The sequence below is a fragment of the Budorcas taxicolor genome, chromosome 5 (assembly GCF_023091745.1).
Source record: "Budorcas taxicolor isolate Tak-1 chromosome 5, Takin1.1, whole genome shotgun sequence".
In the NCBI taxonomy this organism is placed as follows: Eukaryota; Metazoa; Chordata; class Mammalia; order Artiodactyla; family Bovidae; genus Budorcas; species Budorcas taxicolor.
This window is the reverse complement of record NC_068914.1, coordinates 71,924,643-71,985,590: the sequence shown is the minus strand read 5'-3', so window position 1 is coordinate 71,985,590 and position 60,948 is coordinate 71,924,643. Positions and strand designations below refer to the sequence as shown.

Here is a 60,948-nt window from a genome sequence, read left to right as displayed (position 1 = left end):
CCGACCTTGCAGGGTCGGTTGCTGCCCAGTGATGGAGAACGAGTCTGGTCCTGATGCAGAGGGAGATACAGGATCTGGTAGGAGGCAGCGCTGGGCTGGGAGGGGACACATGACCCTGATAATCCTGGAGATGAGGTACCTGGCTGGATTCTCCTCTGTCCATGGGAGGTAAAGAGTCAGCTGACACCTCTCCCATTCCAGCTGGATCACAAGCCCAAATCAGGAAGAAGCTACCAGACTCTAAGAGAGCAGAGTCCATGTGCTGGCACTGAGGTGACACTGGTAAGATGAGCCCCAGGAAAGGAGGGTGGAGGTGGGGGTGAAGGAAGCAGAGACACCAGGTCTGGGCAGGCTGGCTGCAGAGGGCTGCAGGGCCCCTGTCTCCTTTATCGGAAGGATTTCTTGGACAGGGTGGTGGTAGAGATGATCTTGCCGCTGGAACTGCCGCCGATGCCACCACCGAATCCAAAGCCACTTCCAGAGCCAGAACCCAGGCCAAATCCAGAGCTGCCTCCTAACCCTCCACCGAGGCCGCCTGCACAGGAGCCAGAGCCCAGGCCAAATCCAGAGCTGCCTCCTAACCCTCCACCAAGGCCTCCTGCGCTGGCAGCGCCGCCAACCACAGCTGTGGGAAAAAGGCAAAGACAAGGTTACTCCATCAGCACTGTTACCGGGAATCTCACCCCAAACCAGGGCGAACAAACAGCCACAGCAGGGAGCAGACAGTACTTACAGATGCTCACAGCACTCTGGCATTCTCCAGACATTCTGTGGGGGACAGAAAGAGCAGTGAACCTCAGCAAGCCTGGAACCAGGCTTCATTCAACAAGCCAGTGGCAGGCACCCTCCCCCTTGTTAAGCAGCTGAATTGAGGCCTGAATGTGAACCTGTCACGTAACAACATCCCGGTTTATAACATGCCAGCACTGGAGCGGTGCATCAGAGGCACCCTGGACTGGCCATGGCTCTGGACCTTCTCCATTTCCCCTGTTCCCATCCTGCCTTCCCCACTCACCGGCACTCCTCGCCCTCTAGCAGCTTGCGGTAGGTGGCGATCTCAATGTCCAGGGCCAGCTTGACGCTCATGAGCTCCTGGTACTCTCGTAGCACCCGGGCCAGCTCCTCCTTGGCCTTCTGCAGGGCGGCCTCTAGCTCTGTGCGCTTGCTGTAGGCATCCTTTAGAGCCACCTCCCCACGCTGCTCTGCGTCGGCCACGGATCCCTGCAGAGTCTGGCACTGAAGACAACGCAAAGGGACAGGCAGTCAATCATTAGGGCCTGTTGTCAAGACCTCGAAATCTGTCCCCTCTCCTGTAGCCACTCTACTTGGCTTCGGATGTTAGGATTCTGTCTGTCCTGCCCACCTTCCCTGACTCATGCATTTTATTCACTCCTGCTAGAGTCCCCCAGTGCCCCCACCTGACTGATTCAACAAAAGTAAAACAAACAGTGAAAAAGAGCCAAGAGACCTTATTTACTGAGGTGTCATATCGTGTTAACTAGGTTACCACTGAAAAGATATGGGTATGACTTGTTCGTTTTCAGTAACTAAGTCGTGTCCGACTCTTTGCCACCCCATGGACTGTAGCCCGCCAGCTCCTCTGTCCATGGGATTTCCCAGGCAAGAATACTGGAGTGGGTTGCCATTTCCTTATGCAAAGAGCTACAAATCCCCTGCAGACCAGCTCAAGGTCTTCTAGCCTGATGCCTTGTCTGCTTGTCTACTCTGGAGACATGTCTTGGGCCCCTGGCCCTGTAGTGAGGCTCTCGGGCAGAGGTGACACCTACCTGCTTCTTGACGTTCTCGATCTCAGCCCGCAGCCTCTGGATCAATCTGTTAAGCTCTGAAATCTCATTCTTGGTGTTCCTCAGGCTGTCTCCATGTTGGTCCACTGAGGTCTGAAGCTGCTGGACCTGAGACCCAGGGAAGCAAGGGTCAGGGCTGTTTGGGTGGGGTCTACCCTCCAATGAACTCAGCAAGAATAGCCACAGGTGGCAGGGGTAACACAAAATGTCACGTATCTCCATGCAGACCAGAATCAGTGATGCCCAGAAGAATCAGTTTACTTCTGACTTCTCCTGGGCTCGAGCTGATGATGGCTTGCTCACAGACATCAAAAGCAGAGCCCCAGAAGCCACCAACTCTGGAGAGACCCCCAGCACTCACCTTGGTCTGATACAGGGCCTCAGCCTCAGCCTTGCTCCTCTGGGCAATCTCCTCATACTGGGCCCGGACCTCAGCAATGATGCTGTCCAGATCCAGGTTGCGGTTGTTGTCCATGGAGAGGACCACAGATGTGTCGCTGACCTGGGTCTGCATCTGGGACAGCTCCTGCAGGGAAAATGTCTCATATCAGGCCTACTGGAGGGTCTTCCCTAATCTCTGACACCAGAGACCCACCATCATCATGGAAATGGCCATGCCACAGGCTCAGATGGGAGCCGACTTGGCATTCCCAAAGTGTACAGAAGAGGAGGAGGGGTAAATTTCTATGTAGAAATCAAGTGGCTGGTGACATCTCAGGACAGAAAAGCAATGCCTGTAGTCTTCCCTGCTCCCTGAGGACCACAAGTCACTCCAGGTCAGGAGGCTCAAGTATGTTGGCATGGAAGGGAAGATAATGATTTTTCTCACTGGAGAAATGCTAGACGGCAATCACTTCTATTCCGTGCAAACTTCAGGTCTAATCCTCTAAGACGACCTCTGGTTTAGGAAATCTCCTGGTTTCAGTTGAATCTCTCACTTCAATCCTTTCTATCCATGACCTTGCTGAGAGCCCATGGCCCTGAAGTAAGGGAGTTGCAGTCCTTTCAAAGGACTGTCAGTTCCAACCAGCAGCCTCACAGGGGGAGGCCTTCCCTGAATGGAGGGGGTTGAAGATGGAGTTCTCACCGCAGCATAGAGGACCCTCAGGAAGTTGATCTCATCATTCAGGGCATCCACCTTGGCCTCCAGCTCCACCTTGCTCATGTAGGCAGCATCCACGTCCTGCAGAGGAGAACGGAGGCTAAGAGACAAGGTGCAAGCATTCCAATGAGGGGCAGGGGGCATTATGTGACGCACAGAGGTAGCACCAGGTGAGGTGGTGAGGGCCTCTTATTTGGCCTGTTCTGCCCCTAAAGCCACCTGCAGACATGGAAGTTAATTATCCATATGGCTTTTTTCACAGCTTTAATTCCTAGTTCAGTGAGATCTGGATAGTACCAAGGAACAGTGAGGGGGGCGGGGGAGAAGGTCAGGATGAACCAAACCATGATCCAAGCCAAAGACCACTCCTGAGGGAATTGGGAGCACATCCCTACCCTCCTTCAACCCTCACCTTCTTGAGGACCACAAAGTCATTTTCAGCAGCTGTGCGTTTGTTGATTTCATCTTCATACCTGGGAGTGGGAAGATGAAAAAGAAAGACAATAACTCCACAGCAAGCTAGCGTTTCTCACTCCTTCCTTCTGGTTTCCAAACATCTATTGGAAAAAATCCATCTACTTGGCTACATTTTCCCATGTTCATGCAGATATTAATTTCATTTACATTTGCTGAGCAATGACCTTGTTTGAGATACCAGTCTAGATTCTAGTTTATTCAGAGGAGTGAAAACCAAATTTTCAAAAAGACTGTTTGCAAGAGATAAGATGTGAGGAGGAGAACAAGCATGATCTGGCTGATTTTGTTTCAGTAGAAGAGCTGTCCTTTGGCCATTAGGTGGACTAAATTCTTAGGAGAGTTGATGATGCTCCAGTTCTTTTTCTTTGGTATGAGAGTGAATTGAGAGAGGGAGCTGGTATTTTTCTCAGTTTCATCCCATAATGAACATACTAAGAGCTACTGTGCATTCAAGGATCATTATATGCCCAGCACTACGCTACCTGCTTTCTCGATCTCATTTAATGTCATTTAATTCTCTCAACCTATAAGGTGGAACTATTACTCCCATTTTAAAGATGAAGAAGGACTTCCTTGGTGGTCCACTGGTTAAGACTCTGCACTCCCTCTGCAGGGGGGCATGAGTTTGATCCTAGGTCAGGGAACTAAGATCCCACGGTCTGCACAGTGCTGCCAATAAATAATAATAATAAAGATGAAGAAAACCAAGATTCAGAGAGGTTAAGCAAGCCAGCCGAGATCACACAGCTCCGTAAGTGGAGGAATCAGTATGCCAAGCAGGTCCATCTCTCTTTACAGCCTGTATTCTTCTCACCCTGCTGTGTTACTTTTCATCGTTTGATATATGCCAACCCCAGCTCCCTGGATCTACCACTTATTTTCTGTTTTGGGCAACTTAGAGCTGACGACATCCTATTTTAAAAAGTGACCATGTAGATGCAGAACAGACTAGAGGTTATCCCTGGCTCTTCAGGGTCTCTTCTGAGCCTGGGATTCAAAATGACTGAAGAGGAGCCCCGGGCCGGGACACAGACAGATTTGTTGGACGGCGTTCGCTCCCTACATACTTGGTCTTATAGTCCTCCACGCTGTCCTGCATGATCTTCAGCTCAGACTGCAGGCGTCCTTTGTCGTTGGCTAAGGTATCCACCTGCTTCCTCAGGGCATTGAGGTAGGCCTCAAAGAAGGGCTCAAGGTTTTTGACAGATGTGGTAGTTGTCTGCTGCTGGAGGAGTTTCCACTTGGTCTCTAGCACCTTGTTCTGCTGCTCTAAGAACCGCACCTGTATTTAACAAAGGCACCAACCGACAGATGAGAGGCTGAAACTCTGGCAGGAGGGCTGGACCACACCAACCCAGTCAACTCAAGCCAACCTGGCAGCCTGAGAGCCGTCGGAGTAAGGCCACCACCTTACAACTGCAGGCACCATCTGCTGGAGTCGATATGGCAACCCCCCTCCACGGAAGCAAGCAGCCCACATGTGTTGGGAAGAACAGAGCAGAGCCCACGCATCAGGGCCTGACTGTGCAGCAAGAACAACTGGACCACAGGGGTCCAGAAGCCCTAGGAAGAGTTTCTGGGAAGAATATTGAACTTAGATGAAATAATAAAACTAATTCAGGAAATACAACCAGAGCCTAGGGGCTATTGCATTCGATGTGACCTCACCCAAGGCAAAGGAATGATAAATTCACTGAAGATGTTTTTAAACAAGCTTTCTTATAAATGGACCTCACGTGTCCCTGTGAACCTGTGCACAATGGAATATAAAATGTTTAAGATCAAGCCCTAGACATATTCTGAGTCTCATAGACTCAGTCCTGCAAGGGAACTTCCCTGAACTTTCCTTCTAGGAAGAGATCTAGCCAGATAAACCAAGGTGTAGCATGACATTTCCACATTATGTGCCTCAGAATAGAAAAGAAAGCAGATAAGTGTGACTGATCATGATTTGAACTTAAACCGATGATGGGAGATAAGTAAGCGCCCAACTGTCAGTCTTACTTTCACCTCTGTAGGTTCTAGAGTCACAATGAAACCCTTTTAAGCTACGAGGGATTTCTTCAAGCTAGCAAGAACAAATATTCCCATTCAATCTACTCTAAGATCGTTCATTCTTGCCCCATTCATCTAAGAGAACTAAGACTTCATTGCACAGAGAACCAGGGCACCCTGGGCCAAATGTGCTACACCCATCCATTCAGTCATTCATCTTTGAATTAATGACTCTCTGGAAATAATCTGCTTGCTATCATGCATCACACATAAACATAGCATACAGCATAAAAGTCTTGAACCTCTACTAGACCTTGCATGGAGAAGGAAAGTAGACCACAAAAAAAAAAAAAAAAAAGGAGCAATTCAGCCCACTCCTCTTCAAAAAGACTCCAAAATGAGCAATTTTGCCCAGAGTCAGGAGGATGAACGCAATGACCTTCTGAGGTCCTCATGGGACCTGGAATTTGCCGCTGGAGTCAGTCCCTTTCTCATTTGAGAAAGCAGCCTGGTTTTCTTCTGCTCCAAAATCGGAAGTGCCAGTAGTTAAGCAATCATATTAACTAGAATGAATTAACTATATTATTAACCATGTTATTTCTGACACCAAAATCTAGAGAAAAAGCAGAGAAACGATGAACCCACTTTATAGCTGGGGTGACTGGGCCCAGAAAACTTGAATGATTTGCCCAGAAGCATATAGCAACCTCGGGGAAATTCAAACATTGAACTGCTTTGAGCATCCTATTTTCCCACCAGCCACAGGACAAAAGAGAAAGAGTAATGGTTCTTCTTAACTGGGTAGGAAACAGAGGCCCAGAGAAATCCACAGGTTTCCCAAGCCTGCAGCAGGCTTAGGGATGAGATGCTAGGACTCAGAAACCCTGGCTTCTACCGCCTTATCTGACCAAGGGGCCGCTCACCGTGTCGATGAAGGAGGCGAACTTGTTGTTAAGGAGCTTGATCTGCTCGCGCTCCTCAGTCCGGACCTTCTGGATCTCAGGGTCGATCTCCACGTGGAGTGGGGTCAGCAGGCTCTGGTTGATGGTGACCTCCTGAATCCCTCCAGCAGGGCAGACTGGGAAGCCAGCACCGCCTCGTCCACCGAAGGAGCCCCCGAATCCACCGCCAAAGCCGCCGGCGCCAAAACCAGAGCCAAAACCTCCAGCAGCACCAAAACCTCCAGCAGCCCCAAAGCCACCTGCAGCCCCGAAGCCGGCACCCTGCCGGCCCCCGGCCATGCTGATGGAGATGCTCTTGTTCCCCCCGAGGTTGTAGAGGCTTCTGCTGCCGAAGCCCCCAGAGGAGCAGCGGCCTGCACCCCCGGACATGGAGGCCGAGCTGAAAGCAGCCTTCCTGACCCCACCTACGATGGCCGAGCCGCAGCTAAAGCCACGGGGCCCGCCTCGGACACACTGCTGTCTGGCGATCATGACTGGAGAGAGAGGAGCAAGCTCAGAGTTGTCAGGGAGAAGCGAGAGGGGCCAGGTCACTGACTGCAGCAACACCAGTCTGGGTCTCTTATATGTGCTGGAGAGCAGGGCTTGGTTGCAGGGGCATAAAGGGAAAAATCTGAAACATCTCTGGGCTTGGCCTTTGGCACTGGCCCATCCTTCTTGCACCTGCTGAACATGTCACAAACACACCTACAGAAGTCATTCGGAGGGCACACTCTCTTCCCCAAGAAGCTGAACCAGTGTCCCAGGGCCTCCTGGGTCACAACCGCCACCCCCCCACACACACCCAACACTGCACTCTAATCTCACCAGCCTCCAGGGGCCTCCCTGCTCCAGACAAGACAACCGTCACTCTGTCGCTCACTCCACAGAATTTGGAACCTGAGAGGCTGACTTCAAATGCACACTTTGCAAACCTGCAGCTAGTCATTCTCTGGTGCTCAGTTGCTTCACCCACAAATTGAAAATAATACGAATATTTGCTTTCACCTTCTGTCAAGATCCTGAGATTACAAGGAACAAGGGCTCTGTAACCTGTCAGAGACTGCACATATATTTGTCACTAGCATTACTATTCCTCTGTGTGCGCTTGGCCCCGAAAAGGGCGTCCCCGGTGTCTCAGATGGTAAAGAGTCCACCTGCAATGCAGGAAACCCAGGTTCAACCCCTGGGTCAGGAAGATCCCCTGGAGGAGGGCATGGAAATCTACTCCAGTATTCTTGCCTGGAGAATCCCATGGACAGAGAAGCCTAGTGGGCTACAGTCCATGGGGTCACAAAGAGTCAGACACGACTAAGCAACTAACAAGCACCCACACATATATACAAAAGGGGAAATCCATAGTCCAGCCTTCTAGACTTCCAAACCGGTAGATCGGGACTCAGCTTGGGACTTCCTTGGTAGTACAGTGGTTAAGAATCCACGGGCCAATGCAGGGGACCTGGGTTCGTGCCCCCAGACTACAAGCCTGTGCACCACAATTACTGAGCCCAAGCTCTAGAGTCCACGCACCGCAACTCCTGAAGCCCACATGCCCTGGAGCCCATGCTCTGCAACAACAGAGGCCACTGCAATGAGAAGGCCACGCACCCCAACAAAGAGTAGCCCCAGCTCTCTGTAATTAGTGAAAGCTTGTGCACAGCAACAAAGACCCAGGGCAGCCAAAAATAAATAAACAGTTTTTTAAAAGACTCAGCTTGGCTTGATGCACAATTATTGAAAACCTGCTATCTGCCAGGCATGGAGCTGGAGGCGAAATACAGGTGACGCTGCCTCAGGACTTTACATTCCTTCTTGGGACTCCAGCCTGCATTTACCAGATTCTAGGTCAGCATTCTCCAGGCTGGGTCCTGGCTGTGTGTGCTGCGCCACTCCGTTTGCTGCCCAGTCGTTTGCTTGGCTCGCCAGGACAGGCCATGGCTGTTTTCCCATAACAGTCTCAGCATTCGGGGCAGGAGCTGGAAGAATGGGGTGATGGGCACACCTTTGGCAGAATAATGAAACCTCTGAGCCCCTTCTCAGAGCAATGTTTTCAAATACAATACCCTAGTTTTAAGCTCGAGCTTAAAGTCTTTCCCACTGAGTGCAGTGGATCTGTGTTCAAATCCCACCTGTTGCTACTAACTGGCTGTGCGGTCTTGGACAGATCACCTAATCTCTCAGAACCCATAGATCATAGATGATCTCACAGATCATGAGATGATGTACTTAGAGTGCCTGGTACACACTAGGGCAGGAGACATTCATTCTTACATCCTGCCCAGGCTTCGGTGTTGCCGCTTTGGAGGAGAAACCAGATGAATATTCATCTCTCTTCTCAGTCTCTAATGAGACTGCTATCCCGAATCTGGGGAATGGCAGTGAAGGGGGCATTCATGATTCCCACAGGCCCGAGCTGTCCCTGACCAAATGAAAGCTGGACGCTGCAAAAACGAGCAGCCCTGGACTTCCCTGGAGGCCCAGAGGCTAAGAATCTGCCTGCCAGTGCAGAGGACAAGGGGTCAACGGCTGGTCCAAGACAATCCCACATGCCACAGAGCAACTGAGCCCGGGCGCTGCAACTACCGGGCCTGCGCTCCAGGGCCCGGGTGCCGCAACAAGAGAAGCCACCGCAATGAGAAACCCTCACACTGCAACGAAGAGTAGCCCCCACTTGCTGGAACTAGAGAAAGCCCTCACAGGAACGCAGACCCAGTGTAGCCAAAAATAATTTAAAAAAAAAAGAGGGAGAGCAGCCCCTTCCACACAAAGAGACTGAGGAGGCCCGTGGGATGAGAAGGTGCTCCATGGATCCAGGTCATGGGAACCAGGCTGCAGGAAGACTGGACTGGCTGGGAGCTCTCTCCTCCGGCCAGCTCCTCTCTCCCCACCCCCAAATTCATTGCCTCTCCCCGCCCTCCTCTTCCTCTACTTCTCCTCCACCCCTCACCCTCTGTCCCCATCTACCTCTGCCTTTGCTGGGCTCTCTATGCACCTGCCCAGATGGCCTCTAAGCAAATGAGTGATTGGAAGTGCTATGGCAGGGAGGACAGGAGACACCCCCCTCAACTGGGGCTCCATCAAAGGTCCACTGGAGAAGCCCAAGCCATGGTCCATCCACCTGTAGTAGGTGAGCGTTCTAGAGCCAGGACCATCTCCTGTGAAGGTCAGGGTTGGACATCCTTCTCTCTATGAGTATTTATGGAGTGCCAGCTTTGTGCCAGGCTCCGTGCTGACTGCTTTATATACATGTGACCATGTAATCTCCCTAGAAGCTCTCTGTAGTCAGCATCACAACCGTGCTTACAAATGATGACTTGGAAGACCCCGGGGAGGTGAAGTAGCCCCCAGGGTCACACAGTGGTGCAGCTAGGACCCCAACTGACATCAGTCTATTCCCAAAGGCTCTGCCCTCCCTGGCCTCTCACCCATACCATCCTGCCTGATATAAAGTCAGTTTGTCTAATTTGTACAGCAGTCAACCCAGATGTGGGCACCTGAGCAAACCTTGAACCAACAGTTCAGGTCAAGGGGGTTCTAAGTGCTCAAGTATGCCAGGGTTTACCGATTTCCACCCTAGTGGGCATGGCTGAGGCTGTAGCTGAAGGAGCAGGGAACACCCGGAGCCACCCTCTAGGGGAGCTGAGGTCTGATTGTCTGCTTTTCTGCCCTGAGGGTGGGAAGGGGGCAGAACCCAGGACTCAGACCCCTCACCTGCCTCACCTCCCACTCATGGCTCAATCTTCCTGGCTGCCTCTAGGGGTTGACGAGGACTTTTGTGTCTAGGAGGAGGGTTTTCCTCCACAGAGATGTAGCCCCATGGTGTCTTGTGACGTGTCCAGTGTGTCTTATAGTCTATAGCTCTGACCCCAATACAAGAGAATGCTGTATCCTTAAGGTGTGTCTAAAACAGAAAGCCAACAGAGGTGGAAGGGACTTTAAGGGAAATAATCTATAATATATAATCAATCTTATTTTGTGCCTATGGGACACCAAAACCATGGATCCTCAATGGAGGTACTGCTCGTCACGCAAACCCTAAGTTGAGGCAGAGGTCATCCCTCAGACAGAAAGATGAGGGAAAGGCTGCCTGGCTTTCCAGGTGGCAGTTACTCTCCCAGAGAACTGCCATCCTGTGCTGGACGCTGAGTGCTGTTCTTGTAAGAATTCCCTTCCTCACAACAACCCAGCTAAAGGGGGTCACCAGGCTGTTTAGAGTTACAGACAACCAAGGTTGAGAGAGCTTACATAATTTGACGAAGATCACACAGCTAGTAAGTGGTGGAGGTAGGTGGCCAGTCCTGTCCATCTAACTTCAAAGCCTGTGATTTTGATCTCTACACCCCAATGGTTTATATCAGAATCTGCAGGAAAAACAATTATACGGGAACTTGGACCCGTAGCTTGTGGTCCACCAGAGCAGCCACAGGGCCTTGGCCAGCACACTAAATGTTCTATCCCTGCTTTTGAGAAAGAATGTTGATCGGATCATGTAGCCCTGTCCTTACAAGTACCCAATAAGATAGGACCCTGTTGTAGGGGGCCAATTCTGTGTCCTCCAACTAGGTCCAAATTAGCTAAATGACAAATCCTACAATAAACCCAAACCAAACAGAAAGAAAGTTCTAAACTAGAGCCCTATTCTGTGGCTCATTATAAAGTCAGAATTCCCAGAAGTTCACAAAACCCTTGGATTATAGCCTGTAAAACTCAAGGCAGCATGCCCTCAGTGTACAAGAGAGCCCTTTCCCCCAAGGGAGAAAGGCAAAGAAGAGTTTCCATCTGTGAAAAAGGGAAGGATGCCTCCTGCAGCCCTGGGCCAGAGGCAGGAAACTGGACCAGGTGATTCTACCTGGCAGCAACAGCTAAAATCCAGTTCCCTGCCCCACCTCCACAGCTTCCACTCTTGTCCTTGTGACCCTTCCTCAACGGGCAGCCGTTCCCCATCTTGTCAAAGAGGGATGAGCAGCTGACAGGGGTTTGGAGCAGAGCGGAGGGTGTGTTTGCCTGGGGCTTTGTGGGTGAGGGAGGTAAACCCTGGCATTCAGTCCTGGGATTACAGGGATCCCAAGTCTTTTATTCTTAGCCCCAGACCTGGTGTGTGGTGTGGGAAAGCACCTCCGCCCTCCCTGACCGGGTTGGTGCCCTCACCCTGTTCAGTCACCCAGCCTCAGCCTCCCCTGAGTCACTCCGTGGGGAGCCAGAGCCAACTTGGGGATCATAAATTCTACAGAAAGGACCAGTCAGCATTTTGGAACGGGGACAGTGAGGGCAGAGAGAGGGTGGGGAGCCCTTAGAATCGGGAAGCGGGGTCTATGCACAGTCCCCCCTTTCCCACGGGCAGAGAGCATTTCTGGTCTCCCCCACCCCCCGGGGCATATGTCAGCAGGGGTAACCCAACATGTTCTGGCAGCAAAACCATTCTTGTCATCAAAAACAAATGCACAGCCCCATTTGTAAAACAAGTAAAAGAGGAGATGCTCTGATTGGTGCAGAGGAGGAAACTACGAAACTTCTTGCCTGCTGGCCTCTCCCAGACCCCTTGAGAGCAGCCCCTGGGGTCCTGAGTCTCCAGAAATTCAGCCTGGAAACCCCTGTGTCTGGGCCATTCCCAGATTCACACAAGTGTTTCTAAGTAACATAACAATTTGTCCTTAGTGGCTCTTCCTGGCCCTGTAGTATAATCTTTGAGTTTTGTTATATGATGAAACTGTTTCTATTTCTTAAGTCCTAAAGATAATTTCATATCTTTTTGCCTTTTCATATTGTTCATGGGGTTCTCAAGGCAAGAATACTGAAGTGGTTTGCCATTCTCTTCTCCAGTGGACCATGTTTTCTCAGAAGTCTCCACCATGACCCTCCCGGGCCTACATGGCATGGCTCCTAGTTTTATTGAGTTAGACAAGGCTGTGGTCCATGTGATCAGTTTGATTAGTTTCCTGTGATTGTGGTTTTCACTCTGTCTGCCCTCTGATGGATAAGGTTAAGAGGCTTATTATGGAAGCTTCCTGATGGCAGAGGCTGTCAATCCTAAAGAAAATCAGTCCTAAATATTCACTGGAAGGACTGATGCTGAAGCTGAAACTCCAGTACTTTGGTCACCTGATGCAAAGAACTGACTCATTGGAAAAGACCCTGATGGGAAACATTGAAGGCAGGAGGAGAAGGGGACAACAGAGAGTAAGATGGCTTGATGGCATCACCGACTCGATGGACATGAGTTTGAGCAAGCTCTGAGAGTTGGTGATGGACAAGGAAGCCTGGGATACTGCAGTCCACGGGGTTACAAAGAGTCAGACACAACTGAGCAACTGAACTGAACTGAAGTGAAATATAATTTCAATAAAATTGTTTCTCTGTTAGGATATATACATAAAGTGAAGTCGCTCAGTCATGTCCAACCCTTTGCGACCCCATGAACTGTAGCCTATCAGGCTCCTCTGTCCATGGGATTTTCCAGGCAAGAGTGCTAGAGTGGATTGCCATTTCCTTCTCCAGGGGATCTTTCCAACCCAGGGATCGAACCTGGGTCTCCCACATTGCAGACAGACGCTTTACCGTCTGAGCCACCAGGGAAGCTTAGGTTATATACATATGTGTGTGTATAACTGAATCACTTTGCTTTACACTTGAAACTACACAGCACTGTAAATTAACTATGTTTCCTTTTTTTTTTTTTTTAATTATCTGATTACCACTTCCAGGTGGCTGAATTGAAACTGTGAGAGTGAGCACCCTTGCCTTGTTCCTGATTTTGGAGGAAAAGCTCGTGACCTTTTACCTTGAGTGTGATGTTAGCTGTGGGCTTGTGATAAATGTTGAGGTATGTTCCTTCTATACCTAGTTTGTTGATAATTCTTATCATGAGTGGGTGTTGAATTTCTTCAGATGCTTTTTCTGCATGTATTCAGATGACGCAGATCCCTGGGTCAGAAAGATTCCCTGGAGGAGGGCATGGCAGCACACTCCAGTATTCTTGCCTGGAGAATCCCATGGACAAAGGAGCCTGGCGGGCTACAGTCCACAGGGTTGCAAAGAGTCAGGCATGACTGAAGAGACTTAGCACGAAGCATGCACATTGAGATAATCATATGATTTTTTTTATTTTTTATTCTGTTAATGTATCACACATTGATTTGTGTATGTTGAGCCAACCTTGCACCCCAGGGATGAATCCCACCTGATCATGGTGTGTAATCCTTTTAATGTGCTGTGGAATTCCATTTTCTAGTATTTTGTTGGGAATTTTTTTGTATCTATAGTCATCAGAGATATTGGTCTGTAGTTTTCTTTCCTTGTAGTGTGCTTATCTGGCTTTGATGCTAATCCCATGAAATGAGTTCAGGAGTTTTCCATTCTCTTTGGGGTTTGGAGAAGTTTGAGAAAGGTTGACATGAATTCTTCTTTAATATTTGGTAAAGAAAAATTTACCAATGAAGCCATCTGGTCCTGGAATTTTCCTTGTTGGGAGACTTTTAATTACTGACTCAATATCCTTACTGGTAATTGATGGATTCAGATTTCCAGTCTGTTCCTGATTCAGTCTTGGTAAGTGATATATATCCAAGAATTTATCCCTTTCTTCTAGGTTGTCTAGTTTATTGGCATATAGTTGTTCATAACAACCTCTTATGATCCCATGTATTTTTTTATAATTTTATTTATTTATCTGTGGCTGAGCTGGGTCTCCGCTGCTTTGCCCGGGATTCCTCGAGTTGTGACAAGCTGGGGCTGCTCTCATTGCGCTGAGCTTCGCATTGCAATGGCTTCTCCTGTTGTGGCGCACAGGCTCTAGATGCATGGGCCTCAGAAGTTGCAGCACGTGGGCGCAGGAGTTGTGGCACACAGGCTCAGTTGCTCTGCAGCATGTGGAACCGACCCAGACCAGGGATCGAACCCATGTCCCCTGCATTGGCAGGCAGATTCTTACACACTGTTCCACCAGGAAGTCTGATCCTATGTGTTTTTGTGGTATCAGTTGCACTGTCTCCTCTTTCTTGAATAATTTCATTGATTCGGGCCGTCTCTTTCTCCCTTGGTTAGTCTAGCCAAAGGTTGTCAATTCTGTTTACCTTTTCAAAATCCAACTCTTAGGGGGTTTTGTCTTTTCCACTATTTTCCTGTTTCCTATTTAATTTACTTCTGCTCTAATCTTTATTATTTCCTCCCTTCTTCTAAATTTGAACTCACTCTGTTCTTTTCCTAGTTCCCTGAGGTGTAAAGTTGAGATGTTTATTTGGGTTCTTTCTATTTTCTCAATACCTGTGTTTATAGCTATCAACTTCCCTCTTAGAACTGCTCTTGCTGCATCTCATAAGTTTTGGTATGTTGTGTTTCCATTTTCATTTGTCTCCAGATACCTTTTTATTTCCATTTTTAAATTTCTTCTTTGATCTGTTGGTTATTGGAGTTGTTTGGAGTGCACTGTTTAATTGCCATGTATTCATGAATTTTCCACTTTTCCTTCTGTTATTGGTTTCAAGTTTCATAGTATTGTGGTCAGCAAAGACGCTCTATATTATTTAAGACTTTTAAATTTGCCAAGACTTGTTTTGTGTGCAGCATCAGTGATATAGTGGTGAGCATAGCTGCCTTCCAAGATTTATTTTGTGGCCTAACACAGGATTTATCCCAGAAAGTGCTCCATGTGCACTTGAGAAGAATATATATTCTCTTATTGGCAGGAAAATGCGGAGTTTTATGGATGACTGGATGTGAGGGCTGAAAGAGAAATCATCTCACTCCAAGATGATGAGCTGGGAACCAGAAGCCAGAGGTAAGGGAAGTAGTTCCTGCCAAGGCTCTTCTAAGCCAGATGCTTTACACATGTTTCCATCACGCCCGTTTTAACAAAAGAGGAAGTTCAGTCGCTCAGTCATGTCCGACTCTAAAACCCCATGGACTGCAACACACCAGGCTTCCCTGTCCATCACCAACTCCCAGAGCTTGCTCAAACTCATGTCCATCGAGTCGGTGATGCCCTCCAACCATCCTCTGTCTCACCCTCTGTTGTCCCCTTACAAAGGAGGAAAGTGAGGCCCAAAGAGGCTAAGTAATTTGCCCAAGATCAGCTAGTAAGTGGTAGAGTCGGAACTTAAACCTATTGTGAAGCCCAAGACCTCTCCACTGAACACATGCTGCCTGCCCCGCAGAGTTGGCAGGGGGCACAGTAGCATTAGGGGAGGGGCTGGGCAATAGACAGCTGCTGGGAGCTGGGTCCTGCTGGGAGCTACTTACATAGTCCCTCCAACTTTCTCCAGGAGGAGAGTAAGAGCCAAAGCCTACAGTGGTGATGGTACTGAACTAATGTGCTCTTAGTAAGATTGAGATATTGTGAGCATGTGGTTGTTGCTGCCTAACCATCGCTGAGTTAATCAGTTGACAGTTTCTGTTTTCTGGGCAGGACAGACAAGCCCCAGACAGCTAGCTGCAATTGCCATTTATTGAGATACATCACAGCACAGACAGGGGAGGGGAATGTAGGTAGATTCAGGGAGGGGGTGGCCTGGTGGGAGACGGGAGACCACTTCTGACTTAATCTTCCCTCAGCCTGACCTGAGCCCAGAGCAGACGAGCAGAAGAGGTGAGAGAAGCTGAAATGGCCTGGGGAAATCCAACCTCCTCTCCGTGGTCAAAATATCATCCCCAAATCACCTAAACACATCCGCAAACTGGTGGCCTTAACCACCTCTCCCATCCTGTTACAGAACCAAGGAGGAAACCTGGGTAGATTTGAGCCCTTCCCAAAATGCAGATCCCATGCGCAGTCTGGCATGCCTGTACCCTGGGTCAGTGGTCCTGAGGCTATTCCTGCTCCTGAGGATGGGGAGCGGGGAGAGAGGTGCAGGGGCCCCAGCTTGCAAGACAGCAGCTAATACCTCTGGCTGGATGTCTTGACCGTGGTGGTCTTCCGCAGGATGGAGGTGCCCCCAGAGACAGGCCCTCCCTTGACAGTGCTGTAGCCTGCATTGGTGCTGAATCTGCCCTTGCTGGCCCCCCCAACCCCACCCAGGGAGATGCCACCCCCGAAGCCAGCCACACCGCCTCCGCATACAGTGGTAGAGTTGCCCGTCACCGCTGCAAGAGAAAGAGTCTGGGTGAGGCGGGGCAGCCGTGTCAGGAGAGGATCTAGGGTTTCCTGACATCAGTGAGTGACCGGAATGAACTCAGACAGTGGTGCCCTGGGAAACCGGGGGCAGGGGTCTCATTCTCTGGGACCCCCCGAACCTGTCTCCAGGGCTCAAGGACAGATTGAATGGACTGAGCAGAGGACTGGGGCCGGGGCCGGGGCGGCAAAATACTCACAAATGCTGACAGCACTGGGACATTCTCCAGACATCCTGGGGGAAACAGACAGGCCAGGTGAAGGATCAGTGGTCCCAGGAGCCCAAGTAAAAACCCTGTCTCTCCCTCTGATTGTCTTTACAATAAATCAACTCAGTGGGCCTTGAGACTCTCAGGAGCCGGGGCCACATGACAAAACCAGGGCACCAAAGTTTGGCCCAGGGCTGCCCTGGCACCCTTCCTCCAGGTCCTAAAGCCAGTGTAGCAGAGAAAGCAGAGATTCAGTAGGCCAGGCAGCTCCATCCTTCTTCTGCCCTCTCCTCCCTCCACACTTGGACCATAAGCAGCAGCCCCTGCTCCAATGGGATGGGAAACAAAACCCACTCCACAACAGAGCTGCCCGTTTCCTGGCTAAGGTGACTTTCTCTGCATCTCATGCCCTCCACAAGAACAGAGATGATGAATTTGTTTTCAAAGCTTCTGCCAGGGTCAGAATCTGGTGTTGGAAAAGAAAACCCTGTCCCCTGTTGGCCTGCCAGACACCATGAGGATTACTGATGGTAGTGCCAGCCGGGGAGACACACAGCGAGGCCCTGAACACAAGCAGGAGAGTCTCAGGTGACGAGCTACGAGCCCAGCTCCACAGTTGCTCCCTTACCCTCCTCCTCTGACACAAGAACCAACTACATGGGATCTCCCACAGGGCAGGGCCGGGAGCCCTCAGAATCAGGACAGAGAACGGGGTAGGGGGGCACCCACCTGCTCTCCTCACTCTCCAGCAGCTTGCGGTAGGTAGCGATTTCCACATCCAGGGCCAGCTTGACGTTCATGAGCGCCTGGTAGTCACGCAGCAGCCGGGCCAGGTCCTCCTTGGCCTGATACAGGGCAGCATCCAGGTCCCCAAGTTTCTTCTGAGCATCTTTTAATGCCAGCTCCCCGTGCTGTTCCGCATCTGCGATGGCAGTCTGCAGCTGCTGGCACTGCCCAGGGCATGAGAGGTATTGGGCGCACCCTCCAGGGTCATTGCATCCATCTCTCTGCCCTTAAACTAGACGTCACCATCCCCAGCTCCCCTGACTCCCACCCCAACCAACTGAAAATGAAGGAAAAGAGAAACATTCCTCTGAGAGAGGAATACTATACAAACAAGGTCATGTAGCCCCACTAGGAAAGTTCTTACTGAAGTCTAATCTTAAGGCCCTCCTGAGGGCTTTCCTGGTGGTTCAGTGGTTAAGAGTCTGCCTTGCAATGCAGAGGACATGGGTTTGATCCCCGGTCTGGGAAAATCGCACATGCTGAGGAACAGCTAAGCCCATGTGCCACAGTTACCTAGTCCGAGCACTCTAGAACCCATGTTTCACAACAAGAGAAGCCACCGCAATGAGAAGCCCGTGCACCGCAATGAAGAGTAGTCCCTACTCACTGCAACTAGAGAAAGCCCGAAAGCAGCAACAAAGACCCACCACAGTCAAACAACAAAAGAATGAAAGAAATCTTAAAAAAAAAAAAAAAAAAAAAAAAAACCTTCCTGCTGCAACGCACCCCAGTGCCACAAAAGAGATAAAACAAATCATACAAGCTCACCATTAACCAAATGCTTCACTCTGCTCTTTGGAGGAGCCCATGCCTTAGATGGAGTTAGCAACTGTGACCTTGACTCTTGAATGCTCAGAGTCCTGCTCTGACCTTTTGGAGATGGGATCAATCTTCTTGGAGGGGGCTACTCTACCACCAATATGCTGTGTGATCTTGGGCAAGTCCCTGTCCCACTCTGAGCCTCAGTTTCCTCTCCTGTAAGAGGAGCTTCTTGATCTTATTGGTCCAGCATTTGAGCGTATCCCATCCATGGGGAGAAGAACAGGCCTTACCCTTGAGCACACCTCTGCCAACACCCAGGCCTGACCCTCAGGCCCCCCACCAGAGGCTCACCTGCTTCTTGACTGCATCTGCCTCCCCCTGCAGCCTCTGCACAGTGCGGGTGAGCTCAGCGATCTCATTCTTGGTGTCCCTCAGGTTGTCCCCATGCTTCCCAGCGGTCACCTGCAGTTCCTCATACTAGAGACCAAAGAAATGGCAGTGAGCTGTCAAATCATTCCAGGCCCACCTGGGTAACTGGCCCCTGGACCCACCCTCACAGCTGGATGAGTAGGCTGGATGTGTCTGGCCCCAACCTCCGAGGAGTCCAGGGGCCCAGGCACCTCACCAAGGGGGAAGGTCCGGGTGCAGGCCCAACCCACACCCCTGAGCCAGCCATTCTCTCACCTTGGTCTGGTACCAGGACTCAGCCTCAGCCCTGCTCCTCTGGGCAATCTGCTCATATTGGGCCTTCACCTCAGCGATGATGCTGTCCAGGTCGAGGTTGCGGTTATTGTCCATGGAGAGGATGACACTAGTGTCAGACACGTGAGTCTGCACTTGGCTCAGCTCCTGCAGAAACGGATGTAGCTGTCTCCAGCACCCCTGTCCCAGGCCAGGGGAGCAGGGGGTAGGGGAGTGATTTTGGCATCAGGAGGACGTGCTCCCGCCCCTCCAGGATCCACCCTAAAAGGAATCTATGGTTGCCAGCAGAGTTTCAGTCTTTTCAGCTGGAAACAGGGCTCCCAGTTGAATAAACCCCTTTCTTGGTATGGATTTGCAGGCTTCCAAGAGCCTAAAGAAGGAAGGAGTGCATTCTAGCTGTTACCAGGCCCTGAGCCAGCAGGCTCACCTTTAATCCTCAGAACCCCTGGGAGGCAGGCAGGGCCACAGCTGGCCCACAGGAGGTTGTGCTGTGCTGGGCTGTCTCTTCAGTCGTGTCCAACTCTTTGCGACCCCATGGACTATAGCCCACCATGCCTCTCTGTCCATGGGATTCTCCAGGCAAGAATACTGGAGTGGGTTTCCATTTCCTCCTCCAGGGGATCTTCCCGACCCAGGGACCAAACCCACATCACCTGCGTGTCCTGCATTAGCGGTGGGTTCTTTACCACTGGCGTCACCTGGAAGCCCATATATGTACATACATATGTGTGTATAATCAAATCGCCTCACCGTATAACTGAAACTAACACAATATTGTAAATCAACTAGATTTCAATTTAAAAAATAAGAAAGAAAGGACTACCAAAGCCAAAACTGATATCTGTGTAGAAATAGATTTAAATGGTCAGATTAGACTGGCTTTTAAAAGGTGGAATGGGTTGGAGGTGGGGGCCAGGCAGAAAGACACAAGCTTTGAAGACAGACAAAGCTAAGTTCGAATGCCTGTCTGACATTCACCAGCTGTGGTACTGAGGTCCTCATTAAGCTTTACAAGACCTCAGTCTCTTTTTCTGTAAAATGGTCATGATAATACCTTCATAATGTAGTTGATCTGAGGATTCAGATTCATACATGATCCATGGTGGGTGCTTAGTAAAATGCATTATTTGCCCAGCCTTCTCCAAAGGTCAGTCAATTTGCCCACGAACCATGTGCCACAGATGAAATCATTGTCACAGTTGTACGTTGCCAGCATTATCTTGCAGCATCACTCATCACCCTCCCTGGCTCAGGGTCCCTCCACAGCCCCATGCGAGAGTGTGGTCCTGAGGAAAATTAACTTGGAATTTTTCAGACAAGAGGCAAACACTATGTACCAAACACCACCAAGAGTGGATAAGGATGTTCTTGCTAGGACTAGAGGATAAAAAGGGCAGGCTTTCCAAAGAAAGAGCTAATGCAAGTGGAGAGAGAAGAACTCTGTGGCATTAAGGTGTGAGCTTTTTATCTATGCATGGGGAAAGGAGCCAGAGAGATGAGGTGATGGCACCGGAGCAAGGGCTGGATCCCACAGGGACGCCCCCAGGCCAGAGGGAAGCCACAAGTAACTTTCCTGCCCTGTATGACATGCCAGGGATTGGTGGTTGGCCTTCTGAATTTCCTTAAGATCTGGCTTGACCAAAACCAGGCCTTAAAATCGATTACTGAGTGCTGTGTTAGCCATCACAGCTGGTATGCAAGCAAGGGAACAACTGCTCTGGTCTTCACTCTTACCTTCCCAGGAGGCACCGGAAGTGGCCCTGGCTTGGTCACTTGGTCAGCTCGCCTTCCTTGCTCACCTCCTCGCCTCGTTCTCCCACACACTTGATGCCTGGTTCACCGGCTGCTCCCCAAACACACTGCTCTTTGGCACCTCAGTATCATGGTGCAGGCTGGGGCCCCAAGTTGGCAGATTCTACTTGCCCCTTCTTTACAAATCCTGTCCTTCCTTCAAAATCCAAACTGCTGTCTCCTCTGAAACTCTCCCAGCCCTCCCAGGAAGAGCCAGCCACAGCCTGTCCCATGCAGCTCACCTGTCCCAACATGGCTCCCAGCATATCATATGGAAGCCTGCAGAGGCAGACTGTCCTGCCAGAGCTGTGCAGAAGGCACTCAGCAATATGCAGCAAATGGACAGGGAACCGCAAAGGAAAGGAAAGCTTTTAAGACACTAGGAAAGCCAATTCCTTCCCATTGAGAGAAAAGGGCCTGGGCACCCTTGACCTGTCCTAAAAGAGAGACCATCCTAAGAGAAGAGAATGAGGAAATCCCAGATGGTGAATGACCATCAATGATCCCAGTAAAGAAAAAGCTAGGGAGACACCTAAGAAATCAGCAGTATGACACAGAACACTCCCCAACAAGCTCATCCTGAAGGACACACAGAGATGTTTGAAGGAGAGCAGCACAGCCAAGGATGAACATGGGGAGTTCATCCTCAAGGAAATGCAAAGGGCAATGGATAGCGGCCTTTAGATAAGCTCTAGGCAAGAAGAACAAGAAGGCAGCATTGGGCTAACCCTACAGACAACCAGGCAAAGCCGACAACTCAACTCCTACATCGTTTGCTCTTTCCTATCAAGGGAAACAGTCAGTACACTGCAAAGGGCAGGATGCTTGGGAAGGAATGGAAGCCAAGACAGATACCGAGAGTAGGAAAGGCCTTGGCCTTGCTGACAACATCAGTGGTCCAGGCCAGGGGAACAAATACTAGGACCTCATGGCCATGGCTAGGGAAACAAGTACCCCTGGAGATCCGTGAGAAATACGGTAGAAGAGATTCCAGGACCTGAGACATGGAAATATCCTCATTTTCAAAGGGGAGACATTTAGACTTCTCCAAGTTAAACTTGACATAAATCTTCCATGAGCCTCTAGAATGAACTCTAAACTGTGTGTGAAAGGCATGGAGCCAAGAAGACACCCCTAAGGAAAAGTCAAGCCAAATAGGTTTTCTTTTATGCCTGTATTACCAAACCACTGAAAGATCTCATGGATGTGTTTGACCAGGACTCTTTTTTTTTTTTTTTTTGGAAGACTTTGTCTTTCCTTCTCTCCAAAGCCTCAGTCTTCAAAGCCCCTCTGTTTCCTGGAATCCCTCCTAAATGCTGCAGTTTACCTGCTACCCACTCCTCACCTCCTGCTCTAACTTGGAATTTCAACCCCCACTCTCTACCCATCTGAAATCCTCCATCCTTTGCTCTGTTATAAACTGGGCAATAAGGAAAACAGTAGAACAAACAGTCCAAGGACGAAGTTTTAACTCCACAGCTGCCTCTAGCTAGCTATGAGAGCATGGACAACTTACTCAGAGCCTCAGAGTCCAAGACTATAAAATGGAGACAATAACAGTACCTATATTACAGAGTTGTTGAGAGGATTATATAAAAAACTTAGCCCAGTTCCTGGCCCATCATAAGCACATAAGACATGGATGCTAGTATTGATTAAGGGTCCAGATGCTATATTCTATCAATGAAGTTGCACTACTGAATTCGGATCAGACTTCCAGGAGGAATCCCCAAAACTGTATCGGAATGTAAGTATCCCTGTCCATTGGCTATCTCACCTCTTCATAGAGATGCCTCAGGAAGTCCATCTCCTCCACCAGGCGATCCACCGTGCCATGCAGATCCATTCGGCCCATGTATGCGGCATCTACGTCCTGGGGAAAGAGAGAGAGGGCAGTGGGCTCAGCCGCCAGGACTCTTGCCCCTCTCCAAGTCAGCCCAGCACCCTGGCAGATAAAGACCACCTGCCCCCACTCCCTGCCACCCTGCTCACCTTCTTGAGGACCACAAACTCATTCTCTGCCGCAGTGCGCTTGTTGATTTCATCCTCATACCTGTTACACAAGGGAGACTCAGCCCAGTTCACCTTTTAAGACACTGAACCTAGTTGGCTTTAAGGAGTCCCTAATGGGTCCCACAATGGCCAAAAACACCTGTGGGGAGCAGTTCTGTAATGCAGCCAACCAATGGAGAAACTGGGATACAGTCTGTAAATAATCCACCCACCCTTTTTGAGAAACTGAACACAGTATTTGTGCAATAATATGGCAACTGAGAGCGGCCATCTCTTTGAATCAGAGCTCTTGGGAGGCTTTATGGGAACAGGTAAAGACGTGTCAACAGTGGCTAACCTTTGCATTCACTTTCTACAACTGGATGTCATTGAAAACGCCAACTTCTGTCCAATTGCTTTCACTGAGACTTTCAAGATTTTAAAATTGCCAGTGTCAAGCAGTGGGGAAAGTTGTGAAAGTTTATACCTTAAACTCATAAATATACAGCTCAACCAATCATAATATGTGAGGTTGCATAGTACATTATTTGCATCTTGATTCAAATAAACTGTATTTTTAAAATTTATGACACTAATGGAACAAGGGCAAATTCAATCATTGATTAGATGGTTGATGATACTGAGGATTACTGTTTTAAAAGATTTAGGTGTTCTTATGGCATTGTGTTTGTATATTATTAAGTCAACTTACACAGATGAACCTGTGAATACATCCAGTAAAAATGCTTGTGAGTGAAATGACTTGGATGAATGAGATTTGCTTCAAGACAATAAGGGAAGAGGGAAAGGGAGTGAGTAGGGGTATAGACAAAACAAGATTGGCTGCGGGTTATAATTATAAAAGCTGGGTAATGAGACCACAAAGGTTCATTACACTTTTCTCCCTATCTTATAATAGTTTTTAAAATTACGACACACTGTGACAATCCTCCAGGAGGCCATGGGTCCAGAGCCTGAGCCCCCATGGGAAACAGCTCTGTCTGAGCACCCACCCAGCTGGGTCCTAGGACCCAGGAACGGGGTGGCCCTCTCCTGGGAGATTCCCCATGCTGCCCCTCCCCGTCCACACATGGCCACTGTCGGTCCAGCCCTCCTCACTTGGCCTTGAAGTCCTCAGCAAGATCTTGCACATTCCTCAACTCTGAGTCCAGCCTCCCCCGCTCGCTCTGGAGGTTGTCCAGCTTCCCCCGCAGGTTGTTGATGAAGCTCTCAAAGAGGGGCTCCAGATTGTTCCTGGTGACGCCCGATTTCTGACCCTGCTCTTGCAGCAGCGCCCACTTGGTCTCCAGCACCTTGTTCTGCTGCTCCAGGAACCGCACCTGAGCCAGAACAAGAAGGGTGGGCTGCGGCCTCCCCCAGCCCCAGAAGGGACCAAGACCAGGCTCATTGTCACCATCCATCCTGACCAGGACACACCATGGGGCAGTGCAGGGTCTATGCCTTGCTTTGGGGAGGAGTTCCTGAGGGAACCATCTTTGCTGAAAAAGACAGTTCGATCCAATGACAAGGACTCTAAAGGGTTAATGAACATAAAAGGTCCAGTTCGGCCATTTACTGGTTGGTGACAGTCAAGTCACTTCTCCCTGGGTCTCCTCTTCTCATTTATCCTGGGTAAATCACACTAAATCAATGTTTCTGAACCCTAATTCTGCATTAAGATCAAAAATTTTAAATGCAGATACATCTATAGTATATGTGTGGATATATATGTACATATGGATATATACAAATATACCTACAAAGAGAGAAAAAGAAAGCAAAAGTGACAAAATGCTAAAAACTGGTAAATCTGGGTGAAAAGAAATATAGGAATATATTGCACTATTACTGAATCTTTTCTGAAAACTTGACATTTTTTAAGTTTTTAAAATACGAATGTCCAGCCCTATCTCTATAGACTTAGAAGCATGCTCATGGTGAGAGCCCCCAGGGGAATTCTCTGCCCAACCAGGCTTCTAAGACACCAGACACGGACAAACTGTCAGGCCCCCAGGTCCTAGGCCGTGGTTCTGAGAGCCTGAGAGGGTTTGCTTCTTTGACCTCTGGAACAGTCCCACAGAAGAACCAAAAGTCACTCGGGGAGACGGTGAGGGGTTGGGCGAAACAGCTTGCCTCATCCTTTGCCATCTGGCCTCTCTGGATCCCACCTCCACAGCACCCCAGGCCCATGGGTCCGTGGCCCCAGGGCACCATGCAGCAGGTGTAACCTGCCAGGAGCAGTGACCTCTTAAAGCCATGAACTTGAGTCCCGGGCCCACCACTGCCTCCAGGTGATCCTGGGCAAATCACTTCGTCTCTCCAGACCTCAGATTTCTCTTTTTAAACATAGACACACTGTCAGCCAGACTGACTTCTCATGAAACACTGTGGGTATCATATGGGAAAGGGGGCATCAGGGTCCTTTGGAAACCCACAGATCACTGAACCAAGGTATGGTCATCCACCAGGATTCTCCTCATCATGGGCCCACCGCCTGGGGGCCTTGGGGGAATGGTAGACTATGCGGCCAAGTGGGCCTGGAAATGCCAGACATTAGTACAAGAGCTTGCCTCGTTGGCCTGGGGGCCAGAGAAGGGGTCAGGATACCCCTGGTCTGAGGCAGGTCAAACTGCATATTCCTGAGTCATGGCGGCCTGTGACCAGTGAACTCATGTCCACCCCACCCTGAGCTTCTTGGGTGGAACAGAAAGGAAGAATTGGAGAAGCCAAAAGGAGACTTCCTCTGGAACTCCCCACCGCTGCACTGTGTCCTGATAACGTTTTCATCCTTAGGACTCCTCCAAAACTAACAGAACAGGCAACATATGGGGTTCTTGGGGACTTGACACTCAGGCCAGTTTTCCCAGTTAAAAAATGACAGGAAGCAGGAAGGGCCACCCCACCAAGAGGAATAATGAGGACAATCCACTATTGAATTGTACAATAAGGCTGCTGTGTAGCCCCACTAATGATGACTGCAACACCATCAAGCTGGGCTGGGCCAAAAGGCCTCGTGAGTGCAACTCGAGAGTCATCATTACTTGCAAATAAAAACCATCCAGCCACTCGGGTCCAGGCATCCCAGAAGGGCTTCAAAAGTCACTCCATCCATCCCCGCCCCAGTGCACATGGGTTGCAAAAGCCTCCGCCCTGCCCACTCTCTCTCAGGGGCCCAGCTTGCACTCCTCAGCCCCTTCCTGCCTCCTTCCACCTGGGCCCACCTTGTCGATGAACGAGGCGAACTTGTCATTGAGGGTCTTGATCTGCTCCCGCTCCTCCGTGCGTACCCGCTGGATCTCCGGGTCGATCTCCACGTGGAGGGGGGTCAACAGGCTTTGGTTGATGGTGACCTGCTGGATGCCACCAGGAGGACAGACGGGCCCCAGCATCGGCCTGCCAGCCCCCAGGCCCATGTAGGCCCCACCGCCAAGGCCAAAGCCTCCGAGCACCCGCCCTGCCGAGGCCCCTCCAGCCACGCTGACCGAGATGCTCTTGCTGCCCCCCAAGTTATAGAGGCTCCGGCTCCCAAAGCCACCCATGCTGGGGCCACAGCGGGGCCCCCCGCCGCTGCCACTGTTCCGGGACACAGTCACCGAGCTGAAGCTGGTGCGGGCCCGGGAACCACCCCCACCACTGACTGAGCTGGAGCTGAAGGCCCCTTTGGTGGAGTATGTCTGCCGAGACACGGAGGATCTCATCGCTGCAGCGGGGCCAGATCAGACAGGAGAGCTGGGAGGGGGCACAGTGAGCTGCTGGGCCACTGGTGGGCTTTTTATCTTTTCCCAGCTGGGCTGGCTCCTGGGCTTCACAGACACTCCTGCCCCATCACCCCAGGAAGAGAGGGAGGGGCCTGAGGGCCGGGGGTGTTCCTCTCCCACTGCGGGAGGGAGGGGCTGCTCCCAGTCATCACCTGAGCTCCAGAGCTGGGGCTGAGCCAACTGTCTGGGGCCACATGCCACCTCCTTCTCCCCCACTGGGGTGCTCCTGACTTGGAACAGGATGATACGGGCTCCCAGGGCCACCCCCACCACCCAGTGGCTGACTGGTCTCCTCCCACCCAGCCCTGGTGTCCGCTCTGAGTCTGTGGGGCTCTGTCTGGGGTTGGTCCCAGCCCCTGTGGTAGGCCAAGGCCCCAGGGCCCGGGCTGTGCGGGTGGTGGGGGCGGAAGCATTGGGCAATGGGCTGTGGAGAGGGTGCCCGGGCCTGCTCCAGTCCTGCCGTCCCGGCCCACAGCCTCGGCGCCTTCTGGCAGGTCCAGGCTGGGGCCACAGGTTCCAATCTGGGTTGGGGATAGCCAGTTCTTTTGTTGTACACTGGCAGACTGTCTGCCCGGTAGAGAGCCTATGCTAGGCAGAGGGGACACAGGACAGAGAGGGTCCCTGCCTGACTCAGAGGCCTGGGCAGTTGATAATAAGGAGGTAGAAGGGCCGAAGCCAGGAGATGAGGGAGGCAAAGACCGGGGGTTTCAACAGCCACCTGAGTCCCCTTGGCAGCATTCCCTCAGAAAGGCCCAGCCATTTTGGGAGGAGTTGGAAGTGGGTGGAGGACACACCCCACCCTGGCTGGACATAGTACAGATTAAAAAAGCGTCAGAACTTCCCTGGTTGCCCATTAGTTAAGACTCCGTGCTTCTACTACAGGGGACACAGATTCAATCCCTGGTCGGGGAACTAAAATCCTACATGCTGCAAGGTACAGCTGAAAAAAATAAGATGTCTCCAACAAAAGCCCCATGAAGTCTATAGATACCCCCAACATCCCATCTTCCCAGCCACAGAGCCCAGGGTCTCAATCCAGAAGAGGCCGGAGGGCTCCTCAAATCACTTCACAGGGTCTCGTAGGTACCTACCACCTTGGGCGGCTGGGACCAAACACATCCCTTAGGAAGGACATGGAGATGTAATGTTAGCCAGGTGTTAGGACAAAGAAGTGGTGAGGATGTGCCATTGATTACCCACCTCAACTCTCGGCAAGGAAGTGATCCCAGAAGGAGAGAGACTTGCCCAAAGAAAGGAGCAGGGACAGCTCTTGCTGGGGTCCCCACACAGCTGCCAGGGCCGGGATTGGGGTTCCAAAGGAGAGGACAATGGACCACCCCTACTGCCCCAGGAAACAGGCAGAGAGCAGGTGCTCTGGGCCCAGAGGAGGCTGTGGGATGGTTTCTAGGCAGCTGGGAGGCTCCCAGTTCCCTGAAGGAGTTGAATTCAGCCTCCCAGGGCTTCTCTGCTGGCTCAGATGGTAAAGAATCTGCCTGCGATGCAGAAGACCTGTGTTCAACACTGGGTCAGGAAGATCCCTTGGAGAAGGGAATGGCTACCCACTCCAGTATTCTTGTCTGGTGAATTCCATGGACAGAGGAGCCTGGCAGTTTCCATGGGGTTGCAAAGAGTCAGACACAGTAGGGCAACTCACACTTTCACTTTCCCACACCGGATGGGGGTGAAGATGCTCCCGGAACTAGTCCTTCAGTGGCCAGGAAAGGGTTTTTCCCTCCCTGCTTAGAGTCAGGACACCAGGCATTTGGGGGAGCTGAGCTGGGAGGTGAACCCCCACTGAGCTGTGTGTCCTTGGGCAACATTCAACTTCTCTGGGCCCCCCGGCCTCTGCTTATGACCAGGGCCTGCCAGGGAACTCCTTTCAAAAGCGCTGGCCCTCCATCCCAAGACTGAACCATCACTTCCTGCTGAGCTCTGTGTCCTGTCCCTGAGGCTGTAACCCCTTCTTCAGCTCCCTTATCTCTTCCCCAGGGAGCATGGGAGGGGAGATAGTGGCAAGTGGGGAAAGGAGTGACGTCAGCCATCTGAGTAGGCACAGCAGGGTGGTGGGAGCAGACTTGGCTGCAAACACACCCTCCAGCCCTCCCCAGGGACTGACACCCTCCTGTGTTTACCTGGCACTCAGTGCCAAGGTGTGTGCCGGGGGCTGGTGACAGCCACGGAGGAAGCCCACAGTTACTATCGGCGACAGTCTCACCAGCCCCAGCCCAGAGGGCATGGGAGCCACTCCGCCTTCTCCAGTCTGGCTCTCCACTCATCCTTATACAGGACACCCCAATTCAGACCTTTCTTCCGTAGCTGAGGAGGCATGGCTCCCTCCCCACCTCTGCTGCTTGAACCAAGCGCCTCCATCTTTAGAGACCCTCTCCGGTCCAGGGCCCCTCCCTGCACAGGACACAGGAGCAGAGGGGACAGAATGCTGCTGCTGATATAAAAGGGATGAGGTGAGACAACCGATGGCATCAACCTGGCACCCAACATGGGCTGAACGATAGGAAAGATGCAGCGGTGAAGAAAACAGTCACTGCCCTTGAGGAGCCCCATCCAGGGCAGCGTTTTCTCATCTAATAGGAACAATTATTATAGTCAGCATTTATTGAGCACTCACTACAGGGCAGATACCTTTGATACAAAAACACCTTCGAAACAAAAACATCCAGTCCCCGCACTGGAGGTTCTCCATAAGCATCCTTTCTGCTCCAGTTGATTCCCTGACCTCCCTGATCCCTGCAGGCCACTCCCTGGCTCTCTGGCTTCCAGAGGTGGGTGGGTTGGCCAAGGAGGGGGGACATTAGCATGAGATCTGGGAGACATGGGAGGTACTTCCTCCTAGCCCCCTCCCTGCTCTAGGGGTGGCTGCCTTCCTCCATGCTTACAGCTTCTACCTATTCCTACATCTCTACCACCCAATCAGTCATCCACTCTTTTTCTCATCTCTTCAGCTCTACACAGAGTCACCATCCCCTCCTGATTTTCCTGGGACTATCCCACTTTAGCCCCTTTCCTGGTGGCTCAGATGGTAAGGAATCTGCCTGCAATGCAGGAGACTGCAGTTCAATCCCTGGGTTGAGGAGTTTCCCTGAAGAACGGAATGGCAACCCACTCCAGTATTCTTGCCTGGAGAATCTCCATGGACAGAGGAGACTGGAGGGCTATAGCCCATGATGTCGCAAAGAACCAGACATGACTGAGCAATTAACATGCTTGAACATCCTCCTTTAGCACTGAAAATCCCACACCCCAGAAAACCTCTGTGCCCTGGACAAATCAGAGTTTGGCCACCCTTGCCAGAGGGGGATGAGGGGGGTGATGGGAGTGGCAATCTTGGGAAGAAGGAAAAACAGGGATGAATGGAGCTGTCCTTGGTTGGGAATAGAGCCTACTGTAGGCAATTAACTAGGGAGCAAGCTATGAGAGCTACCTAAACATCAGTGGGGATGGAGGAGATGGAGGGCATACCAGGGAGCATAGTGGAGGGTTGGAAGGAATCCCTGAATGATCTGATTGATGTGAGGTGTGAGATGCCCACAGGACCCACTCAAACAATGTAGATACTCCATAAATTGCCTTCTGAGGAGAGTGAGCTGGGTACCTGCGTAGCTTTTGTTTTGTGGGGTGGGGGTGGGGGGGTGAGCTGTGCAGGCCTGGGGCAGAGCAGAATTGCTGAGAATTGCTGGAAGGAGTGGCAGAGAAGCTGCACATTGCCAAAAGGAACTTTTGTCTCTGCCTTGCAGCCTGTCCTCTAAATGCCCTTGGAACACGTGTATAAGGCTATGGCTTAGCTTCGGTGCTGAATTAACCTGCCCAGGAGAAGTGGCAGGTTAAAGTTCTGAGGTGAGAGATGGAAGTGAGATAACAAGACCCAAGCTTACCACCCTGGGTGGAGCTAGAACCAGCACATCACTGGGAGGAGACTGGAAGAAGCAAGAGGACGCAAAAGGACCTCAGCACAAATCCTGATCTCCCAACCCAGGTATGTGAATTAGCTATAAAAGGCCAGTTACCAGGAAATGGCAACCCACTCCAGTATTCTTGCCTGGAAAATCCCATGGACAGAGGAGCCTGGTAGGCTACATACAGTCCATGGGGTTGCAAGAGTCAAACATGATTAAGCGACTAAACCACACTCTGTCCCTGGAAATCAAGGGCTCCAAGAAGGAAGGTCTGGCTCTCATGAATGAGAGGGTTATACTGGAGACGGAAGGGGTAAGAGAGACACATTAGGAGAGCACGGCAGGGCTGATCTTACTACCAGAGTAACCCTAGTCCTGACACTCAAAAAAACTTATGGAGGAGGGAGTTCCGGTTCCACCATCGGGCGTTCTTGTTGCTGGTGGTCAGTTGTCGCGGTTAGTGGGCAGTACCTGAGCCAAGATGCTGCGGAATCTTCTGGCTCTCCATCAGATTGCTCAGAGGACCACAAGTACTGCTTCACGCAGGCAGTTTGAAAATAGGGTTCCAGAGAAACAAAAGCTGTTTCAGGAGGATAATGGAGTTCCAGTGCATCCGAAGGGTGGGATAGCTGATGCCGTCCTGTATAGAACCACCATGATTCTTACAGTTGGTGGAACGGCATACGCCATGTATGAACTGGCTCTGGCTTCATTTCCCAAGGAGCAGGATTGACTTCAGCTTATCCTCCCGGCCATCAGTTGGTTCAATTCCATTCAGCTCTCTGTGCACCAGTAATCTGATACATAACTGAGTTCTTTGGGGATCATTACTTATTGACTTGTATTAGCTGCCACCAATAAAGCAGTCTTTACCATGAAAAAAAAATTTATGGGAAGGAAGGAGTGGGGAAGCAGGAGGAAGAAAGAAAGGAAGACCCACTGCAGGGATAACTGGGTGCTGCTTTATTTCACAGAAAATAAATGGACAGAAATACAGAAATGGTGGCCCAGAGGCAGGTGAAGAGGGCAAAGGTGTGGCCCTTAGTTCCAGCCCTCAGGTTCTGGTCAGTGGGCCTCGAGCCTCTCCCTTGGGATGGAGATGCAATCTGGCCAAGCCCAACCAGGAGTTTTCCCATCTTGGTCGAAGACTGCAGAGAGAGGGGAGGACGAGGCTGGCTGGTGGGCTGAGGCTGGGCACTGTGCTCCTTGGTTGGGGCTGGCAGCAGACAAGTAAGATGCAAATTAGTATGCAGAGCAAGGCTAGACTGGACGAGCATTCAGAACAGCAAGCAGGCAGGACCCGCTGATTTCTGCAGAGTTCTCTGTGGCCGGCTCAGGCTGTGGGCAGTGGACGCAGAGTTGGCAGCACAGGGATGGGAATGATGAGGATGAGAGAAGACCTAAGAGGGCTCAGGAAAGCAGAGGTGAGTAGGTGGCCTCTGGGTCACTCAGTATGTGACAGACTTTTTCAGACTTGACTCAACTGTCTTCTTTAGGATAGTGTGGCTGGTGGAGCTGGAGGAAGAGCCGGACACAGAGCTAGAGCCCACAACGGGGCCCTGCCCAGAGCCCAGGATGATGCTGGAGCCTCCCTTCACGATGCTGGAGCCTCCCTTCACGACGCTGGAGCCTCCCTTCACGACGCTGGAGCCTCCCTTCACGACGCTGGAGCAGCTAGACCCAAAGCTGCCTTTCACGCCTCCAAGTCCACAAGAGCCCGCCAAGCCACCATCTGCTCCTCCAGACACAACGGTGCCGCCTCCTCCAACAGCTGCCAAGAAAGGGGCCAGGGTCACAGCAGAGTCCTCGATTCTCCGTGGCAACCCCTCTCCCAAAGTCCCCTGATACTCACAGATAGTGACCTGGCTGGCGCATTCCCCAGACATCCTGGGGGAGAAAAGACAAGAGGAAGAAACACTAAGAAAGGCTGCAGAGAATGTGTCCCAGGATGCTTTCAGCCTCTTGGAGCAGCACCCTCTGAGCAGATAAAATCCCCCAATTTTAAATCCCTCCCAGCAGAGCGGGTGGCCCTCAGCAGTTCAGAGTATGGAGAAATCTCTCAGCATCCTGTGTTGGCCTGGCATCCCCCACCCCCACCTCTCTCACACATCTCCAGGACCCTGACCAGCCCCTCACCTGCACTCTTCGCCCTCCAGCAGCCGGCGGTAGGTGGCAATCTCCACATCCAGGGACAGCTTTACACTCATCAGCTCCTGGTAGTCACGCAGCAGCCGCGCGATGTCCTGCTTGGCGGTTCTCAGGGCGGCCTCCAGCTCGGCCAGCTTGGTCTGAGCATCCTTGAGGGTCAGTTCCCCACGCTGCTCAGCATCAGCAATGGCGACCTGCAGGCTGGCATTCTAGCAAAGCGTGGAGATAAGGGAGAAAGTGACTATCAGCATGGCACAGGCCCCCAAAGTACCAACTATAACTTAAAAGCTGAGATGGACCATAATTTCATGAGCCCTAAATTATTCTTGGCCATGCCCAGCTCTTCTCGTTCTAAAAGGAAGGGTTCCCTCTTCTGCTTCTTTAAGTCCTAGAGCGGGTTAAATAGTGTCCTCAAAAATGTCATGTCCACCAAGAACTTCAGAGCATGACCTTATTTGGAAAGATACGGTCTTTGCAGATGTAATGAGTTAAGGATCTCAAGATGCTATCATACTGTATTTAGGGTGAGCCCTAAATCCAGTGACCGATGTCCAAGAAAAAGATGAGGGGATACAGACACTGAAATAGATGGCGGCAGAGATGAGAGTGAGGCAGCCACCAGGCAAGGAATTCCTGGAGCCACCAGCCACCAAGAAGGATTCCCCCAGCTCCTTCAGAGGGCACAGCTGCTGACACCTGAGTTCAGACTTCCAGCCTCTGGACCAGACAGAACAGTTTTCTGTTCTTTCAAACCATCAAGTTTGTGATACTTTGTCACAGCGGCCACAGGAAATGAATCCATCTCCTTTGCCACTTTCCCCAGTGATTTTCCGTATTTTTTCCCCTAGCCCTAACCCTCACCACCATCCCTCAAATAGCTTCTCTCTCCCAGGGTACTTACAGCTCCTCCTGTCCTGGATGGGTTCATTATCCATGTGTTTTTTAGAACAGCCCCATTTCAAATACTTTGTCCCGATGCTGTCAGAGTCTATCAAACCATGGGCCTCAATTTGAAAAACACTTTCTGTGTTCACCTTTCCAATCCGATAGAAAACTCCTAGAGGAAAGACTGCATCCCTGTCTAATCAGCCATCTAGCTGATTTACCCTCACATCCCGGTCAGGAAGGAAGGCATTCCCTAAAGGCTCTCATTATTCATTTTCCACAAAGCACCCCGTGGATAGGGACACTGTCTCCATTCTCCTGATGAAGAAACTGAGCCCTGGAAAGGAGGTGAGAGGTGGAGCTGGGACCCCAGCCCAGGACATCTGAGGTCCGGTCCACTGCTCTAACTGCAGTCCCTGTTCATCAGGCTTGTGCATGCAAAGGAGGAGTAAAAGGCGGTGGGTCCCCAAGAGGGAGTCTCCCAGGAAAGACACCTCGCTGTACGGGAGGACTGTGGTTCCCAGACGTGAGCACAGAGTGACTCTCCTAGGCGCTCGCCACTGGACTCAGACTCCACGCCCTTCGTCGTTACCTGGGTGAGCTTTGTTGAGAAAGCAGGTTTCTGGGCTCCACGCTTAGAGACTCTGATTCCCTGTTGCCAGTGGGAAGCCCAGGAATCTGTATCTTATCAGACACCCCAGAGAATCCCCAAGCTTCCAAAGCAAAAAGTCCAAAACGACGGGCAAAACAAAGTGTCAGCAAACTGAGTGATAGGACCTGGTCACCTTCACCTCAGGTCCTGCCTTGCACTTCAGAAGAGAGCAGGTCAGGACGTCTGGAGACTGAGGATGGCCTCTGAATGATCTGTACTCCAAGAACTTTCTCCAGGATCTGTGCCCTGCTCACACGTGCACGGGCCACACGTGACTTGGGAATCAGGCTGAAGTGCTTGAGGAAACCCTCTGACTCTGTGGTCTCAGCTCTCAACCCTCTGTTGATCCCAAAAGAGTGATTCTTCGGGCTTGGGGAAAGTGAGAGCAAAGACACTTGCAAACTTAAGAATCTGTAATCCTCACATCTGAAAGTGAGGTCTCCAAGAGGAGCAGGAAACCACCTCCCTGCCCTTGCCATCCTTCCATCTTCCTCTCCCTGCTCCTCCCATCCACAGCATCACCTGACCCTAAGGGGGCCTCGGCACCCCACCATCCTGCCGGAGTCCCCCGCTCCCTGAGATCCTGGTTCTCTCCCTCCCCAGCAGGGGACCAGGAAATTCAGTGCACGGTCTCAGAGTCCTTGCTGACTTGAGGAGTAAGTGCCAAAAGAAGAGATTAGAAAAGAGATGAATTAACCCTCTCCCCTAGGAGCCGAAAGCACCAAGCGCATGTGGGCATGGAATGCAGTGAGAAGGCTGGGCCAGGGTTAGCAGTGCGAAGCCCGTGCAGCTAGAGTCCCCTGGAGGACAGCCGAACCCCTCTGACGTGGGGCTCAAAGTGCTCTCAACCCCAAATTATATGAAGTTCCAACAAGTTATCAAAGTTTCACACCAACCCCGCAGTGACCCCTGCACAAAGGTGGTAAGACGGAGGGCTTGGGGGCTCGGGACCCTTACCTGATTCTTGACGGTCTCAATCTGACTCTGCAGCTTCTTAATTGTCTGCTGCAGCTGAGTGATCTGGACTTTGGTCTCCTTCATGCTGTTCCCATGAAGCTGGGCACATGCCTGAAGCTCCCGGTACTGGGGGTGGGGAACAGAGGTGACACCATGAGTGGACAGCACCCCACCTTTGATCTTTGACCCTCACCTTTGATCATGGCCCCGGCTCTCTGCCTCCTCACATCCTCATCCAGAATGCAGGTAAAACGCTGAGACCAGGACGTGGTGGGATGAGGTTGTGGAATTCCAGGCTCATCTCTCATGGTTCCCCTGCATTGCCTCCCTCCCGGAGAGGGGAAACATGGTACCCACCCAGCCCTGGTGCTCCAGACAGGTCATCAGAACTGTCCCAGCCAGACTGAGGTGGACGACTGCCCCAGGGGGGCAGGCAGGGAGACCCAGTCTTTTCCAGCTCAGTGCTAGCCCCCCAGCCCCGGCACCTTGGTCTGGTACAGCAGCTCAGCTTCGGCTTTGCTGGTCCGGGTGATCTCCTCGTACCGGGCTCGGACCTCGGCGATGAGGTCCCTGAAGTCCAGGCAGCGGTTGTTGTCCATGGACAACACCACGGACATGTCACTGGCCTGGGTCTGCAGCTGGCCCAGCTCCTGCGGGCAGGACTGACTCAGTGTCCCATGTCTTCCTGGTTCCCCTTCCCCTTGGAGCCCCGGGGAAAGTGGGCAGAGTGCCTGACTTCCTGTCTCCTTCAGAGGCAGCCCTCATTCATGCCGGCTGCCACTGAGCATGCCCTGTCCTCTTATCTGGAAGTAAGGGCAGCCCGAGGACTCCTGGACGTCAAAGCAACACGTCCTCGCGGCCCCACATCACCTGGCCCACATCACTCCCTGACCTCCTCTCACAGCCCCTCCCTCTTCCTCCTTGCATTTCCTCAAAGCCCAGTAGGCTCCTGGCTCCCTCTGCCTGGAATCCCTTGCACCACCCCCTACCATGTGGCTAACTTCCTCACCTCTGTCAGATCTTTGCTCCAATTTCATCTTCTAAATAAGGCCATCTGACCACTGTATTTGAAACTGCCACCTGCCCTACCCCTCCACGTTCCCAATCCTCCTCTCCCTGTTCTGGTTTTCCTTTTTGCATAGCATTTATCACTTTCTAACATGCTATGTAATTTACTTATTTACCAGGTCTGCTGCTTATTGTGTTTATTATCTCCCAGCCTTGTGATTTTTGTCTGGTCATTCACGGGTGTATTCTCAATGCCTAGCAATTCACCTGGTACATTCTCAGTAATTGTTTGTCAAAGGACTGAATGGCCAGTGTCTAAGGCACCCTAACCAGGCTTCACCTCCTGGCCATTCTCACTATGCTGTGGCCACAGGGAGCCTGCCTGTGCTGTCCCCCTCCCTCATCCCGCCTGCCCTAGGCAAACCATCACTTCTGCCCATGGAGAATCCTCACTTCTTCATAGAGATGCTTCAGGAAGCAGATGTACTCTTTCAGATCCTTCACCTTGCTTTCCATCTCCATCTTGCTCAGGAGAACCCCGTCTGCATCCTAGGGACAGAAAGACAAAAACAATGTGCCCCCACTCCCTCTTTGGGGGTCCCACTCTGACCCAGGAGTTCTGTTCACACACTGCCCAGCACACACACCCCCATGGCCCTCTCCGGCTCCCATTCCTTCCTCTTTCAGCCCCACCTTGCCCTGCTCTCTTTTGTCTGGCATTGACCCACACCGCCTCCAGGAAGCCTTCCCTCATTCATCCCAACCAGTTGGGTTTCTTCCACTCCCTCCCCACCCTCTCCCACAGTGACTCCCAGACCTCATCCCATAGTCCCTCAATCAGATCCTGTCCAAGGGTCCCTGTGTCTGTGTGTGTTCCATTTCCCCACAGGGTCCCAGTAGACATTTGACAGCATGTTGTGAGTGAGAATCCCCCCGATACACTCACACACACACACACACACACACACACACACACACGGCTCTCGCAGCCCAGATTCTGTGCACAATGAATGGCTCAGGATTCAGGTAGAGGGACTTCCCTGGTGGTCCAGTGGCTAAGACTCCGTGCTCCCAAAGCCGGGGGCTGGGGTTCAATCCCTGATGAGGGAACTAGATTCCACATGCCGCAACTAAGAGTTCACCTGCCACAACTAAATATCCCACATTCCACAATTAAGATCCAGTGAAGCTTAATAAATGAATTTTTTAAAAAAAAAAGAATTCAGGTAGAGCAGTTGAACCCACTCACCTTTTTGAGGACCACAAAGTCGTTCTCCAGAGTGGCACGCCTGTAGGCCTCGCACTCATACCTGCCAAGTAAGCACAGAAAGACGCTGCCTAGAGTGCTGGCATCAGAGCCCAGGACTATCTCCAAGCACAGTCCCCAAGAGAAGGTCACCCTGTTTAGATGCTCCAAAGCAGGACCCACCAGCAGCCTGCACCTCTGTTCTTCCGTCAGGAAGTTTTGTCATGTCCTATATCCCTCTTCACTCTCGGCCCAGGTCCACTATGACATCGGGTCACTTACCTCCATGTCTGGAAGGCGCTTTCAAACACTTCTCACTTACCACTCACAATCATCACCTGAAGCAGGCATTTTGGATTTTATCAGAGAGATTATGCCCAGGTTACAGATAATTAGGTGGCCCATGCAGATCTAAAATCCAGGTCTCCTGTCCCCAGTCTTTCTAGGACCCTCCACCTGGGCCCTGGAGCCAACCTCCCAATGGCTCTGGAACGCGAGAAAGGCATTATCTCAGTCTACAGATATGGAGACTGAAGCTGGGAAAGGTGAGATTCTTTGTTCAAGGCCACACAGCTATTCCTTGCTCACAGTCACCAAACGTGAGCCTTCTGTGGCTTCAGGGGTCTCCCCGTTACCACCAGGTGACCTTGTGCGGAACCCAGAACTGCAGCCAGCCGTGAATCATGCCACAGGACCAGGGATGGTCCCACTAAGTGAATTCCCTTCTACGTCTGAGACCAGAGAATATCTGAGTCACTTCAGCCCACAGCCTGCTCAACAGGAATTTCTCAAGAAAAAAAACCCGCAGGAACGTTCTTTAAACAAGCCCCTCCCCACCTTGACCAGAAACGTGGCCCTCATAGTCAGGGCCTGCTAGAATCGAGGCTCTCCAGTCCTGGGTATCAGGGGCTGGGGGGCCTCTTACCTGCAGCAGATGGGGCCCCCTGAGAATCAGAGAGAGTGGGGGTGCAGAGGGGCCAGAGGGGAGGGCCGTCCTGTGGCTCCAGGAGCTCAGAGGAGGGACAACTTCCCGCAGACAGCCTGATCCAAGCCCTCCCAGCTGCCCCCAGGCCCCATGGGGATGCTGTGGTTCACATACTTAGCTTTGTACTCCTCCTCCTGGCCCTGGCAGGACTTCAGCTCAGCGTCCAGAGACCCTCGTTCCCTCTGCAGCTGCTCCAGCTGTGTCCTGAGCCGGACCAGATAGGCCTCGAAGAAAGACTCCAGGCCCTGGGGCCCGTCACTCAACCCCTGCTGCTGCAGCAAGCACCACTTGGTCTCCAGGACCTTGTTCTGCTGCTCCAGGAACCGCACCTGCCGCACAAGCAGAGATCCTGAGGCTCCTGCCAGAATCCCTGCCTGGGCACAGCCTCCGAGACAACTCTCTAGCCTGAGCAACCCTCTGGCCGGCCTGGAGCCTTTGAGGCCTTTGATAAATATTTGCCCACACACTCAATGAATTATAATGACATTTCTATAAAGGGAATTTCAAAACACCGATTAAACATAGCCTCAGCATAACCAGAGAGACTCCAGTTAGACCACAAGAGGGACTTCCTTGCTGTAGAAGTGATTAGAAAAGGAGTAGGAGGCTTGACTGCCCCATTCCCAAGTCCATCGAAAACAGTTCCTCGGAGGCAGGCACAGAGACAGGGGCTTAGCTGAGTGGACCCTCACCTTGTCAATGAAAGAAGCAAACTGGTTGTTGAGGACTCTGATCTGTTGGGTCTCCAGAGTCCGAACCGCCTGGAACTGGGGGTCGATCTCAATCTTCGGTGGGGTCAGAAGACTCTGGTTGATGGTCACTTGCTGGATGCCTCCCGGAGGGCACAGGGAAAGCCCAAGCCCACCACTCCCCTCCCCAAGCCGCACCCCTAGCCTTCCCCACGAACCCCAGGTCCTTCCACGAGAGCTTCCTCGGCAACCCCCAGAGGAACTGAGGCTCCTGCTGCTGAAGCCAGCCCTGCCTCGGCCCACCGATTGGGCAGAACAGGCTGAGCGAGCGCTGAAGCCCCTCCGGGCCCGGCAGGGAGAGAGAGACATGGCAGTGACTGAAGGTCTCAGGGCTGCAAAGGATCGTCAAGAGCAAGTTCCTGCCCTGAGGCCCGGCACGAGACTTTTATCCCCTCCCGTACCTGGGCTGGGCCTTGGAGAGCAAGATGCTCTTGGCCTGACTGTGTCTGTCACTGGCTCCAGCTGACCTCTTCTGACACGCCTGGGAATAGATGCCCGGCACGTGCAGAGCCCAAGGAAGAGACCCAGAGCCTGCCCCCTGAGCTCCCAGGCTACAGGAAGTGTGGGCACATTCTGAAGACCAGGAAGCAGCCAGAGACTGGGACTTCAGTGCTAGGGGATGGGGAGAGAAGGCCCTGAGCAAAGTCACTGAGAGTCATTCAGGGAAGGCTTCCTGGAGGAGGAGATGGGTAAGAAGGGAGGCACATTCAAGGGGAGAAGATGGAGGGGTTTCAAGCGGAGCATTTGAGTGCCCTGCAGATGCTGGACAGGGGAGCACAACTTCTCAAAAGAGGATCCACATACAAGAGTAGGAGAAGGAAGGCACTTTGCAGCACAGGAGAAGCCGAGAGGTTAATAGAGGTGTTACTGTCATCGTTGGCTCAAAGACACTACAAGATTTGGAAATGAAACTGAAAAACAGGGTATCCAAGTCCCTCCTCTTGCCCAACCCAGCAATCATCGACAAGGCACCACCCCACTCAAACCAGGCCTCTCCACCTGGGATGGAGGCAGATAAAGCATTCCTAAGCCCAGCCTGTGTCCCTTCCACAAACACATAGCACCAGCCCCATCAACCTGGGTCTCACACTGCTTTTGTCAAGTTACTCATCAGAGCTCCCAGGCTATAAAATAAAATGTGCATTTAGAAACACCCTTCCCCTGGGGACTGGGAACAAACATAGCAGCTTTGGGGCAGCTGCAGGATAGATTCAATCCCTCTCCTGAGAGTTTGCTAACTGGAGGAGCCCCAGGGTTCATCACTCAGCGATTCTCCCACCTGGTGGAGGACCCAGGCAGCATTCAGCTGCCTCCCCTGTTGCCCTCCCACTGCGGGCAGGGAGGGCTGGCAGCTCTGATTTTCAGAAATTTCCAAAATGTCTACTTTCCATGATGGGAGGGCTATTTCTTCCTCTTCCTCTCCCCATTTCTTAGAGCCTGATGCACCCTGAAGCCGGGGTACTGGGGTCTTTGGTAATGCAACTCAAAGCCAGTACAGAGACTCACAGAATAACGAACACGCAAGAGATGTGCTATGAGGAAGTCAGCCCTAGCAATGCAAACAGTCCCGTAGACACTCCACCCCTGGGCCCAGACAACGGTAAGCGTGTCTCCCCTCCCTCTAGAGGATTAAAAGTCCCTTCCTCCTTCCCCTATAGCCCCATCCAGCAGACAACCAGGAAGGAAATGAATGACAGATGACCTCAAGGGGAGGAAGAGGCCAGGCCTCCTCTGGAGAAAACAAAGGAGATCGAGGGACTGAGGACTCAGGTAAGAAAGAGAAGGAAGGAAAACGATCCAAGAAGCGATTTAGGCACACTGAGAAGAGAGGAGGCAGTGCGGCTGGACTTGGAGTCTAGAAAGAGAATCTGGGGAATGGACTGAATCCCACTGAGGACCCACCTCCAAACCCTGCCCCCTGGCACCACTCCACAGAGGCACATTCCTCCCACAAACATTCTGGAGAAAGATCTCTGCGGGCTGGATTCAACCACTCCCCCCAACCAGTATTGAGGGTGAAGGGCAGAGGTCACACTTGAAACTTCCCCATATTTGTAATGTTTCAGAGTATTAGAAGGGCTTCCCCAGCACTACAGAACCCACCTGCAATGCAGGAACCGCAGGAGACGAGGGTTCAATCCTTCATTGGGAAGATCCCCTGGAAGAGGGCATGGCAACTGACTCCTGTATACTTGCCTGGAAAATCCATGGACAGAGGGGCCTGGCCTGGTACAGTCCAGGGGGTCACAGAGAGTCAGACACAGCTGAAGCGACTGAGCACGTGACAAGAGCATTAAAGCCAGGGAGCTTCAGGGTCCTCTGGTCCAAAGCCCTTGATTTTCAGTTAAGGACTCTGAGGCCCCATAGGGTTTAGGGTAGGTGCAGAGACTGTGCAACCTTGAGTAATCCAAGAGATTGCACCAGATGACCTCTAAGCCTACTCTGACCCATCACTCTGGTTTGAGCGACTTGCTCAAGGCCACCCACACAGCTGACTGGGTTGGAGCCTGAGCCCCCACCCAGCTCAGACCACTGACCCAGGAACAGCCCATAAACAGACCTTTGATCATGACTCCACCATGTCTGCCTTGTCCACCCCTCCATCAAGCTCAGGGTCTGGCTTACACTAGGCATTCAAAGCACTTGTCTAAGAGATGAATTCTTACCCATGACAGTTATACCTAGGGACCTTCTTGAATCCCCTTAAATTCTCAAACACTACTGTAACATGTTCTCCTCCATTAAAAAAAAAAATCATGCCATGATGGAGAGAATGACAAGTGATTTGGAGATTTGAATACTAGGCCCCTCAGAAGCTAAGTGGTACACAGGTGCTAAGTCACTTCACTAATATCCTACTCTTTCCGACCCCATGGACTGCAGCCTGCCAGACTCCTCTGTCCATGGGGATTCTGCAGGCAAGAATCCTGGAGTGGGTTGCCACGCCCTCCTCCAGGGCATCTTCCCGATGCAGGGGCTGAACCTGCGAGTCTTATGTCTAACCTGCATTGGCAGGTGGGTTCTTTACCACTAGCACCACCTGGGAAGCCTAAGTGTTACACACAAAGGTACACAAAGGGGTCCCACTTATGGGGCAGCAAAGTGCAAATGGCTCAAATCGTGGACTTAACGTTAAACCCAGCATGTGGCAGTTCCAGTGGGTTTTACCCATTGGGTTAAATCTCCTGCTCCAAGTCAACCAGCCTCAACCACACCTCAAGCCCTACAATCCCTGCCTACCCCAGTCCTGCCTTCGAGGATACCCAGACAGGGCAGCTACTTGTATTAACCACTCCCCAGCGGCCCCTTTTCTTACTGCCCCACCCTGAGTTCACCTCTGGCTGCAGCTACGACTCCTCAACCTCTTTCCCTCTAATTGCACTCAAGCCTGTTCTGCTTGTGCAGTGGATGCTTTTACCCAATAGCCAGTTATTCACACTGAGCTTATTTTTTTACCCTTAGCTGCACTGGATCCTTGTTGCAGCACAAGGGCTTCTCATTGCAGTGCTTGGGCTTCCCTAGCTGTGGCCTGCAGACATAGCTTCCCTGAGACTTGTGGGATCTTTGTTCCCTGACCGGGGATTGAACCCACAACCCCTGCATTGGAAGGCAGATTCTTAACCACTGGACCACCAAGGAAGTCCCTACACTTACTTATTGGGATTCCTAACCACTGGACCACATTTACTTATTGACTTGAAAAATTATGATTAAGCACCTCCTGTGTGCCAGGACCTATGCTGAGAGTTAGGAATTTAGCCGAGAACAAGGCCCAGCCCCCGCACTAAGAAAACTTTAAAGTCCAGTAGAGAAAGAGACATTGAACAGTCAATTAAACATGTATTTAATTGCAATTATAATAAGGAGAGAAAAGAACAGGGCATGAAAGAGTCCTAACCTAGTTTATCCCCTAATTTTTTCTCGAACATGCCAGGAACACCCCTGCCTCAGAGCCTTTGCCCTTGCTATTCCCTCTTTCTAGAATGCTCCTTCACAGAACCCCGTATAGTTACAAGTCACCATCTCTGGCTGCCCCAAACCAAAACTGAAATGCCGAGTTGCACTGACACTTCTTACCCCCTTCCCAGCTCTATCTCCTTCCGTTCAACACTTGGCACTTTCTAACACACCATATATTTCACTTATTCATTTTGTTTGTCTGTCTTCCTGCTCTCGAATATCATTCTACGAATGCGAGGATTTGGTCTCTTTGCTGACTTCTATATCCTCTGTGCTTAGAACTCTGCCTAATACAGTAGGTGCTCAGTAAACACTTGTTAAATAAATGACTCCCCATTCAATTTCATCTTGTTGATCACCTTCATCTTTCAACCTCTGGATGTTCTTGTAACTCTCAATTCTGTTCTCCAAAGCACCTCACTCCCTGACAAGGTTGGGAGCAAGCAAACGTAGTCATGTGTGTGCATGTGTGCGCATGTGCGTGCATGCGTGTGCGTGTGTGCGTGTGTGTGCGTGTGTGTGCATGTGCACAAGTGTGGTGTGTGTGTGTGTGTGTGTTATTGAGCTCCTGCTGTGGGCTGAGCACTGAGCTAAATGATACAGGAGACATAAGATGGGTAAGGCCCCATTCCCATCTGAAAAGAATATACTGTTATACAGCGCCATAGAGAACACACATACGAATGCAGAATGGGGAGGAAAATCTGAGAGAGACTGCCCTGGGGTGCAAGTAGACGTGTTGTTATGATAGTGAGGTATTCTTCTTTTGAAGGAAAACAAGGGCAGAGCGTTGCGGCATGCCACTAGAAACCCTTCCTCTGCCATTTTACATCCTCTCAGTGTATGTCTTTTGGGGAAAGTACAGGGCATGAAAGAGGCCTAACCTAGTTTATCCCCTAATTTTTTTACAAACATGCCAGGAACATTCTTGCCTCAGAGCCTTTGCACTTGCTGTTCCCTCCTAGCATGTTCCTTCACAGATCCCCATATAGCTACAAGTCAGCTGTGGCTCTATGCTCAGCTGTTTGGGAATCTACCCAGCCATTTACATATAGCAACCATGTGATCCTAACAACCCAACCCTATGAAGTAGGTATGAGGATTATCACCACCTTACAAAGGGAGGCACAGAGAGAAAAAATAATTTTCTCAAGGCCATGCAGCTAGTAGGAATGGAGCCAAGATTTGAACAAAGGGAGATAGACTAGAGGGCTTCCCCAGCGGCTCAGCAGTAAAGAATCTGCCTGCAATATACAGGAGATGCAGGAGACTCCGACTCGACCCCTGGGTCGGGAAGATCCCTTGGAGGAAACAATGGCAACCCATTCCCGTATTCTTGCCTGGACAATCCTATGGACAGAGGAACCTGGTGGGCTACAGTCCATAGAGTTGCAGAGTCAGATATGACCGAAGCGACTGAGCATGCACGTACATAGACGGACTCCAGAGTCTTTGCCTTTAACAACCTCACTGTGCTCCTCTAGGAGACCTAGGAACGTCCATGTTGAAGGACACCTCAACCAACTAAAGTCCAGACAGGTAGAATGACTTGCCCAAGATCACACAGCAGATCCAAAAGTGAAACTCATTCCTCCACTTTCATCCCTGATCAACACTAATTAAACACTAGCTGGTGCCAGACACTATGCCAGCCCAAGTTAAACAAAATTTAAGGAAAGTTCTTGCCTTCAAGGTGTTCGCAGTCTGGAAGGGGAGTAGGGAAGACATGGGGAATATATTTTGAAGACCAGTAAAAGTCCCTTGCATTGCAAGGAGATCCAACCCGTCCATCCTAAAGGAGATCAGTCCTGGGTGTTCACTGGAAGGACTGATTTTGAAGCTGAAACTCCAATACTTTGGCCACATGATGCGAAGAGCTGACTCATTTGAAAAGACCCTGATGCTGGAAAGATTGAAGGCAGGAGGAGAAGGGGACAACAGAGGATGAGATGGTTGGGTGGCATCACCGACTCAATGGACATGAGTTTGGGTAAATTCCAGGAGTTGGTGATGGACAGGGAGGCCTGGCATGCTGCAGTCCGTGGGGTCACAAAGAGTTGGACACAACTGAGTGACTGAACTGAACTGAACTGAAAATGCAATAAGTGCTGGAGATACCACTATAGATGCAGGTACAATTCTTGTGGTTCTGGCATCCTCTTGAAAAAGCAGGTGTGCTTATTTTGGGCACATCCCCAAAGAACAGAAGTCATTGCCTAGGGTCAAGGTGAGGCACAGCTACCCACACCCATATAGGTCTTCCTGGCTTTCAAAAGTCAACAAAGGAGTTGGTTCCTGTCCCATCCTGTTTGAGGGGAGCTGGACCAGAAAGGCTCAAATGTCTTGTGCCTGCCTTTAATCAGTCTCCCTTTCTCGACAACAGACAGCCCATGACTTCCTCAGTGTAGGCACCATGGACCCCTCCCTCAGCTCAGCCTTTGCAACTGAGAAATACATCCCAAATTCTAACCCAGAATCTCTCAAGTCGCCCAAATATCAGGCACTCACATTCAACCTCCAACATCATGCCATTGTGTAATGCCAGACATACTGGTATGTCCTTAATATATTCTTAAAATGGAATTTAAATGGATTCACCTCTTTCTTATCCTGACCCTAAACCATAATATCCATAAACGTAGCTTTTGTGTGCTAGTTCTAATCTTTTTCTAATTCATATTCACATGAGGCCTAACTGTTAAAATGTAAAACATTCTTCTGTGCGCTTTGGTTTACACAGAACACAGGTCAACCTCAACCCTATTCGAAGTTTCCTAAAGCCAGCGAGGGAGGGAGGAGCAGCACCCGTGGGAGTGGCTGATTTCTATCTCACCTGCAAGACAGCTGACAGCTCTCCTGGCCTGTCGGGGCAGGAGCCGGGGGGAGATGAAAGGCCTGCCCTTCACGCTCCCCCAGGCCAGAGAGCGCACCCTCACACCAGCCCGCTCTGCCTGCTGGGCTGGGGTGAGTAGCCCCTGCCCTCCTCACCACGCTGGTGATGAAGGAAGGGGATGCCCACCCAGGGATGGGCCTCCTGTGACAGGGAAGTGTGCCCCCAAGGTGAGCCAAGCTACTGCCTCTGTGGGCCCTCTGTGCCCAGGTAGTGAGCCCCCAAAACCCACAGGGAGCACATTCCCAAGAATCTGGAAAGGACCCATTTTCTAAGCTTTCCCGGGAGCTCAGAATTTAAATGTGTGTCTCCAAGTTCCAGGTTGAGGGTGGGAGTGGAGGACAACACCAAACGCTGACTTTGAAGTGATCTCCATTTTCCATGGACAATGTGCTCGTGTTTTTAAAATTCTGTTGAGGCATCCAAGTGTTCACTGCAGCACTATTTACAATGGCCAAGACATGGAAGCAAACTAAAGGTCCAGTGACAAAGCAATGGATGAAGAAAATGTGGTACATATGTACAATGGAATATTACTCAGCCACAAAAAAGAATTTGCAATAAAATGGGTGGACCTAGAGCTTGTCATACTCAGTGAGGTAAGCCAAACAGAGAAAGACAAATACCATGAGATATCTCTTACACATGGAATCTCTTTTTCTGAAAAAAGTTACAAATAAATTTATTTACAAAACAGAAACCCACAGACATAGAAAAAAAAACAATGGTTACCAAAGGGGAATGGGGGGGAAGGGATAAATTAGGAGTTTGAGGTTAACAGATATACACTGCTGCTGCTGCTGCTGCTGCTAAGTCGCTTCAGTCATGTCTGACTCTCTGCGACCCCATAGACGGCAGCCCACCAGGCTCCTCCATTCCTGGGATTCTCCAGGTAAGAATACTGGAGTGGGTTGCCATTGCCTTCTCCAATGCATGCACACATGCTAAGTCGCTTCAGTCGTGTCCGACTCTGTACGACCCTATGGACAGCTGCCCACCAGGCTCCTCTGTCCACGGGATTCTCTAGGCAAGAGTACTGGAGTCGGTTGCCATTTCCTTCTCCACACTACTAGATATAAACTAGAGTGGCTGATTCTTGTTGATGTACGGCAAAACACCATCATGAGAGTGTAAAGTAATTATATTCCAATTTAATCAATTAGAATAAATAAAATAATCAACAAGGACCTACTGTATAACACAGGGAAATATATCAACATTCTGTAATATGTATAAAGGAAAATAAATACATATACATATATACGTGTGTGTGTGTATAACTGAATCACCGTGTTTTACACCTTAAACTAGCACAACATTGTAAATCAACTATACTTTAATTAAAAAATTAATTTTATTACAAAATAAGTTTTATTGCAGACCCTCTGAGCGCCAATCACTGTACCAGGCCCTGTAGAAACTTAACGTTCTTTAGTCTTCACCACAGTCTGAAAACTAGGTATTGTTCTTGTTCACAGACACAGAAACAAAAGCAACTACCCAAGAGATCCTGAAGCGAGGAACATGTCCAGCCAGGAGGAGAACCCAGCTCTTCTAAGGATCCTGTAGTCTTCTCAGGAAGCCCACAGCCTCCACTGAGAACAGGCCTGTGCACGTGTTTCCCTAGTCAACAGAGAACCAGAAACCTCCCCTCTGCTAGGAGCTGGGGAGAGGAGCCAGCGAGGGGACTGGCTGAACAGCGGGTGCTGCAGGATAACAGCTGGCTGTGTGCAGGGTTGTGAGAACACATCTCTGCTTTGTGATGTTTGCCATCATTTTCTAGAGTATAAACGCACCCACCATGGCTGATTTCAAGCTACCAGCATTATGCCACTGACTGCAGAGCTGGGAAGAAGTGAACACGATCAGCTCTCGCGAGTTTGCACAAACTGGCTCCTGCACACCACTGGCCCAGGGTGAGGAAGGTGGAAGCCGTTCTGTGGAGCACAACTTGTCCCAGACTACGGGAGCCACGGACACCCCTTTAGGAGCAAGCTGATGGTATCTGCAGAGGAAAGAGGGCTGGGCTGAGAGGGAAGCGGAAGAGTACAGATGAGAAAACACGAGCTGAGTCCAGACTTGCCCATCAGGGCCCAGCACGCAGTCACTGCCACTCAGACCCAATCAGGTTCAGCCAGTTGGGCGTCCTGCTTCTAGCAACCACTCCTGATTTGGCAAATATTTATGTGGCATGTTACTAAGGACAGCCTCCCAACACCCGAGGGTGAAAGGCCCATGAGGCAACTTCTAGGGGAAAGGTCCCAGGATTCCTACAACCCTGGGAAAATAAGGTCCAGGGCCCAGTAGGAACTCCTAGACTAGGAGATGAAGTTGGGGATTTACCTGGACCAGCTCCCTGCCCCTCCTCAGCCCCTCTCACCAGCATCCCTCTCGTGGCCATGTGAAGCAATAAGCCCTAGGGAGGGGGTTGAATCTTCTGCCTCCATCCCCAAGGAACTTCAGCCTCTTGTTCAGTCACTAAGTTGTGTCCAACTCTTTGCAACCCCATGGACTGCAGTATGCCAGCCTTCACTATCTCCCAGAATTTGCTCTAACTCATTGTCCATTGAGTCAGTGATGCCATCCAACCACCTCATCCTTTGTTGCCCCTTTCTCCTCCTGCTGTTAATCTTTCGAAGAATCAGGGCCTTTTCCAACAGGTCACCTCTTCACATCAGGTGGCCAAAGTAATGGAGCTTCAGCTTCAGCCTCAGTCCTTCCAATCAATATTCAGGGTTGATTTCCTTTAGGACTGACTGGTTTGGTCTCCTTGCTTTCAGACTTCAGCCTAAGAGAATAGTATTTTCAAAACTGCAAGTTACAGGACTTCCCTGGTGGTCCAGAGATTAAGAATCCACCTTCCAATGCAGGGGATGCAGATTTGATCCCTGGTCAGGATGAGATGGCTGGATGGCATCACCAATTCAATGGACATGAGTTTGAGCAAGATCCGGGAGTTGGTGACGGACAGGGAAGCCTGGTGTGCTGCAGTGCATGGGGTCACAAAGAGTTAGACACGACTGAGCAACTGAACTGAACTGAACAGGGAACTAAGATCCCACATGGGGCAACTAAGCCTGTGCACCCCAACTACTGAGCCCATGCTCTCTTGAGCCCACGTCCCATGACAAGAGAAGTCCACAGACGGCAACTAGAGAAACCCACACACTCCAGTGAAGACCCAGGGCAACCAGAAAAAAACAACTGCAAGTTACAGTTCACTAGGGTTGTGAACTTGGGTTCAGTAGGGTTCACAACCTACTAGTAGGTTGTGAAATTAATTTAATGGATGTCAACCAGCATACCAGAGTGTATCACCATAAAATTGTGTTCAAAAAAAAAAATTGTGTTCAGTGTGCATTATGTCCGTATAAATATATACAGAACTGTGATATAAAATGCATTTCTTACCAGCGATCATGGTCCCAAAAAGCTGAATAACCCTCTGATAGAGGAAGTGGTCCCATCCCCAGACACACACAACCCAAGAAACAAGACCAGAACCTGGAGGGGCATCAGTTGTCTGGACTGGGGGAAGGGAAAAGAGAGGTTTAGTCTGGGAAGCTTTTATAGATGGACAACAGTAATGAAAGCAGGATTAGGAGCAGGGACTCAGAGAGTGAAGACCTCTCTCAATCTATCCTGAAAGTTAGGAAATTCTCCTAAGACCGAATCTAATCCCTCAGTTCATTGATGCCTGCTCTGCGCTGCAGCCCACCCACTCTCCAAAAGGAAGAATCATAGCCCCCTGCTCCACGTAACCTCTGAGTCACAACAGTGACAAGGACAGGAACCACTGGTTGGGTCCAGGGAAGGGAAAGTTAGCCTAACTGGGGAGTGCAGACAGCAGCGTGCTGACTGCCAACAAAGCAAGGCAAGGCAGGCCAGCCTGTGTATGCCGCAGCCACACAGACCAGGTCTCGAGGATCGTAGAGTCTTGTTAAGACCAGAATACTCACAACTGGAGAATGACCAGACAGCGAAACCCCCCTACACGTGCATAGTACCTGCCTGTTATTATAGGATGTCAGAGCAGAGAGATCTGAGAGGTCATCTTATCCTACACCCTTCTTTCATAGCACAAGAAACTGAGGTCCAGAGAGGGCAAGCAACCTGCCCAGGGCACACAGCAACGATAGGACTAGAGTCCACTAAGCCAGGACTCATTTCATCCTGCACTACGGACAGTCATGTGACTAGGACAGAGACTGTAGAAGAGGACCCCAAGCCCCCACCATCCCAACAAGCTCACACACACTATCATCGACCCATAAGACTTCCTGGGCACTTCTCAGCACCAAGCACTGTGCTTGGTATGCGGAGATACACCAACTAATCTCCTCCAGGTAAAAAGGAAGTGCCCCTCCTGCCCTCCAGGAAAGGAGACTGGCTCTAAGACCTCTCTGACCTGCTCCAGACTCTTATGACTGTCAGGAAGGTCTCGGGTCTAACCTCACTCCTTCCTGCTGCAACTTCAGCCTGTCCCGCTTGGCCCCAGAAGCACCTGCTTGCTATCCTGGCCTGGAAGGGAGGGAGAAGGCTGATGCTGCACAGAGCCCTCTCCTGGCTCCTGAGTCAGCCTGTCCATTGTTCCAGTGACTTTACCTAAACCTTATTATGCTAAGGTAGCACAGAAAAGCCTGGGTAGCTCTGCCAGCAGAAGCTGGTGGGTGGAGAAGGGGCAGAAAGAGGAGAGGAAGGGCAGGAAGATGGTGGGTGGGCAGGTGGAAGGGGAAGAAAAGGCAGATCCCACCCACTGCCTGGCTTCTTAAAGTCTCAAGATGTGGAGGAAGAAGAGTTCAGAGCTGGTAGCACTTCCTTTTCTTTATACAAATATTACAAATTTATTGTTGAAAATTTCAAAGCAGCACGTCATAAAATTAGGAAAAATAAAACTCTTCTGCTACCTCCTAGAAGCAGTCACTATTAATATTTTGGTGTATAATCTTCCAGACTTTTCCATATGTAGATATCTCTCATTATGCATTCAATCTATGTTTATTGGACACTTTCTATGTGCCAGATATTTTTCTAGTGCTAAGGATAAAGTAGTAAATGAAACAGATAAAACCCCATGCCCTGGAAACTTCCCTGGTGGCTCAGTGGATGAGACTCCACACCCGCAATGCAGCTGGGCCAGGTTCTTTCCCTGGTCAGGGAAGTAGATCCCACATGCTACAACCAAGAGTTCACACACCTCAACTAAAAACCCAATGCAGCCAAATAAATTAAAAAAAATATGTTTTTAAATATCCAAGCCCTTATGGAGTTTGCATCTCATGATGACATATACGTGTGTGTGTATTCATATGTGTATTCCTATGCCTAGTATAGGGTTGTATTATAGCTACTGGAAGCACCATTTATTCATGCAGATATGTATTTCCCAAAAGTGGGATCATATTACACACACATATTTCTAGCCAGTTCCCACCCTCACCCGATCTGTGTCAGTAAATATACACTTAGATTATCATGAATGGCTCAGAAGTATTCCCTTGCAAGAAGTCTCAGAATTTTTCACCAGGTCCACTGTCTGATTTCTTTCCCACAGGAAACCTGAACCTTGCTCTGGAAACCCAGTCTACACACGCACATGCATACACACACACACACGTGCGCGCACACACACACACACACATACAGGAGCCTGCGCCTGCACACTGCAGACATGGAAGACAGCTCTCTGCTCAGCTGACTGTGAGGTCTAAACTAATCCTGGTCCCAGACCTGTTTCCATGATTCTCCAGGGCACAGACCCATTCCCAGGTTTCCTTTTGGGCAGGAGCTGGAGCCCGGCTTTTCCCAGTCTTGACTCCCCCTGCAGGCTACCTGGACACATGGAGCCAGGCCTGGGAGTTAGGCAGGAACCAGTCCTGCAGCAGTGGAAAGAACAGACGGGGAGGCTGATCCTGACTTCCCTGAATCCCTTCTCTGCCACTGCCTCCATAGTGCCTGGTGGCAATGGAAGGCCAGAGGCCCCAAGTTCAGTTCAGTTCAGTCACTCAATCGTGTCCAACTCTTTGTGACCCCATGGAGTGCAGCATGCCAAGCTTCCCTGTCCAACACCAATACCCAGAGCTTACTCAAACTCCTGTCCATCACGTCGGTGATGCCATCAAACTATCTCATCCTCTGTTGTTCCCTTCTCCTCCCGCCCCCAATCCCTCCCAGCATCAGGGTCTTTTCCAATGAGTCGGTTCTTCGCATTAGGTGGCCACAGTATTGGAGTTTCAGCTTCACCATCAGTCCTTCCAATGAATAGTCAGGATTGATATCCTTAAGGATTAACTGGTTTGATCTCCTTGCAGTCCAAGGGACTCTCAGGAGTCTTCTCCAACACCACAGTTCAAAAGCATCAGTTCTTTGGTGCTCTGCTTTCTTTATAGTCCAACTCTCACATCCATACATGACTCCTGGAAAAACTATAACTTTGACTAGATGGACCTTTGTTGGTAAAGTAACGTCTCTGCTTTTTAATATGCTGTCTAGGTTGAGTCATAGTTTTTCTTCCAAGGAGCAAGCATCTTTCAATTTCATGGCTGCAGTCACCATCTGCAGTGATTTTGGAGCCCAAGAAAATAAAATCTCTCACTGTTTTCATTGTTTCCCCATCTATTTGCCGTGAAGTGATGGGACCAGATGCCATGATCTTAGTTTTCTGAATGTTGAGCTTTAAGCCAACTTTTTCACTCTCCGCTTTCACTTTCATCAAGAGGCTCTTTTAAAAAAAAAATTTTTTTTTTAAAGAGGCTCTTTAGTTCTTCACTTTCTGCCATAAGTGTGGTGTCATCTGCGTATCTGAGGTTATTGATGTTTCTCCCAGCAATCTTGATTCCAGCTTGTGTTTCATCCAGCCCAGCATTTCACATGATGTACTCTGCATATAAGTTAAATGAGCAGGGTGATAATATACAGCCTTGGTGTACTCCTTTCCCGATTTGGAACCAGTCTGTTGTTCCATGTCCAGTTCTAACTGTTGCTTCTTGACCTGCATACAGATTTCTCAGGAGGCAGGTCAGGTGGTCTGATATTCCCATCTCTTTCAGAATTTTTCACAGTTTGCTGTGATCCACACGGTCAAAGGCTTTGGCATAGTCAATAAAGCAAAAGTAGATGTTTTTCTGGAACTCTCTTCCTTTTTTGATGATCCAGCAGATGTTGGCAATTTGATCTCTGGTTCCTCTGCCTTTTCTAAATCCAGCTTGTACACCTGGAAGTTCACGGTTCACGTACTGTTGAAGCCTGGCTTGGAGAATTTTGAGCATTACTTTGCTAGTGTGTGAGATGAGTGCAATTGTGCAGTAGTTTCAACATTCTTTGGCATTGCCTTTCTTTGGGATTGGAATGAAAACTGACCTTTTCCAGTCCTGTGGCCACTGCTGAGTTTTCCAGATTTTCTGGCATATTGACTGCAGCACTTTCACAGCATCATCTTTTAGGATTTGAAATAGCTCAACTGGAATTCCATCACCTCCACTAGCTTTGTTTGTAGTGATGTTTCCCAAGTCCCACTTGACTTCACATTCCAGGATGTCTGGCTCTAGGTGAGTGATCACACCATCTTGATTATCTGGGTCGTGAAGATCTTTTTTGTACATTTCTTCTGTGTATTCTTGCCAACTCTTCTTAATGTCTCCTGCTTCTGTTAGGTCCATACCATTTCTGTCTTTTAATGTGCTCATTTTTGCATGAAATGTTCCCTTGGTATCTCTAATTTTCTTGAAGAGATCTCTAGTCTTTCCCATTCTATTGTTCTCCTGTATTTCTTTGCAGTGATCAAGACCATCCCAAAGAAAAAGAAATACAAAAAGGCAAAATGGTTGTCTGACGAGGCCTTATAAATAGTTGAGAAAAGGAGAAGCTAAAGGCAAAGGAGAAAAGGAAAGATATACCCATTTGAATGCAGAGTTCCAAAGAATAGCAAGGAGATAAGAAAGCCTTCCTCAGTGATCAATGCAAAGAAATAGTGGCCCCAAACAGGCCCCCTAATGGAGACCTAAGCCCTGGTGATTTCTGGGCATTTTTCTGAACTTTTAAGAAGTCCCAACTGGCCCAACCTTGCTTGGGTTCAGATACTGTCTCCACTACTGACTAGCTGTGTGACCTCAGGCAAGTGACTTAACCTCTCTGTGCCTCTGCATCCCCGACTCTAATAAGAGGATAATCATTCCTATTTCAATCAATCCAATCCTAGGATTGCTGCATTATGTCAAACAACTGATACACGAGGAATGCTCAGAACAGTACTTAGCACAGGGTGGTACCCATCAACTATTAGAATTTTTTTTTATTATTATTATTATCATTTTCTGAGCCTCCACTCACCAACCAGGCCTAGCCTACTAAATAAAGCCTGACTTTCCCGGGATTCCCCCTGCTCTCACTGCTGTCCAAGGACAACTGCCCTGCTGACCTCCCAGGGTAAAAGAGAGCAGGGACAAGCATGTGAATACACGTGGGGAGTGTATCATCAGGAGCTGATACGATGTGAGGGAGTGAGCATGAACATACAAAGGGATGGGACATGATCATGCAAGGCCACATGTGTGTGCATACAAGTAAAAGTGTAGGGAGCTGTGAAAGCAGTTTGGGAGTGAATGTGTAAGCTAGCAGTGTGTGTAAGGTAAGAGTGTGAATACACAGCTTCTGTGAATATGCATGGTAGAAGACACTGTGACGCTGTGTACGTCAACGTGTAAAGGTGTGCAAAGAGGGGAGAGAGGAGTGTGACCGTGTGGTGAGGTTGTGTGTGAGATGTGTGTGTATGAGGGTTGTGTGTGAATGTCCCCAGTCCCGAGCCCCACCCAAGGCACACATTTCTTGGAGATGGTGCTTCATCAGAAAAAAAGTTCCCCAGCGCCCCTGACTTGATGTGGAACAAACTTGTTTTTCTCTCTTCAAAGCTCTTGGGTTTCCTAAAGAAAAGCTGCTAGCTCATCAGAGCCCAGCCTTAAACCCGCCCCACTGATCGAAACTCGGGAAGGAAACCAGCACCAGCCGTCCCCACCCTGCACCCCCACCTCCCACTGGCTGCTCAGGCCGCACCCTCTCCCTGCTCTCCCCAGCCCCTCCGAAGGTGCCCGGGGCAGCTCCCAGGCATTGATGAGATCGCTTAAACCCCTCTGCTGGCTTTGAGAGCACTCTGCCTACCTGCCCAGGCAGGCCCAACCAGGGGCAGCTGGCAACTTCATGAAGAGGGGAACTGGGGCTGGAGGAGAGCAAGGGATCATCTTTAAGCCCACAGCCAAACCCCTTCCCAGGAGGCAGGCACTCCACCCCACCATGCCTCTCCTAAGAAGACAAAATCCCAATAAAGAACTGGATGAGAAGGGTGTCTTAGAGAGAAAGGCTATTAGGGGGCAGGGATTCGACATCAAGAAGGGTCTTTCCTTACATTTAGGGGTTCCAGAGAAGCCCTCTCTTCCAGTAAGTTGTCTCAATTTTTAATGCTATTATATGTATCCAGAATAATTAGAGGATTCCTAATGGTCTAGTGGTTAGGATTCTGGGTTTTCACTGCCATGGCCCAGGGTTCAATCTCTGGTTGGGGAACTGGGATCCTGCAAGCCACACAACATGGTCAAAAGAAGAAGAAGAATTATCATTTAATGCACAACTACTACACACCAGGTGCTTTCCATATTGTGCTTCTAATTAACCCTACTGTATAGATGGGGAAACTGAGGGTCAGTCCAGTTAAATTACTTGTCTTAGCTCATACAACCAGTGGTGGTGGAGTCAATATTTGAACCAGGTCTATCTATAAATCCTGAACCCTTTCTCAGGTCTGTGCCTGTATCTACCTGTTCTCAACCTGAATCAGCACCTCTGTTCTTCCCCATCTACCTGGGGAGATGGGGAATCTAAAGAAAGATAGAAACCTGCTCAGACCAGATGAAACAACTATAGGAACAGTGGGCTGGGGCAGTTAGCAGCACCTTGCAGAAGAGGGGAGTATGGAGGGCCTCAGGAAGCAAGAGGGAGAGATTGTTGAGTGAGGGGATAAGAAGGGGGACCCAGACCTCTGTGACAGCCAGCTGGGGAGGGCAGCACATGGCTGCACGCAGTGTGGCAGAGTGGGGAATGGAAATGGTAGAAATTGAGGCCTGGTTTCTGAGCCCCCCAAAGTACCCCAAGGAGGCCTGGGCCATCTGCCACGTGGCTTCTGCAGGGCCAGGGGTCTCAGATGCCAAAAAACCCAGGTGCTGGGCATCTGAGCACCTCCAAACTCTGGAATGTGCCAGACCTTCATTCCTCAAACCAGCTCATTCCCAGCAACTGGGAGGAGCACTCAAGGCCCCAGGCCTGCAAGAAAGAGAAACAAGGTTCCTAAATGGTCAGCGACAGAGGAGGGACGCCTGGTGGAAGATCCAGGAGAGAGAAGATGGGCGGGGGCCACAGAGGAGTAGGAGGTGGGGGAGATAGCAGGGCAGGGTAAATGAAGATGTTGGGGAGGAATTGGGTATAGAGAGGGGAGATTCTATCCTGAGACCAGGATGCTGTCAGGCACTTGGAGGAGGAGGAGGAGGGGCACACCTCCCCTGGCCCCAGCCCCAGGACCAGCCAAGTGCCAAGGAGAACTGTGCCTACCTCCTGGGGAAGAAGGCTTCAGTTCTGCTCTCTCCGGGACTCTACTCTGGGAAAGTGATCAGTGTCACCCACAGGCCCCCAGCTCCATAAAGGCCTTTCGTAAGAAAAGTGCACAGAAACTGCAGCGAACCCCCCTTTAAAAGTCCCTTGGGAAGCCTGGCCCATCACCAGAGGAATGGGCCAGTGCTGCAGAGAGGGGAATGGAGTCAGACCTCTGACACCATTAAGGAAAGGACAAAGGACATGAGCAGTGTGGGTCACTAATGCTCAAGGTCCCCTTGACCCAGGTCCTGCAGGGAAAGGCTGCCCCACAGAGGCCGGGACTGCTCCAGATGACTTCTTCAAAGTCCTGACCTAATCCTCAGGGAGTCCTTTTGTGCCAAATCACAGACCAAGATCTCCATTCTCAGGGACCTCTCAGAAGGACCCTGCTTTCCCTGGCGATGGGGGATGGGTCCTGTTATACTCTGTTCAAGCTCATTTGATTCCTGGTGATTTGTGAGGGAAAAGAGGAATAACTGGGACACATTACTCCAAACCCATGGGAACCATATATAAATGAGGATGATGGTCCCTACCAGTGGCTTATCATGACAGCTAAGTGAAGTAGCCAAAGCATTTAGCACAGCACTGGCACAGTTACTTGGAGGGAGGGATGGGATCCTAACTGGAGGAAAACAGGAGACAAGATCTCCCCTGCCGAGTCAAAAATATGCCGGGCTCTGGCCAGGGCGGATTAGCTGGGCTCATTTGCATGTCATTTGCATGAGCCCTGTCGAGCCAACGACACTTGTCACTCCTGTCGCTTCAGAGCCATTGGACCCCACGTTGTCTCTGTCCCTCCCTCGTGGCTTTTCCCAGACTTCTGAGGGCTGGAGGACCCCGAAGGGAGAAGAGAGCCCAAGTCTGGGACCTGGGGTCTGACCTGGGACCCGGCTTCGGGAGAGAGCCCGCACCGTCCCCGGCGCCCAGGAGCCTGGCTTAGGGCGACCCCTGCAGGACGTTCCCAGAACAGAGGCGAGGGAACGGGCCGGCGCCGGCTCCGCCCAGCTCCTCGCGGGGCGCGGCCGCCCAGCCCCTTGGCCTCCCACGTGCAGCGCCGCTCCCCGGCACCTGGAGTCGGGGGCAGACCCCCGCACCATGCCCCGATCCTGACAGAATCCAGAAACTCGCATGCCTCCTCCCAACTAGCCGAGACCAAGGGGTCCATGGGGATTGTAGCAAGCACCAACGCAGGAACCTTTGGGAGTTCTCGGCAACACTCCGACACCTCTCCTAAGATACCGCTGTTTCTGTGCCAGTGCCCACCTCGGCATGATGCTCCCACCCTGCAGCCCAGAACGGAAGGGGCTGTGGTTTTATCTTTGGAAGAAGTTAGAGAGCAGAGAGGACTTGTGAAGGGAGAAGCCTTCACTGCCTGTACTGAAGGTGAGCCCACCGAGAGCCCCATTGCCCCCCACCCACCAGGGCTGCAGCTAGCCGGACTGAAGCTAGGCCTCAGTGTTTCCCCACAGTGGTGCCCTCACGGGCCCCTCCCCATCCAGTTCATCTGGGAGGGGAACAGGGGAAACGCTGAGACTGCAACATTTGACTAGGAGGAAAAAAATGTCAAAAATGCTCTGAGCCTGCAGTTTGCTTGTTGACAGCCACACAGGCTCACAATCCTGCTTTCCCTGTGGGGCTCCCTTGCCGGCCGCCCTGGCCTTGGCTGGGTGTGTGAATGGGGGCAGAAGAAAGGGCAGGGCGCAGGGTGTGTGTGTGAACAAGTGAAGTCATTCTCTCTGGGTGGCTCCTTTTAATTAGCACCTGAAAAACTCCCAGCCAGCAAAATTGGATCTTGGCAACTGGGATCCCCACCCTTCTGGCTCATCCCAGCCCTGGAGGGCAAAAGGGGGCAGGAAATCTGAAAGCAGGAAAGAAAAGGGTCTGTTGCAGGCCAGGGCATTTGAGAAGTCTTCCTAGTCCTCTGGGCACCCATTGTCAGGACATGGCCACACTCGAGGGCCAGCTGGTCTCTAGGAAGCTTGGGCTGGGTTGTGGGCAAGTGAAGGTTGGCAAGACATTATTGAAATCATCCTCTCCCCCCCCCCAACCCCCCCCCTCCAAGGGAGACCAGTCTCTGAGGGTGACCAGTGTCCCTGCCCTGGAGGTTACATTACAGGTCATTACAACCACATCCGGTCCTTGCAAGACTTTCTGGCCTCCCTTTGGTCATTTGCAACATTAAAGCAGAGTCACCTGGTATCTCATGGCAACCCCCACAATCTAGTCCCCACAGTGGGAAGCAGAGGTTTACTCCATGCAGGCGACAGAGCAAGCCTGTCCAACCTCCCTCAAGACCCCCACTCCCACGGTCCAGAGGACACCCCCGCTGGACCTGCCCACATTCTTCTTCTCCCTCAAAACCCTCCTCTGGGCAACTGCCTGATAACCTCCCCAAGTCTGTGAGACCTTCTGGTCTGGTGTGTTCAGGTCCCATGTACAGCATGAGCCTCTCTGTTCCCTGGATCTGACACCCTCCTCCCCATCAGGCTGGAGCCCCTGAGGACACAGCCTGAGTCCCCTTCCCAGCTCCTGGGATCAGATGGCATGCAGGAGGGGCACAGCCCTGTGAAGCAAGGGAGGCTGGGAAGGAGGGGTACCGCCAGCATTGAGACTCGGGCCGTTCTGCACGAGGAGACAGGGGCCCTGGGTCAGTCCCGCTGCTGCCTCTGCACACTCACAGTGCGACCTCAGACCCGGGGCCCTCCGTCTTGGGTCTGTGTCAGTAACCTTGGGGTGCCCCTTCACCTCTGACAGCTTATGCTGCCTGGAGTATCCGGTATCCTTGTGTGTTAGTGGAGAGAGGGGACTGGAAGGCAAAGAGAACCTGCTTAAAGTAGAAGACCAGTTTGCTGTGGCCATGGTTTCTCAGAGAAGAGCTGGAGGCAGCATTCCCTCTAGCTTTCCCTGAGATCCGAAGAACCACTCACAAATGTCCCCACCTCTGGGGACAGCTGAGGGTCCAGCAAGAGCTGGGGATGCGGAGCACAAGACGAAGTAGAAGGTGGTCCAGTTTCTAGATGAGTAAGTTCTAGATGCTTCAACATGGAGCATGCAGCAATACTATGTTGTACAGGTAAAATGTAAGAGGGTAGATCTCATGTTAAGCATTCTCATCACAACAAAAATAAATAGTAGAAGCTTCCTGAGAGCTGTCCAGAGTCCAGGGGAATCTAAGCCCAGAGGGGTATTCCCAGCTCCAGATGGTCCCCTTCTGGCTGCTTCCAGGGCCCAGCAGCCAAATGCTCACAACCACTACCCTCCAGGGTCCACCAGCCCAGAGAAGTGGTGGGGACAGGGCCACCCTGCCGGCCCTCAACCCCTCCCCAGAGAACCAGGCCACCATGCCCCCCACCGACCCCACAAATCCTTGGGGTCCCCCACCCTGGGGCTCAGAGTGTTGCCAGAAAGTGGAGCCTGATTTCAGGTGACAGTGGAGACAGGATGAGGTGACTGTTCTCAGGGCAGAGAGGGGCGTGTTGGAAGAATGAAAGCGTCCTCTCCCTGGGGCTGAGTGGGAGCCTGAGCAGGGCGGGCACCGCCCGACGCTGAGGCCTCCGCCCCCCCGCCCATCTGGGCTGGCTGTTCCCATCACACCCTGGGCAGTAAAACTTGCTTTTATGGTTGTTGCGGAGGTTGCTGTTTTTCTGGGGGTGGCAGTGGGGGCGAGGCGGTGGCTGTTTGTGTTTCTATATGCAAACACACCTGGTGCTTGCCTATGTATTGATGTCTGAAGTTTGGTGTGTGTGTGTGTGTGTATATTGGTGTGGGTCTGAGTGTGCTTGTGAGGATATATTCTTGTGGGTCTGGGAGATCATTATAGCTATGTTTATTGAGTTATTACAATGTATCAGGCACTCTCTAGGTGTTTGTTTTTTTTTTCCTTGAATCCTCCCTGTAAAGAAGGGATTCTAGCTATCCCCATTTTACAGGTAAACAGTTGGAAAAATCTGATGACAGACTCAAAGTCAGGAAAGTAGTAAGGAACAGAGCTGTGATGCTTGCCTATTGTGCTGAAAATGTCTCTGTGTTACATGTACGTGAGGATCTGGACAGGTCTGTCTGTGTGTCCACATAACCTCTAACTGCTCAGGGGAGTCTGTGCATACCTGCCTGTGTGTCTGGATCAAGCCTGGGCCCTGGCCAGGAGGGGCTCAGTAGCTGGGATCACCAGAGTCTTAGGAAGGACAACCTGGGAACAGTGACTGTCGTGTCTGAAGCAGAAAACAGAGCTTGTGATGTGGCTGACTCTGGCCAGAGAACTTTTGCCGTCAAGACTGTGCCAATGTGGGCCAGCACAGTCCCAGACCCCGAACACAAAGCCAATCTAGTCCCTTCGAGGAGGGGACAATCTGGGCAGAGCTCACAGGGCAGCCAGAGGAGGCCATTTCGCCACCCCATCCCCACCCCATGGGGTCTCAAAAAGAACACGACTGAGCGACTGAAAAACAACTCCCACCCCATCGCCGTCACTGACAGGGTCACTCCTGCCCCTAGCCAGCA

The 60,948-nt window shown here is 51.0% G+C and overlaps 3 protein-coding genes across 3 annotated transcripts; all 3 read right to left on the bottom strand.

Moving 5' to 3' along the window:
- Positions 1 to 386: 386 nt before the first annotated feature.
- Positions 387 to 6,812, bottom strand: KRT4 (keratin 4). Its single transcript, XM_052641376.1, has 9 exons — positions 6,303 to 6,812; positions 4,452 to 4,666; positions 3,320 to 3,380; positions 2,893 to 2,988; positions 2,167 to 2,331; positions 1,788 to 1,913; positions 1,016 to 1,236; positions 734 to 768; positions 387 to 625 (listed from the first exon to the last, which is right to left on the bottom strand). The coding sequence occupies exons 1-9, from the start codon at positions 6,810 to 6,812 to the stop codon at positions 387 to 389; spliced, it is 1,668 nt and encodes a 555-aa protein (XP_052497336.1).
- A 9,373-nt stretch (positions 6,813 to 16,185) lies between these two features.
- Positions 16,186 to 26,359, bottom strand: KRT79 (keratin 79). The gene is made up of 9 exons (XM_052641470.1): positions 25,883 to 26,359; positions 23,781 to 24,001; positions 22,662 to 22,722; positions 22,447 to 22,542; positions 18,861 to 19,025; positions 18,528 to 18,653; positions 17,358 to 17,578; positions 16,620 to 16,654; positions 16,186 to 16,391 (listed from the first exon to the last, which is right to left on the bottom strand). Exons 1-9 carry the CDS (start codon positions 26,357 to 26,359, stop codon positions 16,186 to 16,188), a joined length of 1,608 nt encoding a protein of 535 aa, XP_052497430.1.
- Positions 26,360 to 31,778: 5,419 nt separating this feature from the next.
- Positions 31,779 to 39,269, bottom strand: KRT78 (keratin 78). The gene is made up of 9 exons (XM_052640766.1): positions 38,904 to 39,269; positions 38,326 to 38,540; positions 37,230 to 37,290; positions 36,434 to 36,529; positions 35,458 to 35,622; positions 34,973 to 35,098; positions 32,467 to 32,687; positions 32,183 to 32,217; positions 31,779 to 32,101 (listed from the first exon to the last, which is right to left on the bottom strand). Exons 1-9 carry the CDS (start codon positions 39,267 to 39,269, stop codon positions 31,779 to 31,781), a joined length of 1,608 nt encoding a protein of 535 aa, XP_052496726.1.
- Positions 39,270 to 60,948: the final 21,679 nt, after the last annotated feature.

What these genes read in the sequence shown, in the direction of transcription:
- KRT4 (XM_052641376.1), bottom strand. Translation starts at nt 6,812, where the DNA reads ATGATCGCCAGACAGCAGTGTGTCCGAGGCGGGCCCCGTGGCTTTAGC. An exon ending in TCGAGAACGTCAAGAAGCAG is followed by an intron (nt 1,237 to 1,787) that starts GTAGGTGTCACC and finishes CGTTGTCTTCAG; the next exon opens with TGCCAGACTCTGCAGGGATC. An exon ending in CTAGAGGGCGAGGAGTGCCG is followed by an intron (nt 769 to 1,015) that starts GTGAGTGGGGAA and finishes TGTCCCCCACAG; the next exon opens with AATGTCTGGAGAATGCCAGA.
- KRT79 (XM_052641470.1), bottom strand. Translation starts at nt 26,359, where the DNA reads ATGAGATCCTCCGTGTCTCGGCAGACATACTCCACCAAAGGGGCCTTC. An exon ending in GCTGAGGACTTCAAGGCCAA is followed by an intron (nt 22,723 to 23,780) that starts GTGAGGAGGGCT and finishes CTTGTGTAACAG; the next exon opens with GTATGAGGATGAAATCAACA. An exon ending in AGTCCTGGTACCAGACCAAG is followed by an intron (nt 18,654 to 18,860) that starts GTGAGAGAATGG and finishes TTTGGTCTCTAG; the next exon opens with TATGAGGAACTGCAGGTGAC.
- KRT78 (XM_052640766.1), bottom strand. Translation starts at nt 39,269, where the DNA reads ATGTCTCTCTCTCCCTGCCGGGCCCGGAGGGGCTTCAGCGCTCGCTCA. An exon ending in TTGCTTCTTTCATTGACAAG is followed by an intron (nt 38,541 to 38,903) that starts GTGAGGGTCCAC and finishes CTTGTGCGGCAG; the next exon opens with GTGCGGTTCCTGGAGCAGCA. An exon ending in ACTTTGTGGTCCTCAAAAAG is followed by an intron (nt 36,530 to 37,229) that starts GTGAGTGGGTTC and finishes TTCTGTCCCTAG; the next exon opens with GATGCAGACGGGGTTCTCCT.